The sequence below is a fragment of the Macadamia integrifolia genome, chromosome 13, assembly GCF_013358625.1.
Source record: "Macadamia integrifolia cultivar HAES 741 chromosome 13, SCU_Mint_v3, whole genome shotgun sequence".
Lineage (NCBI taxonomy): Eukaryota > Viridiplantae > Streptophyta > Magnoliopsida > Proteales > Proteaceae > Macadamia > Macadamia integrifolia.
The window spans coordinates 27,854,582-27,926,670 of NC_056569.1; the positions used below are offsets into that span (position 1 = coordinate 27,854,582).

The 72,089-nt window shown below is 39.0% G+C and overlaps 4 protein-coding genes, 1 long non-coding RNA gene and 1 other non-coding gene across 11 annotated transcripts in view; 2 read left to right on the forward strand and 4 right to left on the reverse strand.

The window, feature by feature from the left end:
* Positions 1 to 14,335: 14,335 nt before the first annotated feature.
* On the reverse strand, positions 14,336 to 17,287 carry LOC122060103 (probable L-type lectin-domain containing receptor kinase S.7). Its single transcript, XM_042623271.1, has 2 exons — positions 15,024 to 17,287; positions 14,336 to 14,618 (listed from the first exon to the last, which is right to left on the reverse strand). Exon 1 carries the CDS (start codon positions 17,095 to 17,097, stop codon positions 15,046 to 15,048), a length of 2,052 nt encoding a protein of 683 aa, XP_042479205.1. The 5' UTR covers positions 17,098 to 17,287; the 3' UTR covers positions 14,336 to 14,618; positions 15,024 to 15,045.
* A 4,206-nt stretch (positions 17,288 to 21,493) lies between these two features.
* LOC122059678 lies at positions 21,494 to 44,012 on the reverse strand. Of its 4 annotated transcripts, XM_042622638.1 has the most exons (10): positions 43,626 to 44,011; positions 38,335 to 41,063; positions 26,306 to 27,485; positions 25,215 to 25,570; positions 24,928 to 25,131; positions 23,989 to 24,143; positions 23,267 to 23,358; positions 23,046 to 23,174; positions 21,932 to 22,063; positions 21,494 to 21,734 (listed from the first exon to the last, which is right to left on the reverse strand). In XM_042622638.1, exons 1-8 carry the CDS (start codon positions 43,807 to 43,809, stop codon positions 23,143 to 23,145), a joined length of 4,932 nt encoding a protein of 1,643 aa, XP_042478572.1. In that variant the 5' UTR covers positions 43,810 to 44,011; the 3' UTR covers positions 21,494 to 21,734; positions 21,932 to 22,063; positions 23,046 to 23,142. The 4 variants fall into 4 exon arrangements, with proteins under 4 accessions (XP_042478572.1, XP_042478574.1, XP_042478571.1 ...); XM_042622640.1 differs by having other exon boundaries at positions 21,494 to 22,063; positions 38,377 to 41,063; positions 43,626 to 44,012; XM_042622637.1 differs by having other exon boundaries at positions 21,494 to 22,063.
* A 5,295-nt stretch (positions 44,013 to 49,307) lies between these two features.
* Positions 49,308 to 54,533, reverse strand: LOC122058753. 2 transcript variants are annotated; one of them, XR_006133907.1, is made up of 3 exons: positions 53,078 to 54,317; positions 50,429 to 51,909; positions 49,308 to 50,336 (listed from the first exon to the last, which is right to left on the reverse strand). It is a non-coding gene; the product is annotated as an uncharacterized LOC122058753 (long non-coding RNA). The 2 variants fall into 2 exon arrangements; XR_006133906.1 differs by having other exon boundaries at positions 49,308 to 51,909; positions 53,078 to 54,533.
* A 3,981-nt stretch (positions 54,534 to 58,514) lies between these two features.
* Positions 58,515 to 58,586, forward strand: TRNAT-CGU. The gene has a single exon. It is a non-coding gene; the product is annotated as a tRNA-Thr (tRNA).
* A 9-nt stretch (positions 58,587 to 58,595) lies between these two features.
* LOC122059177 (pentatricopeptide repeat-containing protein At4g21065-like) lies at positions 58,596 to 60,631 on the forward strand. The gene has a single exon (XM_042621858.1). It carries the CDS (start codon positions 58,686 to 58,688, stop codon positions 60,429 to 60,431), a length of 1,746 nt encoding a protein of 581 aa, XP_042477792.1. The 5' UTR covers positions 58,596 to 58,685; the 3' UTR covers positions 60,432 to 60,631.
* Positions 60,632 to 62,846: 2,215 nt separating this feature from the next.
* LOC122059598 (NAD-dependent protein deacetylase SRT1) overlaps positions 62,847 to 72,089 on the reverse strand; it is a 33,833-nt gene continuing 24,590 nt past the window's right edge. The window contains exons 10-14 of one of the 2 annotated variants that reach the window (XM_042622482.1): positions 71,311 to 71,404; positions 70,739 to 70,821; positions 65,203 to 65,270; positions 63,951 to 64,053; positions 62,847 to 63,563 (exon numbers count right to left, since the gene is read on the reverse strand). In XM_042622482.1, the coding sequence (XP_042478416.1) occupies positions 63,264 to 63,563; positions 63,951 to 64,053; positions 65,203 to 65,270; positions 70,739 to 70,821; positions 71,311 to 71,404 (648 nt within the window). In that variant the 3' untranslated portion in view covers positions 62,847 to 63,263. Of the gene's footprint in view, positions 63,564 to 63,950; positions 64,054 to 65,202; positions 65,271 to 70,738; positions 70,822 to 71,304; positions 71,405 to 72,089 lie in introns of both variants that reach the window. The other variant, XM_042622481.1, reaches the window with a different exon arrangement.

Here is a 72,089-nt window from a genome sequence, read left to right on the forward strand (position 1 = left end):
CATATGTGCCACTATATTCAAGGGAACCTATCATATTCAAGATTAACTGTAAATTTTTAAATAGAAGTTACGTTCAATAAGTAGAATAACTAAGGTAGTTGTAACGTGCAATTAGATTAATTTTGAGTTCACTAGAAAATCGAGTTATTAATTATGAAATAACAGAAATACAAATCTAGCACTATGATAAGAGCTACTACAATCCAACATTACTTGGTGTAAACAAAAAAATCGGTGGAGCACCTAAGTTGATTATGATATCATTCAAAGGGGCTAGGTGCTTTGATCTATTCAGATTCATAAATGATATCTTTGAGGGTCAATGGAAGCTCCATAACAAAGAAGGACTTGATTTCGTCTTAAGAATTGGTAAAAGTTATGTCTCACCATTAAGTATACTCTACTCATGGAAGACATCTCTATGCAATATAGGTTTGCACAACTCAAAACCACATGCAACAACTTCTTCATTCATTCCTCTTTAAACTCCCCATTCGACCTCTTGTATTCTACTTCATTAAGGTTATCTTTGGAGTTCGAACTCCTAACACAATCCAACAATAAATGAGGACTAACATAAGAGTACTTGGTTGAGTCTAACAAACTGCTTCATGATCCTTTGAATCACTCCATATTTCCAAATATGTGGGATCAAATCCATGGCCATTTGAAACCCTAAAGGAGGTGTATCACTTCAACTTCAAGCTTTTTCCTGATAGTTATATAGTCTGAATCTACTAAAATAAAATAGCCTGAATAAGAAAAACCACAGACCCAACCTGATTCTTTTATGAGAGAATTAACAATTATTACGCATATAAAAATAGTATAATTCAAGTAGAGTAGTTGAAGTGAAAAATTGGGCAAAATATTGTTCTCGTATGAAAAGGCATTAGAAATAACATCAGTAGAAATAGGAGAGAGGAGTAAGTCAATAATACACATATTGATATTATGAATAGAGAAAATATTTGTTGTGGGGGAATGCGGTTCTTGTGTATGCATGAGGAAGCATCAACATATGTATTATTTTCCATTTCATGGAGGCAGGCTAGTCATTCTCCCCTCCCAAATGTGTATGGGTGCATGGGCAATACTACTCCACATAAACTATTTTCCTTCATAAATAATAGAAATAAGATTAGGAACTCAGTGCGGATATCCAACGGACCAACAGCTACAAAATGTTGAGTTAAAAAGATGAGATGACAAAGGTAAAATCTGCCACAAATGGATTTAGTTCTAGCTGAATCCTTAGACATGGATACATAGTTTTTTTTTCTCGGTTCAATAACTATCTTTGCAGTTAAAAGGTCAAAACATTAGCACGAATGTCTTACCAAATATCATATTGAACTCTCCATAATAGCTTGTTTGAGGCACAAGAAGATAGTTTAGCTTCAGCATTGGTGTATGAGAAGAGTGAGCTATTGTTAGTCTATAAGTAAATGCCTAATAGGAGCCTTGATGAAGTCATGTATAAAGACCTGATGAGTTATGCCTTAGTAAATTGGTCTAAAGATACAACATTGCATTGGGTATTGCATCTACACTAGCCTACTTACGCTAGGAATGTGAGTTGATTATGATCTCATTCAAAGGGGTTAGGTGCATTGATCTATTCAAATTCATAAATGATATTTTTGAGGCTCAATGGCAAACTCCATAACAGAGTAGGACTTGGTTTCATCTGAGAAACAAGTGAAAGTTATGCCTCACCATTAAGTATACTCTACTCATGGAAGGCCTCTCCTTGCAATTTGAATTTGCACAACTCAAAACCACAAGCAACAACTTCTTAATTCCCTCCTCCTTAAACTCCCCATTTGACCTCTTGTGTTCTCCTTCATTAAGGTTATCTTTGGATTCGAACTCCTAGCACAACCCAATAATGAAGGAGGTATAACACAAGAGCAGTTGGTTGAGTCTGACAAAATCGCATTATGGTCTTTTGAATCACTCCATATTTTCAAATATGTGGGTTCAAATTTATGGCCATTTGAAACCCTAAAGAAGGTCTATAACTTCAACTTCAAACTTTTTTTCCGATCGTTATATAGTCCGAATCTATTAAAATAATATGGCCTTAATAAAAAATATCACAGGCCCAACCTGATTATTTTATGAGAAGATTAACAATTATTATGCATATGAAAATAGAATAATTAAAGTAGGGTAGTTGAAGAGAAAAACTGGGCAAAGAACAATACTTGTATGAAAAAGCATTAGATGTAACATCAATTGAAATAAAGAGGAGCATGTCAATAATCCACTTATTAATATTATAAATAAAGGAAATGTTTGTTGTGGGGGAATGCGGTTCTTGTGCATGCATGAGAAAGCATTAACATATACATTATTTTTTATTTCATGGAGGCAGGCCAGTCATTCACCCTCTCCCAAATGTGTCTGGGTGCAGGGGCAACACTACCCCACATATACTATTTTCCCTTATAAATAATAAAAATAGGATTAGGAACTCAATATGGATATCCAATGGACCAACAGACTACAAAATGTTGCGTTTAAAAGATAAGATGAAAAATATCAAGGTTTGCTACAAAGGGTTATAAAGAGATAAAATCTACCACAAATGGATTTAGTTCCACCTGAATCCTTAGCTATGTATACAAAGTTTCTTTTTTTTTTCTCGGTTAAAGAACTATCTCTACAGTTAAAAGATCAAAACATTAGCACAAAGGTCTTGCTGAATACCATAGTGAACTCTCTATAATAGCTTGTTTGAGGCACAATAATATAGTTCAACACTTCAGTATTGATGTACTGAGAAGAGTGAGTTACTGGAAGTCTATAAGTTTATGCTTAATGGGAGCCCCGATGAAGTCTTGTATGAAGATCTAACGAGTTGTGCATAAAATTGGTATAAAGATACAACATTGCATTGGGTATTGCATCTACACTAGCTTACTTACACTAGGAATGTGAGTTGATTATGATTTCATTCAAATGGGCTAAGTGCTTTGATATATTCAGATTCATAAATGATATCTTCGAGTCTCAATAGCAAGCTCAATAACAAAGTAGGACTTGGTTTCGTCTTTGAAACAGGTAAAAGCTATGCCTCACCATTAAGTATACTCTACTAATAGAATGCCTCTCATTGCAATATGGGTTTGCACAACTCAAACCACAGGCAACAACTTCTTCATTCCCTCCTCTTTAAACTTCTCATTTCAACCTCTTATGTTCTACTTCATTAAGCTTATCTTTAGAGTTTGAACTCTTAACACAATCCAACAATGAAGGAGGTCTCACACAAGAGTAGTTGGTTGAGTCTAACAAAATTGCTTCATGATATTTTGAATCACTCCATATTTTCAAATCATTGAGTTCAAATCCATGGCCATTTGAAACCCTGAAGGAGGTCTATAACTTCAGCTTCAAACCTTTTTTGGGTCGTTATATAGTCTGAATTTACTAAAATAGAATTCCTTTAACAAAAAATATCACAGACCCAACCTGATATTTTATGAGAGGATTAGTAATTATTACACATATGAAAATAGGATAATCCAAATAGGGTAGTTGAAGAGAAAATTTGGATAAAGTATAGTACTCAAATGAAAAGGTATTAGAAGTAACATTAGTAGAAATAGGAGATGGGTATGTCAATAATCCACCTATTGATATTATGAATATGGAAAATGATTGTTGTGGGGGAATTGATTCTTATGCATGCACGAGGAAACATCAGCATATACATTATTTTTCATTTTATAAAGGCGGGTTGGTCATTCACCCCCTCCCAAATGTGTCTGGGTGTAGGGGCGATACCACCCCACATAAATTATTTTCCCTTATAAATAATAGAAATAGGATTACGAACTCAGTATAGATATCCAACAGATCCACAAACTACAAAATGTTGAGTTTAAAAGATGAGATGAAAAATATCAAGATTACTACAAAGGGCTACAAAGGGTTATAAAGAGATAAAATCTACCATAAATGGATTTAGTTTCACCTGAATCCTTAGCTATGGATACAAAGCTTCATTTGTTTTTTTTTCTAATTCAATAACTATCTCTATAGTTAAAAGATCAAAACATTAGCACGAAGGTCTTACCAAATACCATATTGAACTCTCCATAATAGGTTGTTTGAGGCACAAGAATATAGTTAAACTTTAGTATTGATGTACTGAGAAGAGTGAGATACTGGTAGTCTATAAGTTTATACTTAATGGGAGTCTCGATGAAGTCTTGCATAAGGACCTGATGAGTTGTGCCTTACTAAATCGGTCCAAGGATACAACATTGTATCTGCACTAACTTACTTATGCTAGGAATGTGAGTTGATTATAATATCATTCGAAGGAGATAGGTGCTTTGATCTATTTAGATTCATAAATGATATTTTCGAGACTCAATGGAAAGCTTCATGACAAAGTAGGACTTAGTTTCATCTTAGAAACATGTGAAAGCTATACCTCACCATTAAGTATACTCATGGAAGACCTCTACTTGCAATATGGGTTTGGACAACTCAAAACCAGAAGCAACAACTTATTCATTCTCTCCTCCTTAAACTCCCCATTCTACCTCTTATGTTCTTGTTATAATATTTCTATGTGGGTTTATATTAATTGGGTTTTTGTGTTTTAATAAAATCAGGCTAATTATTTGGTCTAATTAAGTGACACATATGTGCTTTAATTAGTTTAATATGAGCTGGCTAGTGTGGGCTTCAATTAACCATTGGACTTATGATGAGTGGGTCCATTGAAAAACTTTATAAATAGAGAGCTAGGTCCCTCTTCTAACCCTAATCTTATTCACAACATGTATTCTAGAGAGAGAGAGAGGGAGAAAAAGAAAGTGATACGGTTTCTTGTGGCTTCCTCCTTTGTACGTTTAGGTTCCTCATCTAGCTAGTGATAATAGGGTAATAGAAGAGAAGTACTTTGCTACATGGATCAGAAAAATTTTCGCTGCGCTTTGTTTTACTATGGATCCCAAATAAGGTACACTTTTATTGATTATAGTTTCTATTCCATTGTTCTTAGTGTTCTTAATCTATCTATGGTGATCTATGGGTATAAAGTTTATATCTCATAGAGAGATTTTAATCCTACAGTTCTACTTCATTAAGATTATCTCTGGAGTTCGAACCACTAACACAATCTAATAAGAAGGAGGTATAGCATAAGAGTAGTTGGTTGAGTCTAACATAACCCTTCATGGTCTTTTGAATCACTCCATATTTTCAAATATGTGGGTTCAAATCCATGGCCATTTGAAACACTGAAAGAGGTCTATCACTTCAGTTTTAAACTTTTCCCCATCATTATATAATCTGAATCTAATAAAATAAAATGGCCTCAATAAAAAATATCACATGCTCAACTTGATTATTTGATGAGAGGATTAGCAATTATTACGCATATGAAAATAAGATAATTCAAATACGGTAGTTGAAGAGAAAAATTGGGCAAAGTATAGTATTCGTATGAAAAAACATTAGAAATAACATCAGTAGAAATAAGAGAGGGGTATGTCAATATCCACCTATCGTTAGTATGAATAAGGGAAATGTTTGTTGTGAGAGAATGAGGTTTTTATGCATGGAGGAGGAAACATCCACATATACATTATTTTTCATTTCATGGAGGCGTGCTGGTCATTCATCCCCTCCCAAATGTGTCTGGGTGCAGGGGTGACACTACCCCACATAAACTATTTTTCCTTATAAATAATAGAAATAGGATTAGGAACTTAGTATGGATATCCAACGGACCAACAAATTACAAAATGTTGAGTTTAAAAGATGAGATGAAAAATATCAAGATTTGTTACAAAGGGTTACAAAGAGATAAAATCAACCACAAATGGATTTAGTTCCACCTGAATCCTTAGCTATAGATACAAAGCTTCTTCTTTTTTTTCTTTTAAGGTTCAAGAACTATCTCTACAGTTAAAAGATCAAAACATTAGCATGAAGGTCTTACCGAATATCATAGTGAATTCTCCATAATAGTTCGTTTGAGGCACAAGAATATAGTTAAACTTCAGTATTGATGTACTGAGAAGAGTGAGTTATTGGTAGTGTATAAGTTTATACATAATGGGAGCCTCAATGAAGTCTTGCATAAGGACCTTATGAGTTGTGCTTTAGTAAATTGGTCTAAAGATACAACATTGCATCTGCACTAGCTTACTAACGCTAGGAATGCGAGTTGATTATGATCTCATTTGAAGGAGCTAGGTGCTTTGATCTATTCAGATTAATAAATAATATGTTCGAGACTCAATGATAAGCTCCATGACAAAGACAGACTTGGTTTCGTCTTAGAATCAGGTGAAATCTATGCCTTACCATTAAGGTAGTTTTCAGGAATTGAAAAACTGATTAGTGACAGCTCCAGTCTTTGCTATTCCAGATGGCACATCAGTTTTGGTGGTATATAGTGATGCATCCAAACAGGGTTCAGGATGTGCGTTGATGCAGAAAGGTAGGGTAATTGTATATGCTTCTAGGCTGTTGAGGGATTATGAGAAGAATTATCATACTCATGACCTAGAATTGGTAGCAGTCATTTTCGCATTAAAAATTTGGTGTCACTATTTATATGGTGAAAAATATGAAATTTATAGTGACCATAAGAGCCTTAGGTATCTTTTCACTCAGAAATGACTGAATATGAGGCAAAGAAGATGGTTGGAATTATTAAAAGACTATGATTGCACTATCCATTACCATCCAGGGAAAGCTAATGTAGTAGCTAATGCTCTTAGTAGGAAACAAGGTTACTACACTTACGTCACTTACTACTAATCCTATGTTTATTGAGGAAGCACGAGAGTTTGGTTTAGAAGTAATTGTGAAAGTAAAGACACCTGAAGGTGTAACACTTGCCACATTGACTATTAAACCTTCATTGTTTGAACAGATTAAAGAAGCCTAAAGATGATGTATTAAGAAAAACCATAAATGCTATCAATGATGAAAGACAAAAAGATTTGATGTTTATAGTGAATGATGGAACTTTGTGGTTCAATGACAGATTGTGCATTCCATGGGAAGAGAAATTGATAGAGTTGATTTTGAATGAAGCCCATTGTACCCCATACTCCATGCATCCTAGAAGTAAGAAAATGTATAGATATCTGAAGAAGACATATTGGTGGCATGGTATGAAGACTGATGTGGTAGAACATGTGGTAAAATTCATGAATTGTAAACTGGTGAAAGCATTAAGACAGAGACAACATGAGTTATTACAACCTCTTTCAGTGCCAGAGTGGAAGTGGAACCAACCCCTTTGCTTCCATCACAGATCTCAGAAAACTTCCCATTCGGGTCGCCACCAAAATATGTCAGATCGGATCAATCTTCAAAACGGGTCAAGAATTTTAGACAAACTTAACAACTTGCTTCATGCTCTAATGATAATTAAGTATAGATCAGCAATGTGCCAGTTTCATGTTCTAATTTAATCATTTTCCCTCCCACAGAACTAAGTGTTCACATGATCATGTGCTAAGGTTGGTAATAGAGATGGATGAATTACTTAATGGAGATGGTTGAGCTCTGAACTGCAAGAGGCATCTAATAGGGTATTTTGAATCAACTACTCATCATGGTACCCAAATTCAGTGTTTCATGGTTCATTCAGTTTTTCTGAACAATGTCCCATCAAAAGTTTGCATGAGATGCCAAAATTCCTCTTCTGCTTGTTGAATGCAGCCCTGCCTCTGCAGTTATAGCACCAGTGCACAGAAAAATTAGATGTGTATGAACCAACTCATACTAGATTGTCCAACCTACCTTGAGGTACTTGACAACCAGTCTCAATAGTCAACACTCAAAATTAAAAGGAAGCAGCAATGATGTAACAAGAAGTCTTGAATACAAGGCACAAATTATGGGTTAATTGCTTGATAATTAGGATAGCAGGATTCCTAAAACTTCTTCCATCTGTTTAGCAAGGAAGAAGATCACACAACTTCGGGTATTAGTAAAGAAGCTTCCATGTATGTGATTCTATTAAGGTAAATTTAGAGCTTCCATGACCTGTGGTGGAGAAAGGAGAGTTACCATTACCAAAAACCTATTTATATATACATTAAATGGATCGGAAATCGTAACCATTACAAAAGGTGTGAAGATGAGAAATACCCTCCGGAGAGCGATCCATTTATACATCTCCCTACATAGACATGAGAAATGATTAGCTACTGACAATCAATATGGTACCAATATAGGATCAAACCAGACAAGCACAAAAGTTATGCTTTAAAAATAAATAACAATCCTAGTAAAATAGATGCTTAATCGTTACTGGCTTGGCAGCAGTCAAGCATGCTAGTAGGAAATACAATGTATTTTCTTTCTGACTTTAAGATGCTGGAGGCCTAGGACCCACCATTTGACAGATCAGCCAAAGAAGATGCACTTAATTAAAATGACTATGACCTGATCGGTTGATGCTTTCTATCTACTTAATCATTTAGGAGGTTCCCTTAATTAATAGAAAGATGACCCACTAAGTTGATCCTAAACATCCACTTAATCATTAAGGAGATCCCCTTTAATTAAAATGAAAACTACCTGATTCACTCCATGGCCTTTTAGGATGCAAATTTATCTAAGCCGCTTAAAGCAGAAGCACAGACTCTAGAGACGGGTGAAACAATTTTATGGCCTTTTTGGTTCATCAAATAATGGCCATTTAGGATACAAATTGAGGCTAGCAGATCAAAGTAGACATCTGGTCTCTAAGATGATAGAGTGATTGAGCAGGTGGCCATCTCATTACTGATCAGAGAGTACCAGGCTGAATCGGTGGTAAATACCTGTGACATGAAAAAAGGGCAAAGCAGATGCCTGAAATGTGAGACCGCAGAACTAAAAAGCATTATCAAAGCCTAAACCAGCCTGATCTACAGAATGAAAAACCCCGGAATGATCCCAGCATGTATCAAGTTGCATTTAAAGACAAGCTTTACTTAAAAATTGGATTAAATTGGCAGAAGCCACTTGTCATTTAACCCACTTACCTATCCAAATAGAGGACTTCTTTAAAATAAAAGAATAGAAAACTATCAAAAATATAATTGGGTCAACTCAGTTTGACCCATTAATCAACCTGGAGCCACCTGACTCGAGAGTCCAACATCGAAAGGAGATCCAATAACTATGATTGAACTAGGATAAATACCTCTTCATCTTGCACTTAACAGCTCGCAACCACCCTAGTGTATATACCATTCTTGTCTGCATAATGCATGAACTCTCCATTCTCATCAAAATTGCTGCCTATCTCAGCCATTGTTTCCACGGCAAAAGAACTGCATAGGAAGGAAAGTAGCTGTTTCCAGGTCTAGCCATCCCAGAGGTAAAAGAATGCCTTGGGCTCAGCAAATACAAGATGAGTACCCCTTCTGCAATGCTGCAGAAGCTTGATGGAGGGAAAACTCCTTCTGGTCTACCTTCTTTTAGGTGGGTAAGATTCGAGCCAGTCAATTTCACTATAATAGTAACAAACAGAAGTTCATTAAGTGTACATTTTGGACAAACAAAAAATAGAATTTCACGTGGCTTGACAAAGAGGAGTTAGTTTACCTGGCCCATGAAGGGATAAATATTTTATTGGGCATGTCATCCTCCTCTTCCTCTTCATCACCTGACCCTTGGGGTATGGAGAAATTGGATATTGCTTCCGGCTTCCTTCAGTATCTGAGTGACATCTCCATGTGCCTTGTATAAGTTGCAAATTCCCTAGACGTAGCATACAGAAATTATTTTAGTAAAAGGCTCTACTTGCTGGTAATGCAAAATTTCACTAACTGATTGCAGGTGTAGTGTTTGGACCTTCCAATCTGAAGGTGTTATGAGTTAGGTTGCTTAGTTTGGTGGTCACGTTGTGTACTTCTAGCAGGGGTTGTTGTTTAGGGAGCTTGGTCTAGGGCTTATTGGTCTTCAGAATTGCCACAACTTCAGAATTGCTACCTGCTGGTAATGCAAAATTTCACTAACTGATTGCAGGTGTAGTGTTTGGCCCTTCCAATTTGAAGGTGTTATGAGTTAGGTTGCTTAGTTTGGTGGTCAAGTTGTGCACTTCTAGCAGGGGTTGTTGTTTAGGGAGCTTAGTCTAGGGCTTATGGTCTTCAGAATTGCCACAAGTTTTAGTTTGCTATGCATATGCAGCCTTCATTCCTCTAAAGCCTTGGTATATCTGGTATGATTTGAATCTATCAACCTTCTTGATGCAGTTGCACGATGGACATAGAAAAAAAAAATCTTTGATTTGATTCTCTTTGGATTTAGAAACAATTTCTTTTGTATTAGTTAGCTTCTAATTTTATATTAGTTTCCATTTTAAATTAGTTACCATTTTGATACTTCGAGTTTTCTTTTATAAGCCATGTAATTCACTAGTAAGAGACATATTTGAAATTGGATGTTTGCTAGGCCGAAGCTTTGGCTGTCGTGACTCTCTCTTTTCTGATTTTTATTTTTCTCTTCTTCTTTCCCTCTGTTCTTGTTCTCCTTCTTTTCATTCTCTCTAATGCTGGCCGAGCCCCTGTTTCTGGGCGACTGTTTCAGCACCAAACAAGGGATCGATCTCTCTTACCTTTGATCTGTTGGAGCTGAAATTTTGTGCGAAGATTGCTCTTCCCTAAGAGATCAAAACCCCCAAAACTCTGGTTCCGGAAATCCCTCTGATCACAGGGTAGAGTTTCTAATGCGGGGCCGGTGGGCCCCACGAGAACCAACCAGGATGGGTGTGGACCCACTTAAAGGATTTAAGCAAACTAGTGGCAATCTAATAAATCAGAATTTTCAATGATTATCAGGTATAAGTTAAAGAATGGACGGGTCTATCAATTATTAATCAAGGATAGACTTGGAATTAAATATAAGGTAAGGGTAAGTGGTAAATAATGAGTGAGTGGGGTAATCAGAACTAAAAGAAAAAATAAATAAAGGTTTTGAAGAATCGTGGGAAAAGAGGTTGGGAGGGGAGGCGGTAGAATAGAAAAACAGAGAAAGAGAACTCCTTCAATGCCTATCTGTCGGGTCTGAAACTTCAGACCTCGATTCGCAGCCTCGAACCCTTCAATTGTGATCCATTGCAGGACCTAAGATCAAGGGAACAAATAGCTTCAATTTCTGCTACTGGGTCAAGCGAAAGAGCTCAGAACTGAATCTGGTTGCAGGTTTATTGCTTGCTGGTTGGAAGGATCTGGGGAATGGGAATGTAGGGTATGAATCGCTACAGGAAAATGAACCAATGGTTCCAATCTCAGGTCCATCGTCCTCTGTTGATAAACCGAGGAAGCTCACCTGAAACTGTTAGTTACGCCCAAGAACAGGGGTGGGAAGAAAATCAGAAGATAAGAAAATAAAACCAGAGAAGAAGAAAGGGTACAAGAAGAGGCGCAGGGTAGAAGGAAGGAGGGGAGAGAAGAAGAAGAAGAATAAGAAGAAATAAAGAGGGAAATAAGAAAGACAGCAGAGGAGGGGAGATAGAGGGAGACCGCAGGGAAGAGGAAGAAGAAGGGGGCGTTGGGGGGAAGAGAAGCAGGTACGCCGGCTTTCAATCGTAATTTTTCTTCAATAATCAACTATCTTCCCATGAATTACATGTCCAATATATAATAAAATAAAATTAAAAACCTTCTAATTAAAAATAAAAAACTAAGATAGAAATAAAATCTCCTACACCTAAGCTAACAAAATAAAGAAACAACTAAGGACTCAAAGAGGGAACAAATATTCTCAAATAAAAATAAAATCCTAAATATTCTATTAAACTTAGAATCCAAATTAGTAACTTGGAACCCAAATTGGATCTGGGTCTTGATCCGGGTTCTGGAGCATGCTTGGATCGATCCATCGGTGTGTTGCTGCATCAGTTTCACTTGCAGGTCTAGACAACAAGACGTCACCGTAGAGCTCAGTTTCAGTAGCCTGGAACCCCTGCATTGCTTGTTGCCTAAGGAGACTTTTGATGGTTTTAGTAGGGCTGTGAGTTGCGACCTCTCCTTTGAAATTTCAGCCCAAACCGAGCTCTCTTGATGAAGCTCCATCGATCTGAATCCTCCCATCTCTTCCGCCCCTGTTCTGATCTAAGGTAGAAGATAACACAATCGTGAGTTGCCCCTTTTCTGTCTTTTAAGTCTGATTTACCATTATGCCCTTCTTTTGGTGTCTAATTATCTCATATCCCTATTCTTATTTCACTTCCTAGTTTACCCCATCAAATAATCATTAATTCCCTTTAAGTCCTATCTCCCAAATAGCTCATTAACTAATTCTGGTTATTTACAATCCTGCCACCCCCGTTATAACTTCAGCTTAAGTACAATTCTGCCATTTAGTTGAAGCTTTATTTCAATACAATTGTTATTGGGTGTTGCCTTTGTTTTATTGAGTGTTTAAGTGGGCCCTAAGCGATCCGATTTCAGCCCTTGGGATTCGGATCCGCATTACTTCTGTGTGTGTGTACATATGTTAACTATACTGGTGGCTTGAGTGTTGTTTTCCTAGTGAAATGTAGAGTTATGTACTAATGTTCAAATGCATAATCTTGAGTTAGTTCTGATAAATATGCCGCCGCAAACCAAGCAAAACATTGGTGTAACCTACTTAACTAGACATAGTTAATTCGATACACTGTTGTTGGATTCCTAAGGTTGAGTCTGGACTTTCATAGGGTAAAATTTGACTGTTTCCTTATCTGTCCCCAACTTGAGCCAATCCAGCATAGCTTTTTCCATCAACGATGTAGACTTTAACAAACAAGAAATGGAAGGATTAAAATCTTGAGAGTATTTAATGAGAAGTTATACAATCTAGAATTAATTGTCAGACTAGTAAAACAACATTGAATCCACCCAAAATATATCAAATGAATCCATGTATATAGCACAAGCAGTTGATCTTTTTCTGCAAAAGTAGAGAAAATTTCACTATGGACTTCAAAGGTATGTATGATGTAAATTTCAGATATGAAACCATATATCTAACCTGTAGAAGCTGCAGCTAGCTGTATTTGTTGAACAAATGGGATAAACGAAGAGATGTTGGAGAGTATATTGTTAAGCTTATTTTCCTTCTCTAATAAACTCTAGCCTCCTCTGTCTTCACTTGCTTTCCTTGATAATTTTGGCTTGCTGAACCGAGTTTGAAGAGGTTCAATTGCCTACCAAGAACCACCGCCACCAAGTGAAGACCCTTCATTCTCCTTATCTTTGTTCTTATACTTTCTCTGAGTTTCATAGCAACTTTTAAGCTTCTGTTTGGCATCCATTTGGGTCTGAGAGGTATTAAAACCTGCATTAAAAAAATCTAGGCTACCTCTTTCAACAGACTTATCAGCCAAAGAAACAGACATAGAAGGGTAAAGATATTCATTAGTCACATCTACAAGTGGTTATTTTTTAGTCCATCAATTCTTCCCCTTGAATGAATTCCTTCCTTCACTGGATCAATTATCTCATCCATGCCCCCATTTTCCTCACAAATGCTGGGATCTTCCTCAATTCTAAAGCAAGTAAGCTCTGGCTTTACATTTTATTGCTTCTCCAAACTATTGTTGGAGGCTATTGCAGTGATTTTCCGACAAAGCTTCCAACTGGAGGCGTAGAAGGTGGTCTCACAGCATCCCAACAAATTGAAACTACAAGATGATATGCAATCAGAGTATGACCTAGACTCTTCAAAATAGGATCTTTGCCTATATATAGAACACTTTTAGGTTCAAATTCTCATAAATTAGTCAAAATCCTTTCTGTACCCATCAAAATAGATCATATCCTTCATTTATGGTGGTGTCCTATTTTTCTGCAAAAGTAGATTTTTCCAACAAAGCCTCCAACTACTCACAGTTTCATGCAAAAGTAGATTTTTTTTTTTTCATAAAAAGGAGTAGATTCTTTTTTTCTGCAGGTTACATTAACAACTAGAGAACATTGAGACTGGCCAGATCACATAGAATATGCCATGGTTCAACCGGGAAGAATGGGAAACTGATTGAACAATATGAATTGATTTTGTTTCCATGAACAGCTAAAATTCCAAAATTCTTATCGTGTCTACAATTGGTTTTGCTTGAACAAGGTCACAAAGTGAGTCCGTACACTGGATAGTGAAGTTACTCATTGATGAATTTTTTTTTTGGATAAATAAATAATTCATTACCGAAGAGAAGAAAACTCATTGATGATTTAAGTAAAGAGTACAACAAAAAAGTCCCCAAACAATTCAAGAATTGCAGGATTTGCTATTAAGAATGTAGACTCAAACAACACTTACTTTTCTGTATTTGCAAGTTGTATTTCTTATTGTAAAAGCATGTTAAACTATATAAGCAAGGAGAAAGAATCATCCCTACAGGCACTTTTGACTATGATAATAGAAAAAGCTACATATGTGTCTTATACAAATCTGAATAAAGAATGGAAAAAATAGCAAGGGAATAAAGTAAAGACAAAAAAATGACAACACCAATCCTCTCAGTTCCATTTTATTTCAATCCTTGATGTTGTGGCTCAGAATTTCAATTGTAGTCTCATTAGAAGACAATAGACTGTGAGATATTGTTGCTTTTAATAACTCATAACTTTCATCTGGACGAACCTCTTCTGAGTCTGTACAAAGAAGAAACACAGAGTTCAAAATCATTTGAAGAAGTTTCTTTGGCCCCAGTAACAGAAAAATACCATAGCATGAAATCTTTAAGTTAAGGTTCTTCATCAGTGTTGTGAACAATAGAAGCTTTAACTAAGAATAAAAGCAGTGATTCAATACACATGTGCCACAATGCTCTAAGGAAACTTATCATATTCAATATTAACTACAAATTACTAAATGGAAGTTAGTTGAATAAGTACACTAACAAAGCTATCTGTGACATGCAATTAGATTAATTTTGAGCTTTTAGGAGAAAATTGAGTCATTAATTGTCAAACAGCAGAGATTCAAAAGAAGCAGTATGATAAAAGCTACTAAAGTCTAGCATCACTTGGTTAAAATACGAAAGCATTGGAGCTTACCTCAATTGATTATGACTTCATTTTAAGGACTAGATGTATTGCTCTCTTCAGACTCAAAACCAATCTCATCGAGGCTCAATGGCAAGCTGTATGAGAAAGTAAGACTTGGTTTCATCTTAGGAACAAGTGGAAGTTCTGCCTCCCCATTAAGAATCTGCAAGACTCTTCTCATAGAGGGCCTCTCGTTGCAATCTGGGTTTGCACAACTCAGACCCAAAAGCAACAACTTACTCATTGCCTCCTCCTTAAACTCATTGTTTAACCTCTTGTCTGCTGCTTCATTAAGGTTATCTTTAGAGTGCAAACTCCAAACCCAATCCACCAAATTAACCATATTGTTGTTGTTATTTGCATCTTTCTCTATAGGCCTCCTACCACAGGCCACTTCAAGTATAACCACACCGAAGCTGAAAACATCTGTCTTTTCATTCGCTTTCCCATACTGAAGATATTCAGGAGCGAGATAACCCATTGTCCCAGCTGTTAGAGTTGAAACAGGGCTTTTGTCATGATCCATGAGCTTTGCAAGGCCAAAATCTCCAAGCCTAGGATTGAAGTTTCCATCTAGCAATATATTACTCGTCTTTATATCTCTGTGGATGACTTGCTGCTCACATTCCTGGTGTAAATAGGTCAAAACAGATGCAATCCCCATTGCGATGTTGTATCTTTGGGACCAATTTAGTAAGACACCCTCATCAGTTTTTTGATACAGAACTTCATCCAGGCTCCCATTAGGCATGAACTCATAGACTAACAATAATTCACCCTTCTCAGCACACCAACCCTGAAGCTGAACTAAATTCTTGTGCCTCAAACAAGCTATTATGGAGAGTTCAGAACGAAATTCAGTTAGACCTTCGTGACAATGTTTTGATCTTTTAACTGCAGAAATAGTTCCTGAACCATTTAAAAAGGCTTTGTAAACAGTGCCAAATGCTCCATGACCAAGGACTCGGCTGGAACTAAACTCTTTCGTGGCAGCTTTTATCTCTTTGTAACTGAATTCTCTTGGGCCTTTCAAAAGTTTTTGTTTCAAGCTAGCATTTATTCCAATGTTCCAATTCCTAACAATTATCCAGCAAAACACTAGGAGAACTATGAAAAAGAAAGCTGGACCAGCAACTCCAAGGCCTAACCTAAGATTCCTTTGGGTTTTGTTGGAGGAATTAGAGACAGAAATTACCGGCAATACAGAGTTATCAGACACGTTGTGAGGCCGAGAAGGTGGTTTCACAGGTTGGAAGCCTAAAGTCTGGAAGGTCCACTCCTTGATCAGGTGGAGCTCCGTGCTACCTTCAGTAGATCCTGAGAACCCCGCGTACATGGTTTCCGCGAGATAGTTAGAGAGGTCAATGTCCACAGACAACACTGGTTCCTCTGGTTTGGAACTTGAATAATTCATCCAGACGTTCAACTTCTTCTGATCGTCTTTGTAATCAATCCATGCCGTAATCCAATTCCCACTCTTAAGATCAATACCGCGTGAAGTAGGGTCTGCTGCCTTGACTGAATTGAGGCTATCAATATCCAACCCAATGTGGTTGTTGCTTGGATCATTAAATTGGGGATCCAAACGGGTATCGAATTCCACAGCAACATATCTGTTCTTGGTCAGCTGTGAAGCATTCACGAGACCCAGAAATCCACCTGGGCTGCCGAGAGTCTGATTATCATCGGACAGGAAAAACACCAACCCATCACCAAATGAACTCGGATTAACATTCGTAATCACGAAAGAGAATCGGGTGGAGAAAGAAGCTGAGATATTGGTCTCTGTATCAAAGAATGAAATCGGTAAATTGCAGATTACACTTCCAGAACTGGAAGAAGGGACACCAAGCTCTCGGGTAAGGCCCACAACACCATCCCTGAGGTGAGAGTCGCCGAGGAGGGTGAAATTCCGAATAGTGAAAGAAGAGAAGTCGAATCTTATATTCTCGGCGGCGGCGGCGGCGGCGGCGGCGGCTGGCTGAACGGTCGAAAATTCGTAAAAGAAGACGAGAAATAACCAAAAACGCAGAACTCTACCTTGCGTTGTTGAACTCATGGTGAGCGTTGCCTTTCTAGCCATTAAGATAGCTCAAGAACAGAAGTGAACTGGGCATGCTGTGAGACGAACAGGTTGCAGAGGACGATTACAGAAGTTTGTGAATTGGAAAAAAGGATTGGATTTGAGAGAGGGAAGAAGACGACGGAGGAAGAGGATAAGGTTAAAAGTGGTCGGGAATCGACTTTGGAAATGGGTTTTAAACGGTCGGAATGGGCGCGTGTATTGAGTTTGAAACGCTTTAGGGTTGTAACGGGAAGGTTTTTTGGACTATTTGAGTCCACTTGTAACGCTTTTGTATTAAAAAAATAATAATTCGGGTCCCACAAAACCCATGTCCCATGTGCGCCCACGTTGTGGCGTTATGAATAGATTGGGTGGCTGAAATTCCCTATTAGTCCAAGATGCTAGATCTGATTGACAACTGTTAACTTGGACGGTCAATGATTTGTGGGATTTTAGAGCCCTTTTGGATTAAAAAATGTGAATTTAGACTTTTCTGCACCTGGCAAATTAAATGGGCCCACTAACTCACATCCCAATTTAGGTCGGCTCGGTTATAGGAATCAGTTGCCGCCGCATCGACTGTGACAAATGTTGATACCGTACTGTCGGTTTTTAGTTCAAAATGCACGGTTATGGTGAAGACCAATACCGACAGTTTGAAAATTTTAAGAGATATTTATTGGGATGATTTTGTATGTGATGGCATTATCGTAAGTATTGCAATATTATTTTCACTCTCTTTGTCCATTTAATATTAGATTAATTTAAATCATTTATTAGTTTTTTATATTGCAATTGATTCCTAGTTTTTAGGGTGGAGAAATGACGGACGTGGCTATTTAACTTGTTTAATATTTTTTTTTATATAGATAAATAAATAAATAAATAAATAATAAAAATCCAATAGAAGCGGACTCTTTCGATTCCGCTGGGAAATCTCAATTCTCTCTCTCTCTTTCTCTCTTTCTCTCTCTCTCTTTCTCTCTCTCTCTCTCAAAATAGGATGAGGTAAGAAAAAAAATCAATATAACTATTTTCAGGCACTGAGCATAAGAGAGACTTGGCCACACATATCCAAATACCATGTTTATATATTAATCATCAGGGAAGGGATTTGGACAGTAAAGCTTGCATGTATGGCAGAGGACAAATTTAAATTTATAAAGTAAACAAAGCTCTTGAATATCTAGGATTTTATTATTACTTTCTGGGTAGATATTATTAACTTATGAGAATTTACCATGGATGCAAATCTTCAGTGAAATTGATAAACAAAACTTTAAGAGAGAGAGGATCGAGATTTCTAAGCGGAATCAAAGGAGGAGTCTGCTTATATTGGGATTTTTATTATTTATTTATTAAAATATTAATAATATTAAACAGAGTTGTAAATGTTTACAACTCTGTTAGCAGGATTAACATACTTAACACGTGTCAATCATATCACTTATGTGAACATTCACGAGGCCCCAGAAATTCCACATTCTTATTTTTCAACACGTACTGCGACTATTTTGCCTCTAGGAAATTAGTGTTTCTCTATGCCTTGCTCAAAATGCAATAAATAGGGGGTTGTCTTGTAATTCGTAAGGAGTTGCTATGATTTTGCAATTTTTTTTTATCAAAATAGTGAAAGTTTTGGTTATCATGGACTTAGTCCATCTTGAGTGAATCACATAAATTTGTGTGTATCTATGATCTCTCTTCTTTCTTTTTTTTGGTAAATCGATGTTCTATTGTATTGTTAATTCCTAACAACACCACATGAAATTGAAAAGGAAAATGTTTCAGCTTTTAAAATCAAAAGAGAAGTGATTTATTTTAGTTTAATTCCTTTTTAAATGATTGGTTTAGTTTGGCTCCCAATTTCAATTCTAAATTGATACCTTTTTTTTTTTTGGGGTGTAATTCCTTTAGGTATGGATATGCATTATGAGCATGTTCAGTAGAGCCTTCAAAAAACCTAGGTTGTGAGAATTCATGTCAAGGTTCCTCCTATAAATATGATTCGTGACTAATTCATACCATAAACTTTTTATCCAACGGTTAGATTAACCACATAATCTATTCACATGGCAATATTTAAAGTGATCATATAGATGAAAGGTTCCTCCTATAGACATGTAGAGGAACCATTTTTCCTTTTAATTACTTCATTTATATTTTCAAAAATCATGAAGGAAGTTGTTAACCCAGAACAGTAAAAAAAAAAATGAATTTAGCTACCTAAGTGTACCAAACTGGCTAGGACTTTTAATGATATTATAAAAAAGAGACTGTCAAGACTCCAAATGACACCTCTATAGATGCGTTTAGAAAATGTCTTTTGTTAAATGGATACTGGTTAAGGATTTTTTATTCACGCTAAATGTAAATGGGGCGGCTAAAGGTAATCTTGGTCTTTGTGGAGGACTTTGCTAACTATTATGGTTCTTGTACCAATAATGCAGCTGAACTAAGGTCAATTTTAGATGGTATTAGATTGTATATCTCCTTGGGCATTACCATATTTGCTATAATGTCAAATTCTAAGCATGATAAAATTACTCCATTGCAACCTTGTGATTGTAGGTTTGAATCGAAGAATAACCTTTATGTGAAGCAAAAGTAAGGCTACGTACATATCTTTTTTCCTCTTTTTTTTGGGTTAACCAAGGTGTCTGGGCAGCTTGCACGTACCTCGACTAATCCTCGGGGGGCTGCGTGCATATCTCTGCCGCTATGCAAAATGCAATTATATAAAGGGGTGCCAATGTGCTACCGGCACAAGGGCGCGCCTAGGTATGACACTAGGGTTAGTCTAGCCCATGGCCCAATTAGTAGGATGTGGATTTAGCCTAAACAGCTCAGCCCGAGATAAACTAAATTAGGACCAATCCCAGTCCCAGCGACGGGCTGTGTAGACAACCACCCAGCCCGATGGCTCGGCAACCTCCGAGGCCTCACTTTATTCTTCTCTAGTCTCTACTCCATGGGTCATGTTAAATTGTTGCATGATTAGTTAAAGTTGGGTTTTTTATACTAGTTATATATTATATATATTTCATATATTATTACTCCACTCAGCCTTATCTCAACTAAATGAGTCAATTGCATCGATCCTATTTATCCATTCAAAGTCATAGAAGATTCTAATCCTAAGTTACATGTCTTTCCTCACCACTAATATGATTATTTTAGGCCTACCACAGGCTCTCTTTGCCCCTTCAATGTGAAATATAACACTTCTCCATCTAGGAGCATTCTTTTTCTCCTTTGGTAGAACCGAATAGGAGAAGCATTCAAAGGCCTCCATTGCTCATTTCCATACCACCTTAGACGAGTTTTTCACAACTTATCATGAATAGGGACAATTCCAAGGTTTATTATAATTTCCTCATTCTTTATTTTATCTTTTCTAGTTTTATCACTCATCCATTGCAACAGCCTCATTTCAGCCACATTAAGTTTGTTTAAAAGTTTTTTCTTTATTATTCAACATTCAATTCCATATGTCATTGTTGGTCATATTACATATATTATACAAGTATTGGGGAAAATAATGCTATCTAATCACATGGTTCCTACACACACACACACACACACACACACACACATACACACACACACACACGAGCCCAAAAAATTATTGCCTCGCTCCCATGAAACCAAGAAACACATCCATATTAATGCTCCAACAAGCATTCTCATTGGTCCCCGCACTAGTGCAAGAGCCACATGACCAGGTCACAATCTCTTGCCCGCAAGTATTTATATTTTTAATGATCATACTCTACTTGTAAAATGATTTTTTGAGGATGGATATGATACTTAGATCTTGCATTATTATAAGGTATCATGATTTCAATTCTTATATGATATAAATTGGAGAAGGGAAAAAAAAATCTAAGGCCAGCCCAAAAGTATTCAGGAACAACATAGTTGTACAACTTGTACTACATGGAAAACTGATGTGGATGAACCAACTCTTACTAGACAAGGGGGGCTGGGAAGGCTGACGACTACATGAGGGGAAAGCATTCGTAGAAGCTTTGCCCCTTTGCTTAAAGAGATTGTTATGAACTGACGAAATGATGTCATTCTCCCGGAACGCTAGCTAAGCTAATTGCATTAGTTCCCTTTAATCAAATCAATAAGCATTTTGATTGACGAGCAAGCAAGTCTGCCTTCTTAGAACCCATTGAGGGGGGTCTCAGCCCAGGAAGGGGAGAGTGGCCAAGTGGTCAAAAGCGACAGGCTGTAAATGTGCTGAAGGTTTTCTACATAGGTTCGAATCCTACCTTTCCCACTTGTTGTAGACTTCCCTTTTATTGTTACATGTTGCCATCCTTCCCAAGCAGGTGAACCTACCTTGACAATCAATCTCAATAGACAACACTCAAAATAGGAAGCAGCAAAGATCGAACAAGAAGTCTTGAATACAAGGCACAAATTGTGGATTAATTGCTTGACAATTCGAATAACAGGATTCCATATATTTCTTCTATCTCTTTACTAAGGAAGAAGATTACACAACTTCAGGTATAGTAAAGGAGCTTCCATGTATGTGAATTTAGAGCAGAGATTCTATGAAGGTAAATTTAGAGCTTCCTTGACCTCTGGTGGAATTCATCTCCTTGGTGAGTGGAGAAAAGGGGAGTTACCACTACAAAAACCTACTTATGTACATTAAATGGAAATGAGTCTCTTTACTAAGGAAGAAGATTACACAACTTCAGGTATGGTAAAGGAGCTTCCATGTACGTGAATTTAGAGCAGAGATTCTATGAAGGTAAATTTAAAGCTTCCTTGCCCTCTGGTGGAATTCATCTCCTTGGTGAGTGGAGAAAAGGGGAGTTACCAATACAAAAACCTACTTACATACATTAAATGGAAATGAGTTGTATCAATTACAAAAGGTGCGAAGAAGTGTAAGGTATCACCTTCTCTGAACAAATTTTAGTATGCAAATACCCTTGGGATAGTGGCCCATTCAAACATCTCCCTACATAGACATGAGAACCGATTAGCTACTGACGATCAACATACAACAAAAACAAGAATAGCATAAAGTTTAGAATGTCGAAATATTGAACAATCCTAGTAAAATACATACAATCAAATTAACTTTACTGGCTTGGTAGCAGTCAAGCATACTTATAGAAAATACAAGGTATTTTCATGTTGACTTGATGATGCTGGAACGCTGAAACCTACCATTTGACAGTCCAACCAAGAAGATACCCATAATTAAAATGAATATGCTTTGATAGGTTGATGCTAACCATCTACTTAATTATTTAGGAGGTTACCTTAATTAAAATAAAGATGACCAGATAAGTTGATCCTAATCATTAAGGAGATTTCCTTTTAATTAAAAAGAAAATTATCTGACTTACTCCGGACACTAAGGATGCAAATCTATCTAAGCAGATCAAAGCAGAAACAGACTCCAGGGAGACGGGGAAAACAACTTTATGGCCTTTTTGGTTCCTAACAATGGTCATTTAGGATACAAATTGAGGCTAGCAGTTCCAAGCAGAAACCTGGACTCTAAGATGAGGAGTGATTGAGAAGGTGGCCATCTTATTACTGATCAGACAGTATCAGGCTGAATCGATGGTAGATACCTGTGACTGGAAAGATGGCCAATGATCTGCAGAACTAAAAATCACTTATCAGAGCCAATACTAGGCTGACCTACAGGATCAAAAAATTCACTAATGACCCCCGAGCATGCCAAGTTGCATTTAAAGACAAGCTTTACTTAAAAACTTGATTAAACTGGCAGACGCCACTTGTCATTTCAACCCACTTGCCTATCCAGATAGGAAAGAACTTCATTAAAAGGACAAAAAAAGGGAAGCTGAAAAATATCAACAATATAATTGGGTCAACTCAGTTTGACCCATTGATCAAACTGGAGCAAACTCGAGAGTCCAATATCCATGGGAGATCCAATAACTATGATTGAAAAGAATAAATACCTCTTCTTGTACTTAACTACTCGCAATGACCCCAGTCGATAATAACACTCTTGTCCGTATTAGGCAGGCAACACTCCATCCTCATCAAAATAACCACCTATGTCAGCTGTTGTTTACGAGGCAAAAGAACTGCATAGAAAAGAAAGTAAGCTGCTTCCAGGTCTAGCCATCCCATAGGAGGTAAACGAATGACTCAGGTTCAGTAAATACAAGATGAGTACCTTCTGCAATGCCGCAAAAGCTTGATGGAGGGAAAATTCCATTTGGGTCTACCGTGTTTAAGGTGGGAAAGATTTGAGCCAGACAATTTTCACTGCAGTAACAGACAGAAGTTCATCAAGTGTCTAATAGTCACCAAAATATAATTTCTTACAGTAAATTTCATGAAAAAGTTCTGAAACGAACATCTGCACCAAACACGTCTCATGACGAAGGTGCACACAGAAAGCAATGGAACCCACATTTGTAGGCTTCTATGCAGATGCATCCTCAGAAAGAAGGTGGGGAAAAATAAAATGACATTAAACTTTAGAGGGAGTGACCTACATGCCACCCGCATGTATTAGCATCTCCAATGCCCAGCCAATGGGCACACGGTAGGAAGTCCCTAACGATTCATATACAGTGGGGCCCAAATGATTGGGGAGGAGCGAGAGTGCCAGAGAGTGTGTGACATCATTTTCCCTTAATCTTAAAAAAAAGTGTCTAGGTGGGAAGGTAACTATCAGCCAACCACTTCAGTATTTTGGCCCAAGAGACCTAGGTGGGATAATCAAATAGTAGCCCCACCCAGGCAATGATATTGTCAGATTGTGATGGAAGAGACATGCTTATGTTTGAGCCAGTATTAATGGAAGGACAGTTTTTTAATAGTTCTATGCATAAAATATAAACAAATACAAAATACAATCTCACATGTTTTGACAGAGAAGAGTCAGTTTACCTAGCCCATGAAGGGATAAATTTATTAGGCACATCATCCTCTTCTTCCTCTTCATCATCTGACCCTTGGTATGGAGAAATTGCATACGACTGCTCCAGGCTTTCTTCAGTAACTGTGATGGCATCTTCATGTGCCTCACATAAGTTGGAAATTTCCTAGATGTAGTATGCAGAAATTCTTTTAGTAAAAGGCTCTACTTGCTGGTCAGGAAGAATATATAATCATTCAAGATCACTCTACAAGCATGAGTTTGTAAATGAAATTCTAAAAGGATGTTAGACAAGATCTCAACCCAATCCCCCCCACCCCCAACCCCCCCCAAAAAAAAAAAAATTAAGGGGACAACAAACCTAGATGAGGATGGGAAGGAGCCCTGTTCATGCTCCAGCCATAAAGGTGGCACAAATGCCAGGAGGTTGGACTAAAAACCACAAAGGATCTGCCTTGGATGTCTCCTAGGCTATTAGTTAACCCAATTTCAAAACTACTACAGTTTTCTGGAAAGAGAGAACTCAGGAAAAAAGAACATTGAGTCATTGAGAGTTGTCCAAGAATACTGCTCCAACAATCTTCTGACTCAGTTTTCTCATCCCCTTGATGGGATAATTAGACCAAATACCTATGGAGTCTGCTTGATGCGTGACTGGAAAGTCACTCCTGTCCTCCAACCAATGCTCAGGAGATCGAAGGGGGAAAGGAAAATATGCTTTACAGTTCAAAAGTTTACTGATTCCTAGTTCTCATATCTGAAACTATGAATATGCTCTTCACTAACTTATTTTAATCTACAGCCACACACAATCATGCATAAACTAGAGCACAGGTGAATGACCCTAATATCAGAAGCGCCCACTGGTCGCTGTAGGCACGTACTACCAGAATTCTGCGCAAAACCATTACCTCCCAGACATCTAGGTTGAAATCAGGTGTCAACTCTACCTTTTCAATTTCTTCAGACTTCTTTGGAGCCTGACAAGATTCGTGAAAATGATTAGCTTTTATGGCATCACATTCAGAAGCCATGGTAGTCCTTGATTCTGAGTCTGTCTTTTTCGTACAGTCAGATCCTTCCCTACCTTTTCCCATTTTCTGAAGCTTTCTTTCTTCATCTGCCCGCTCATTTCCTTTGCACTCCCTCTCATCCTACAGAAGAGACAATAATCACAGATACATAAAAAAAAACAAATAGATAGAATCTCAAAATTTTGTTCTAAAAAGAAACTTACTGCAGCTTGGCGCCTTCTCTCTTTTTCGACTCGTAATCTCTCCTCATGTTCTCTCTGCTGCCTTCTAGCTTCTTCAATACACTTGCGTTTTCTTTCCTTTTCCTTCCTTTCTTCTTCTTCCCTCAGCCTTTTCCTTGCCGCCAAGTCAGCTTCCTTCTTCTTCCGTTCCTCTTCTTTCTTTTTTTTGTTCAGTTCTAGTTGCCTCATATTTTCCTGCTCCAATCTTGCTCGCTCAAGTTTCACTGCTTCTTTCTTCATTTTACGTTCGTTTTCTCTTTTTTCTTCAAGACGTCTTGCAGCCACAGCAGCCTCCAGGGCTTTCACTTTGATATCCCTCTTCCCTAAAGCATATGAATCTATCATAATAAGCACCAAAGTAAAATCAAAATTTTCTAAGTATCCACAAACACCGACTCTCTAAGATAACTAGTGTAAATTTAATTTACAAACAACTCAATAATACTAAGCAATAACAAACACAGACATCTATGGTTTTTGTTTTTAGTTCAGATTTCAGTAAATGAAGGTCAGTGTCTTTTTTTATATAAACGTTAATGCAAGAGTTCGCAAACTGATTGCAGGTGTAGTGTTTGGGCCTTCTAGTTTGGAGGTGTTATGAGCTAGATTTCTTGGTTTTGTTGGGTACCTGGGGCCTTGTCTGTGGAGGCTTTGTGGGCCAGATTGTGCACTTCTAGCAGGGGTTGTGGTTTATGGAGGACAGAACATAAAATAACAGGGAGGGGAAGAAGAGAAGAGAAAAGAGAACAGAGAGAGAGAGAGAGAGACGATAGGAGAAAAGGGGAGAATGCTAGACCATGATAGGATTCAGAATTGACCCCATCGTGGCCTAGACCCATAACTTATATTAAAATAGAAACCCAGTTAGAGTCACATTTACAACCAAAATAAATAATCCTAACTAACAATGACTTAATTAGACTTATCACACACTAACTCTTAAGACTAACTTTATCAACATAACAAAGACTTGCATTCCCTCTCGCGGTACACTTTAACAATCTCAAAGTGGACTTTAATGGTACCCATTAAAAATAATGGGAAATATTCAGATAAGAAACCATATATCTTACCTGTAACTGCAGCTGGTTGTTTTTGTTGAACAAATGGAATAAATGATGAGATGTTGGAGACAATATTGTTACGCTTATTCCCCTTCTCTAATAAACTCTGGCCACCTTTGCCTTCACTTACTTTCCCTGATAATTTGGGCTTGCTGATCCTAGTTTGAAGAGATTCAGTTGCCTTACGAGAAGCACTGCTACCCAGTGAAGACCATTGATTCTCCTTATCTTTGTTTTTATACTTTCTCTGAGTACTTTTAAGCTTCTGTTTGGCATCCATTTGGGTCTGAGAGGTATTAAAACCTGCATTAACAGAACCTAGGCTACCTCTTTCAACAGACTTATCAGCCAAAGAAACAGATGCAGAAGGGTTAAGATATTCATTAGTCACATCAGCAAGTGGTTCCTTTTTAGTTGAGTAATTCTCCCCCCTTGACTGAACTCCTTCCTTAACTGGATCAAACATCTCATCTGTGTCCCCATTTTCCTCACAAATGCCAGGATCTTCCTCAATCCTAAAGCACGTAAGCTCTGGGTTTATATTATGTTGCTTCTCCAAACTATCATTGGATGCTTTTGCAGCGATTCTCCGACAGAGCTTTCCAACTGGAGGCGTACAAGGCAGTCTTGTAGTGTCCCAACTAAATTGGACACTAGAGGATGACATGCCATCAGAGTACGACTTCCCCAGAAAAGTGCAGTCAACTTCCTCACTCATCCCATTGTAGCTGCACCTAACTTGCTTACTTTCATCAGCATTGAAGAACAGAGAATTCCTCAGGTACATGTGCTCAAGAAGTCCATTAGGTAAGGACTGGTATTTGTCCGGCGTTCTGTGCACTTTATACTCGGTTGATGCATGGGGTAGTGGTGTAAGCATTCTAGAAGACATGTATAACTGCTCCAGAATATTACCCTGTCCAATTGAGGTGCTTAGAAGATCTGAATGATCAAAGCCAGTTCCATTTTCAACAATGCATGGCAGATCATTCTCTATAGGCTCACCCATATTGTGTCCCTCAAATTCAGGAATGGTTTGATCAGCACTGATTAAGTCAACAACCTTGGTAAGTGGAGAGCTAACTAGACAACATGGAAGTGAACCATGGCCTTCAAGAGATGTCTCCATGTGTTTGTCACTACATGCCAATGCTGTCTCTGCACTTTGATCTGTCCCTTCCAATTCATCCTGCAAATTATAGTCATGAGCCATTAAAATCAGATGATTTCTTAAATAAAATCAGAAGAGTAAGCCATTAAAGCTAAAGAATACAGTTTGATACACATAAGAATTGATGTCAAACACATAGTACTAAGTATTATGAACTTTACGGGAGCCACTTCAGAAAGAAAATCTTACAGGAAAAATTGCATTTCTGGCTACCCAGACTGTTCAAAAGGTTTGGGGTCCTCAAACAGTTTAAGAGATTAAATGAAGCAAAATTCAGCATCGACGGATGACTCCAGTGAGTGCATCTTATGGGTTTATTTGGACATGAAAAAGTTATAAAGAGTGACATTTAAATGAGATGGTTAGAAATCATTTGGTTTTCCTACTTTAAAAAAAATGTATAATCTTAAAGGCAGCACCTTTCCCTGTATAGGTCCTGATCTTCTTATGTGTGACACATGGCAAGCTATTAGAGTCCCAGATCTATGTAAGGGTCTGGTATCCCCAGACTCGAGAATTCCTACTAACAATGTCCAGACACGTACAAGAATTTTATGTAATTATGCTCTGGTCTGGAGTACTTTCTCCTCTTGCTCATGGGTACTAGTTGGAATTGAACAAACATGTAGTACCTCCATTAGGCCCCTATGTCCATACTACAAGTGATGAAGTGAACAGGAGGAATTGGGACAACCGACCACCTGTTCAGCAGGTATCATATAAGAAATTTCCAAGGCACAATACAGCCCTATCAATTGACCTTAGCTGAGTTGGTGTGAAGTTTAAAGGTGAGGTCTTGTGTTCCAGTACTATCCCATCCTTAGCTCCTTAACCCACATTGAGAGCCTTTCTAAATCCTTATAAAAGGACAACAAATAAACAGATACTCTAGTTGTCCAATCAGTTAAGAGCCTTTGGACTATCTGGAAGACATGCATATACCACGGCTGTTTCACAAGACAGAGATTTGATTTTCTGGATAATCTGGTGAAGTTGAATACAACAAGGTTTCTAAATGTGTTAGTATATTACAATCTGGTTAGGCTGAATAAATAAGGTGTCTAAATGTGTTTGTAAAGGTATGAACAAAAAAGTAATAATGTTCCAAAAGATACGATTTTGAACTGGTTAGGGTCATGCAATCAGGTCAACAGGCTTAAAACATTCAATACACACAGAAACACAAGCACAAATGAATTCACTGTTAGAATTATATAATTTCATGTAATAAGGGTACTTTGGGTACTAGGCTATTATGTTGTAATGTGTTTTTACTTTCTTACATTTTACCTCCCTTGGCTATCATATATTAGCATGGAGGTATGGATGGAATTTCCTTTTATGTCAAATGAATCAATATAGGGGAGAGAAGAACCTTTCGCTCCCACAACTTACTACCGCCAACACTCTCTTCTTCTCTCATCTTCTCCCTTCTCCTCTAGTTCTCTTATAATCTTTAGTTTCCAACTTGGAATCAGGGCCCACGCTTGTGGTTTGAGAGTCATACTACTAGCTCCTTCTTCCTATAGGGGTACAAAGCGGTTCCAAGGAAGAGGCTACCATGTGAAAATTTCGAAGAAATCATGCGATAGCTCTTGGATGAAGACTATAAGAGCACCAAGAGAAGACAACATGTGAAGTTGTGATCATTTGGACCTCAAATCGACAAGGGCAGTGAAGTTTGTGACCATTTAAGGATAGAAGGCTTGATGCCGATTAGGCTAATTCAGTTTCTGACAGATGGTCTACATCAGGCTATTGTATATTTATGGGTGGGATCCTGGTCGTATGGAAGAGAAAAAAACAGCCTGTTGTGGGCCTTGTGGTCCAATCAAGTGCAGAGGCAGAATTCAGGGCTGTCTCTTGGAGTATGTGAAATCCTATGGGTGAGAAGTAATGTAGGAATGGATTGGACCACCAAACCGGACCCAAGACTGCAGGAAATTATAAACCAGAGAACAACCAATAAGCACCCAGCAGTGAACCGCAATAACAGTCCGACATTAACTAGTCAACAGTCCTTAACGATCAGATCTGTCAAACCAGAAATTGGGGCTCTAGGATCAGATATCAGCACCAAACAAAAGGACTAATCAGCATCCAAACTATGGTATCAGCAGTCCACAACCATAACAGAACAGTAGCAATTTCAGCAGTCGACAGATTTCAGATTACCAATATAAATTAGGACAGGGCAGCAGTAGACTAAATAAACACAACCAGAAACTCCAGAGACCTTTTGGAGGTTCAAATCAACAGCAATATGGATCCAAGATATTAAGGAAACAACATAAGACCAGTCACAATAATCGATCTCAAGTTAGGACACAACAGGTCACTAAAAGACAAAAATCGGGAGATTTTTAATATCTCTATACAGACTCATCAGAAACAATCCATACTAGGGTCGATCCTTAGTAGTATATGCACAACCAATCGACCAAAATCTGAGCTCAAACTGACAATCAGATCTGGGTATTCCAGTAGGGGCAGATGCTCTGTTTTGCAGAATTTTCTGGGCAGCAGAAATTGAAGATATAAATAGCTGGATCGATGAGCAGTAGCAGTATACTTGAGGAAGCTTGGAAAGAAAAGAATACTTGAAGAAAAAAGATCCTCCCGGGCTTCACACCGCAAGGAGTTGTTGGATCGAACACCAACCCATCACTGTGATCAAACACACAAAAATTCTCTTGCAGAGAAAGCAGCAGCAGCAGCCATATATTTTGTCAAAATCGTGGCTCAATAAAAGAGCCATCTACTTTATTTATAATGATGGGGAGGGTTTACAAATAATAGTAACTCAGAGTTACTAAAAACTGATCACAAGAAGTTACTAAAAACTGGAAATTGGAATCTAATGAAAATAGAAACTAGTCTTGATAGAAATTAGAAACTAACAATGACTTGATATTAGAAACTAATTTAGGACTTCAAAAAAGAAACTAAATAACTAATTAGTAACCCCATCAGCAGCCCAAATCGTGGTCCAAGTCAGCCACTTGGGTCGACCTTGGTTTTAGTTCTCCTTGTGCAAACCCTTGTCGGTACTGCATCAGTTCTCCCCGGCTTGAAAACATTCGACTCCGACGAATGGATAAGGGATATGTAGGGCTCGTACAAGTCGGGATCAAGCCTCTGGAAATCATCAGCATGAATCCAAGTACAGTCACTAACTCACTACGGGGACGGCCTTTCCACTTGACAAGAAAAGTGTGATAACCGGTGCCACGGCAGGAGGTCTTGTAATTATCATCGTAGGCGTCTTCAATAACTTCAGAAGTGGGTGGCTTCAATTGGGGCAACCTCAGCATTTGCTTCGTGTCTCCATCATCCAAATGATGCCCAACATAATGGTGAAGATCAGCCACATTAAACACGTTGCTTATGGTCATGTCATCAGGCAGCTCAAGCACATAAGCATTGGGTCCTATACGTTTCAGCACCTTGTAAGGACCCATCTTTCGTGGATGTAGCTTGGTATTGACACCCGTCTGAAACCGTTCAGGATTTACTCGAATCATCACCATGTCCCTGGGTTTGAATCCGCATAACGCCGATGACGATCAGCAGAAGCCTTATACACCACATTGTTCAAGGCAATATGTCGTTGGACGTTGGCATGCACCTCAGTGATATGACGCAAGAACTCATCAGCTTCAATACTAACTCGAGCCTGGGGTGGAAGTGACATAAGGTCAATCGGCCGCTTAGGTTGAACTCCAAGCAAGATCTCATAAGGAGTACAACCTATTGTCCTATTCACTGAGCTGTTATAGGCAAATTCTGCAATATCAAGAATAGAAGGCCATGTCTTCTCATAGTCTCGAACCAAACACCTCAACAAGTTTCCCAAGCTACGGTTCACCATCTCTGTCTGTCCGTCTGTCTGTGGATGAAATGCAGTTGAAAAGTTCAGCTTTGTATTTGTTTTCAACCACAATGTCTTCCAAAAATAACTTATAAACTTAACATCACGATTAGACACAATACTAGTTGGCAGCCCATGTAGTCTTACTACTTCCTTGAAGAAGAGCTTTGCAACCTAATAAGCATCAAAAGTCTTACAACAAGTTATAAAATGAGCCATCTTAGAGAAACGATCCACAACCACCATAATGGAATCATATCGTTCTCTAGTAGGGGGTAGTCCAAGAACAAAATCCATGTTAACATCAAGCCACGGTGTATGAGGAAAAGGTAGTGGAGAGTATAAACCTGTGTTATGTTTTCCTCCCTTTGCCAACTGACATAGACGGCATCTCTTGATCACATGATCGACATCCTTTGCAATGCATGACCAATAATATCGATCAGTCACCTGTGCAAGTCTTATCTTTCCCAAAATGTCCTAATCCTCCTCCATATAACTCCAGTATGATGTGATGACATAGGGAAGAGTTTGGGATACAAAGCTGTGTGCCAAAGAACAAGTACCCATCATGAATAGAGTACTTTAGGTGCTGCCCACCTTGTTGTAACTCCATAAAGATAGTGCTGAAATCAGAATCAGATGCATACTCACCTCATAGCTGATCTATGTTAGTGACATGTGCTGAAAATGTGTTAAGTGTGAGCACTTTCCGGCTAAGTGCATCAGCCACTGTATTCTCTTTTCCCGCCTTGTACTTCATAGCAAATACAAATTCCTGCAAGTAGGCTACCCATTTGGCATGTCTGTGGCTAATCGACTTCTGTGAGTGAAGGTGCTTCAAGGCCTCATGATCAGTGTATAAAATGAACTCCTTACCAATAAGGTAGTGCCTCCAATGGCGTAGCACTTGGACGACTGCATACAACTCCAGATCATAAGTCGAATAGCACTTCTTGGCCTCGTTCAATTTTTCACTATAAAAAGCGATGGGGTGTCCTTGCATTATCACTCCTCCTAGCCTAACATGTGAAGCATCTGTAGCTACCTCAAATACTTTGTCAAAATCTGGTAGGCGTAGGATGGGTGCCTCTGTCATCTTCCTCTTCACAAGAGCGAATGCTTTGGTCGCTGCAGCTGTCCATTCAAACTTCCCTTTACTCGACTTCATACATTCAATGATGGGTGCCATAACTGCACTGAAGTTCCGAATAAATCTCCTGTATTAGGAAGCTAACCCATGGAAGCTACGGACTTCTGTTAGTGTCTTAGGTGTAGGCCAATCAGTGATGCTCTTGATCTTCTCTGGATCAGCTTCAACCCCTTTTGATGACACTATAAATCCAAGGAATACAACCTTGGGCAGCATGAAGGAACACTTCTTGAGATTAATGTACAACTTCTCAGCACGGAGTACTCTCAAGACTTGCCTCAAGTGATCCATATGCTCTTCTTGGTTCTTACTGTATACCAGGATGTCATCAAAATAAACAACCAAAAAGCGACCAATGAAAGGACGAAGGACCTGTGTTATCACCCTCATAAAAGTACTAGGTGCATTCGTCAGACTGAAAGGCATGACTTTCCACTCATATAAGCCATCCTTGGTCTTAAAGGCGGTCTTCTACTCATCCCCAAGACGGATGAGAGTCTGATGATAACCACTCCTCAGATCTAACTTGGAAAAGACCTTTACCCCAGACAGCATATCCAACATATCATCTAGTCGTGGTATAGGAAACCTATACTTGACTGTTATCTTGTTGATAGCATGGCTGTCTACACACATACGTCAAGAACCATCCTTCTTTGGCATCAGTAAAGCTGGTACTGCACAAGGACTTAAACTCTCCTCAATGAAGCCCTTCTGTAGTAACCCATCTACTTGCCGTTTCAGCTCGGGATGCTTAGTAGGACTAAGTCTGTAAGAAGGAAGGTTAGGTAAAACCGAACCAGGAACCAAATCAATAGCATGTTGTATGTCTCGCATGAGAGGCAACTCATCTGGGAGATCATCAAGGACTAAGTCAGAAAAATCAGACAGGAGCTCTCTGATAGGTGCACTATACATTACCTCAAGTTGGGGAGTGACTTCCCTAGTAACAAGTGCCATAACCATTCCAGTCTCATGGCTTGTGCGTAAGAACTATTTGCGGGGAATAGCTAGCAACTCCTTTGTGGGCATAGCTACTACCTTCTTCTCATTGTCAATGTCCTTCTGATTTGACCTTAGGGATCTCTTTCGCCGTATTTCAGCCGGCACATTTACCGATAGAAAGTTGTAGGAACACCCTTCCACATGAAAGTACACAGATTCTTCTTCCCTTCAACCATGGCATCATTGTCATACATCAGGGGCGACCAAGCAATACATCTGTGAGTTTCATTGGGATCACATCACACCAAACTTTCTCTTCATATCAGTAAAGTTTCAAAGGAACTGAGCACCTCTTATTCACCTCTAAAGTATTACTATTCAGCAAGGATACCTTATAAAGCTGAGGATGTGGGTCAGCTTTCAAGGTTGCTTTCTTCACAAAGGCTTCAGAAACAACGTTGACACAGCTGCCACTATCAATGATAATCTGACAAGTATGCTCACCTGACTTCATACTGCTGTAGAATATGCAGTTAAATCGCCAATCATCTCCTTTGGTTTCAACCACCAATATGCGAGTAATAATATTTATTCCCTGAGTTTCATCCTCATTAGTGTTTTCCATATCATAGTTATATCCACCATCATCATCATCATCTAAAGGATAGGGGTAAAGAGCTGACTCATCCTCCTCATTGGAGTCTTCAACCTCAGCTACTGCATTAACCCTCTGTTTATGCGGACAAGACTTAGCAAAATGTCCTACCTCTTGGCAATGGAAAAACTGTACCTTATTACCACCTATCATGGGTGCCTTTCCTTTATGATCAGCTTGTGGAGGAAAAGTGGACTTTGGAGGTGCTGAGCTACTAGGTTTAGTGGCTGAAAAATTCTTCTTTACCCTCCCCAGCTTGGAAACTAAACCTTCTAACTGGTTGTGCTAGAAGCTCCTCTGCTCGTAGGGCCTTGTCAAAACAATCTCTCACTGAGTGTGCTTCAACAACTCCGATACCCGTGTTGATTTCAGCTCGCAATCCCAGTCGAAATCGAGATAACAGTTGCCTTTCATTCTCCCTTATACCTGTACGAGAATAAAGTGCATCAAACTTGTTCATGTACTCGGCAACAGTCATAGACCATTGACGAAGAGAGTTCATCTGGTCTTGTATGCGAGCTCTGAAGTTGTGTGGTAAGTATTTATCTGATAACGCAAGCTTCATCTCCTCCCAACTAGTAGGTTCTCTATCACAGTCTTCTAACTCTAACTCATAGGTCCTCCACCACTCACGAGCAACCCTAACTAGGTTTGCACGAGCTAGTTTCATCTTTCGTTCCTCAGGTAACTCATAATAGTCGAAATAGTCGTCCAGTGCCACTACCCAATCATAGAACAATTGGGGATCATGACTTCCATCAAACTCCTTCAGATCGAGCTTAACCTTCTGTGAATCTCCAGAATACCTCTGTTGCACGGGACGCTCAGTCTCAAAATATCCTCTTACACACTCTTCAAAAGTAGGTTGTGCTACTGGAACCCTCTGTGGTGCTCTCAGATTAGGGTTTGCTCTCCTATTAGTCAACTGAGCAACTACATTCAATGGAGTGTCCTCTTCGGTTGTTGTACGTGAATTGCCAATAGATTGTTGTGGTGGGGTCTCTTCATTCAACAACCTGGCATCCAATTCAGCCTTCAACTCAGTCCGTAATGCTTGCTGTTCAGCCTTCATCTCAGTCCTCATAGTCTGTAGCATCTCCATAAGAGAAACTAGGGTGGGGGTGTTGTTCCCAGCCATGCTCCGATACCACGTAATGTAGGAATGGATTGGACCACCAAACCGGACCCAAGACTGTAGGAAATTATAAACCAGAGAACAACCAATAATCACCCAACAGTGAACCGCAATAACAGTCCAACATTAACTAGTCAATAGTCCTTAACAATCAGATCTGTCAAACCAGAAATTGGGGCTTTAGGATCAGATATCAGCACCAAACAAAAGGACTAATCAGCAACCAAACTATGGTAACAGCAGTCCACAACCATAACAGAACAGTAGGAATTTCAGCAGTCGACAGATTTCAGATTACCAATATAGATTAGGACAGGGCAGCAGTAGACTAAATAAATACAATCAGAAACTCCAGAGACCTTTTGGAGGTTCAAATCAACAGCAATATGGATCCAAGATATTAAGGAAACAACATAAGACCAGTCACAGTAATTGATCTCAAGTTAGGACACACCAGGTCACTAAAAGACAAAAATCGTGAAATTTTTAATATCTCTATACAAACTCATCAGAAACAATCCATACTAGGGTCGATCCTTAGTAGTATATGGACAACCAATCGACCAAAATCTGAGCTCAAACCGACACTCAATTCTGGCCTTCTGGGTATTCCAGTAGGGGTGGATGCTCTGTTTTGCAGAATTTTCTGGGCAGCAGAAATTGAAGATATAAATACCTGGATCGATGAGCAGCAACAGAATACTTGAGGAAGCTTGGAAAGAAAAGAATATTTGAAGAAAAAAGATCCTCCCGGGCTTCACACCGCAAGGAGTCGTTGGATCGAACACCAACCCATCACTGTGATCAAACACACAGAAGTTCTCTTACAGAGAAAGCAGCAGTAGCAGCCATATATTTTGTCAAAATCTTGGCTCATTAAAAGAGCCATCTACTTTATTTATAATGATGGGGAGGGTTTACAAATAATAGTAACTCAGAGTTACTAAATCTGAGTTACTAAAAACTGATTACAAGAAGTTACTAAAAACTGGAAATTGGAATCTAATAAAAATAGAAACAAGTCTTGATAGAAATTAGAAACTAACAATGACATGAAATTATAAACTAATTTAGGACTTCAAAATAGAAACTAAATAACTAATTAGTAACCCCATCAGCAGCCCAAATCATGGTCCAAGTCAGCCACTTGGGTCAACCTTGGTCTTGGTTCTCCTTGTGTAAACCCTTGTCGGTACTGCATCAAGAAGACTAGTCCAAGAGTTGAGGTTTGACAAGAGGCACCTATGAGACTCTATTGTCAAAACAAGGCTGCTATAAGTATAGTCCACAATCCAATGCAAGTGTGCAACATGACCGGACAAAGCATATTGAGGTGAACCGAGATTTCATTAAGACGAGATTGACCCAGGCTACATATCCACCCCTTTCATGAGTACATGTGATTAGTTGGCTGAAATTTTCACCAAAAAGCTCATTCCTCGTCAGCTCAACATTCTTCTATGTATGCTGGGAATGTATGACATTTGTTCTCCATCTTTAGGGGGAGTGTTAAGAGTTATATAACTTCATGTAATAAGGGTACTTTGGGTACTAGGATTTTATGTTATAATGTGTTTACTTTCTTACCTTTTACCTCTCTTCAGTATAATATTTTAGCATGAGGGAAAAGGATGTAATATCCTTTTACATTAAGTGAATCAATATAAGGGAGAGAAGAACCTTTCTCTCACACAACTTGCTACCACCAACTCTCTCTTCGCTACTTTTCTTCTTCTTCTTCTTCTTCTTCTTCTTCTCCCTTCTCCTCTTGTTCTCTAACAATCTTTATTTTCCAACTCTCACACTTGTACATAATGTTTCAACTTTCAAAGATGGGGGGAATAATGAACTGTTAGTCTGTTACAAACATCTAATCCAGTAGATATTTTACAAAGGCAACTTCCCTAGGTTGTATAATCAAATGGTGGATTCAAAAATTCATGACACTGTGTGTGTGGATTAGCTATCCTGAGCATGATAGATAATATGAAAGAAATAAAATATACAATTACTGATGCATATAAAGCACAAAAGTGGGCTTATTTTAGTGGAAATTGACTCTGGGTTGGGTCAGATATATGTTGTGCCTTTGGTACAATGGTTTTTCTTTGTAATCAGCCACTTTAACAGAATGTACTTTATTAGTTAGTCTAGTTAGACTCCTCCTTTATTTCAATTTTTATTAAAGTATTTTAGTTAGGTTGAATTAGGACTCTACAAGTCCAACCTTGATTTAAGTTGTCATTTTCTTATTTTATTAAGAATCTTAGTAGCAGTAGACTACCTCCATAGCTGGCAGGAGTTTTAGGCTTAATTTGACTCTGTTTAAAGTATTTTATTTAAACATATGTAAGGCTATGCCTATACCCAAATTTTGATGATTTAATAGAAGGCTTTTTCTTTGTTTTGATCTGTGGGATTCAAGTGTGTTGACTCTTGTGTATTCAAGAGTGTTTAACTGTGGTGAGATTCAATAGCATACCCTGGTGGGATTCCAGGTTGGGGTCTAGTGAATTCTTGATCATATCTTCCTTCCAATTTCTGTTTACTTCCCCATCAAACAGGTCAAAATTTCTATACTTCTATCTCCTGTGATTTCTAATTCTTTCAGAATATTTCTAACTCAAGTTTATGCTTATTTCTAGTTGTCTCAGCATTGGTTCTTAATCAAATCCTGCTACTTTTTGTTAATCGATTGCCCCAACAATACTAGAATCAGATTCTGTTTTCAAGTCATATCTCCAACTGAATTTCAGAAATCCTAATCCGAGTCTACTTCCGGTTCTTGATTTTCTAGATCTGTTTTCTGTTTCTGATTTTCTGGATTCAATTTCTTGTTTGATGGAATCTCTTAATGATTTCTGTTCTAAATCCCTAAAACTGTCCATCAATTCTGCATTAGAGTAAATCCAGCTGTCATAATCAAATCATATTTTTCAGACCCTTTCTACTTGTTAATTTGAGCATTCAACCTATCTGATCAGAATTGATTTGATTGTATGATTAACTTTTCTCATAATCTAGTTCTCATTCATTTAACCACGATCCTGTGGCAAGCTGATCTCATAGTGGATCTCACTGGTTGGGGATTAGCACTGCATTAATTACCTCTTTGAGTAGCAACTTGATTGGAGATTCCAAACACTCTACCTTCTCAAAACTTTCATTCTCATGCATTTGAACATCAGGACTCTCCGAAGCATTTGGTTGAGCAATGTTCATTTCACAAGGAGCAAAAGGCTGAACCTCTAAGATAGCCTCAGCCTCATTTTCTACCTTTTCTAGGTATCTATATTCAGTATCCTCATTTGTCTCCTGGAGTTGTTTCCCTCTCCTTAACCTTGCAGAAGCAGTAAAGGAATTTCTTGATCGACCCTCAAGTTTTCTCCGCTTAAACTGAGGCCATGAACACTCAACAGCATTCTTCTTGGTTTTGGGTGATATTATGGATTTCCTTGCAATAATAGAACCACTTAATTTAGAAGAACCAATATTCTTATCCCGACTGCTAGAACTCCTTAGGTAGTAGGGAGGTCTTGTCTCTGTATTGCCCATTTGAGGACTGTCTGCTGCTGCCATCTGGCAGAGAAAACGTCCAATTGCATCTTTTCCAAGTTTGCAATCTTCTGGAAATGTCATACCAGGCCCAATATCAAGCTTCACATTACTTTTCTTGCCAGATCTATCTGCCTGTGGATCCACATCTATACCAGGCAAACTGGAATCCACCACTTTCTGCAGTTGGCTTCCATCTGGGCTTTTCTCACCAACTTTCTGGGTAATTAGATCATCTGTTAAGCAAGGAACCAGACTTGAGGTTTTGTAGGTTTCAGGAGATTTATCAGAAACCACATCTTCACAAATCTTAGAGGTTGCATTCATTGATGACATAGCAGGCAATTTTGAAGTTTTTCCAATTGATGTAGTGCAATAGTCACATCTGGATTTCTCTGCTCCAATTAATTCACTGCTCCTCTCTACTTTGGCTTCAGAACAAGCTCTTTGAGCTTCCTTTTCTCTATTTACAACTTCCTCCACCAGTTCCTTCTGCACAAGGAGCTCATCCATGGATATATCACATTTTTTATGGAACACATCAGAAATGGCTACCTTTTCTAAAGATTCAGCAGGCCCTAGTGAAGAAAAGGATCTTATTTCTAATGATCTCCCTTGAATCCCCTTTTCCATAGGATCAACACCCTCATTCAAATTGTACACTTCCACATCATTAAAGACAAGCTGCTTTGGCTCCAAAAGCATACTACTCTCAGAAGGTAGCCTTTTGAGTAAAAATTCCAACCCGTCTCCATGGCTAGCTCCATGCATATTAGACTGACAGTAAATAGAACAGGGTTGAGCTGGCAAACTTGAAACATGATTGGTTGCTACAAAGCCATTTTCCTCATGGAAAATTCCAGGGCCATCATTACATGGCAGGATATCCACTTGAGCTTCTGATGCTTTCTGGAGGTTTCCTCCTTCAACCAAATTTAATGGTTCTGCAAGTTGACCAGATTTATCAGTGGAGGCAGATTTAGAGCATCTAATTCTACCACTGGTAACTTTTGAGGATTTATTAGACTGTAGGGATCCTGCAGAACGTTCAAGCTGCAGAAAAGGACAGGCTTCAACTGGCCCATTCAAAGCATGATCAGTTTCTGCAATGTCAGTATTCCATTTCTCCTGGTTGACAATACCTCTGGCATCACAACATGGGAGGATATCCACTTGACTACCTGATGGCTTCTTGAGGTCATGTACTTCAACCCACTTCAATTGTTTTCCAATTTGAGAAGGTTTATCACTGGAAACAGATCTAGACCATGTATCTCTAGGGCTTGGATTTTTTGAGTCATTAGCTTCTGAGATACTAGATGCTGTATTTCTAACACTATATCTGTTTGAGATGTCTCCATTGCTTGAAAGTATTCCCACATTTGTTTGCAAGTGATCACTTAATTTTTCAACCTTTTGCTCTGAATCAAACTTTTGTACAGTCACTTGATCAGCCCCTGCATCCTGGAGTTTATTATCTCCCTCAAACTGACTTAAGGCTCCATTTGCCTGCAATGATTTGCCAAAACAACTCATCTGCATGGAGGCAGAACTAAAACCCAGCAGTCTATCTGGACCTTCACTGCCAATATCAGAATATTTATCCATTTCCACCAACTCCTGGACATGTCGTTTGCAAGAAATCCCCAAACCTGTAGGTCTACCAGAATGAACAGTTGTGTCTTTTCCACTGCTTGGACACTTCTCTGTTTTTCTTTGTGCAACCCCACCTCCATTATCATCAGCAATATCAGAAACCTTATTCAATTCCAGCAACTCTTTGACATTGTTAAGTTGTTGGCAAGCAGTTCTAGACCTCGTAACTCTACCAGAATAAACACTATAATTACCTTCCTTGCTAGAAGCCCTTCCTGCTTTTGCCTTTGCACTATTTCGAAGTTCTAGAGCCTTTTGCCTTGGCCTGGACCTTTGGATTTTTGCCAATGATTGACCTGGTTCAAAGCAATTATCAGAGGCCCTTACACTTGTCTGATCTCGAGGAGAAGCAATTGTAGGATCTAGCTCACAATTCTCATTTAAGGTACACTTCTGTGAGATCTCATTTTCATTGAGATGACAATTAGGTACCACTGTCAACCTGCCCCCTGCCTCAAAATATTTGTTGGAAGCACAAGTTTCCATAAATAAGCTGTCTGCAGCAGGTTCATTATATGATTTAGCAGGTGGCTTGCTGTAAAAAGTACAGCGATCACTAGTAGAAGGGACCTTGGATCGTAGTGGTGGAATTAGGAGGTCACAGATTAGGTCTTGTTTCTTCAGTTCTGCAATAAGATAGGCAAGCATAAGACAAATCCATCCTTTTCACTCAATCAGAAGCAGACCTAAGTGTCATCCTAGATGGAAAAGGGGCAGATGTATAAGACAATATATTATTTTGATGTTTCATAATCTGTGGCTTCATACATTAACCATCAAGAAAATTTCAAGTAAACAAGTATCTTCACTACATGATAAAACAATAAAAAATGTGAGAAAAATTATTGGCTTCCAGCATTGTTACAGATCCCATCATTGAACTCTTTTACATCAAGAGAAAATTTTCTGCCGAGACTTAATTGGTTTTTCATGGGTTTTGACTTGGCGAATCCTCTTCACAATCATAATTTGGTTAACAATAATTGCATATATTATATGTAAACACCGCGCCAAAGAGTATATAATTTATTGACTGAAATGGCTGATCCTTTTTGATGATTAAAGCTTGTTTATATTTATTTCTTTAACCTCGTTCCTACTTTCCTGTGGTAGGAACCTCTCCTACATGCCAACAACAGTCATGTGGCAGATTAGATCAGAACCAAATTTTGTGTCCAAGTAGACACTTAGGTTCCCTCGCATGTCAATTCTCAAACTATTGAAGTTCCCCATGTGGCAGACAGAGCTTCAAAAATCCAGGTCTATAGGAGAGTGCACAGTAGTTATCAGAGTATTGTAGGTGTGCATGGACATACATGAGAATGTGGGCTAATACATGGGAGGGTATTTTATGGAATTAGGCTTGGAAATTCGACATGTGACTAATCCACACCTGACCTCTCTATCCAAAGGTTAGAATAGCTACATCCTCTATCCACATTGATCAATCCTATGTTCCCTCATTGGAAGGCTCTAAAATCCTCTTCACATCCAAGAGTTGATGATCGAATGATGGCTTAAGAGCACCTGTATATCCTATTGGGAATTCTTCGGCTTAGCAGGCTAGCAGCACAACAAATGGAGGGTGGTCTACAATTAGGAAATGCCTTACCTTTATATAAGGGGTGTGTGTTAGCCCAACAAGCAAAGCAAAGCCTTCCCCTTACTTAAAAAAAAAAAAAAAAAAAAAAAAAGGCATTAGCGCCCAGCAAGAAGGGGGGGGAAAAAAGACCAACCCAATGCACAAGGCTCCCGCTACTGCAGGGTCTGGGACGCAAAAATGTATGCAGCCTTACCCCCTACTGCGCAGGAGAGGCTGTTTCCAAGTAGGTGTTAGGAAAGGTTCCTACCATAGGTGTTAGGAAAAGTTCCTACCATAGGTGTGTAGGAACCATTTTTATAAAGTTATAAACTAATATAAAATAATAACAATAATAATAATAATACACAACCAACCTTGTGGTTTGAGCAGACCACACAATCTTATATGGTCTGACACTTCATTGTGCCATGTAGAAGAATGATGTAACAATTATATGGGTATATATAGTGGATGGATAAATCATGGATTGTCAATGTGTCAAATTTCAATCTCAAATTCAATCATTTACCCTCTCATGTATTTCCATGCAAACCGTTGTTTGTCCATGTACCCTTTGGTGGTCTCAATTTCAATGTTCTGTTTTGCCACTTGGCAAACTCCATTTGAATTGAAACTCGGCATGTGAGTAGGGGACCTTGAGATCTACCTATTCATCAAATTTGGGCCCCATCCAAGCTCCCACATGGCAAATGTTGCATGTAGACCACGTACAGATACACGGTCTGTGCAGACCACAAAATCTCAACCTATATGTATTAAAATAAGAAAAGCAAATTCCTAAGCCAGCTAATAGATTCTTGATATAGGCATTGAATTTTCCATTAATACATGTTTTCACTCTAGCAAATTTGGGAATTTGGTTAATATAAGAAGATGAAGGGCCATGGCATGAATATAACTTGTGAGAAGCTCAAAAATATAAAACGCCATCGAGTCCCAAGGGACAAACAGAACTGGGGGTATAAAACAACAATAATTGTTCCATTGTATCAATTATTGACAGAGCTAGTCTCACAAAAGAAATACAACTTTCAGGGTTCCAACTGTTGTTTTTTTAGAATTTGAATTCTAGTATAAATCAATTCCAAGACTAGTAAAAGAACAAAATTGTAGAAACAATTTTAGAAGTTTGATAAATGCAAACAGCATAAGAGAGCTCAAATTTATAATATCAACACGTGAAAATGGATACGATGCTGAGAATTGGGAACTTTTAAATCCATGGCGGCAACCAACAGAGGTTATCTAACAAAATTCCATCCCGATTATGAGAGGGAAACTAAAGAACAATGAAGGAAATGTGTAAACTTTGCAGGTCCGGGCTCTCCTCCCAAATGCATAAAATTAACCGAGAAAATGAATAATAATTAATGTAAACCGAGAAAGCACTTTCGTTTGTGAAGCACATCTCACTCCACATTTCCCATTCAACTTAAAACAAGTACGTTAAGGACGAAATATATGCGAATAAATACAAACATCTAGTCCAGAAGGAACCCTAGAGTAGGAAATCGAAAATGAAATGCAACCAAAATATGATAATAAATCAGAACAAAAACCAGTAAAGTTATTCATGTAATCATGCCTGTGAGATCTGCAGTTCCATTCTCTGTTCCATCGTTCCACAGCCACGAAGGAGGGCGAATCCCATTAATCAACAGTTCCGAAGCGAGTTGCTGCTCGTATAAATCTCTCTGCTGCTTGACCTGATCTATGATCCAGTTCTTGCGCTCAAATACCTGGACGAATAGCTTCTCGAGATTCGACATTTTCACATAAAAATCCAAGAACACGACTCACTAACCTAATGGAAACACAATGGATGGACTTCAACGACGAGCAGAGCAAAGTATAAAAGCATTCTCTTCGGGTTTGGCCACTGCGGATGCTGGAGCGGCTACAGAGGGATTGTGAAACAGTTTGAAATCTTGGTTGCTTCGACTTTGATCCTGACGTGATCTGAAGATGAGTTCTGTTACGATGCTACAGCGGTAGACCGTGAATTGATGGGACTTGATGCATTTAAATGGACGGTACAGATCTCGTTACCATAGGCGCGGATTGGATTTTCAAATTCAGGGACAAGAATGAAAATTTTCGAATTCTCACTAGTCATCCGGTCCTGGATCGGTAATAGAATCGGTATATTCTTGAGTCTACATCTAGGGTTTTTCTGTACAAGAATCAGACATGCCAAATTGGCTAGAATAGAGTCAAACCGATCCAGCCAACCTAATCATGATTCTTGAAAGTTGAAACCATGGTTACACTACGAATCAAACCCTCAAACGTAGGATCCACAACAATCCTTGGATATAGATTTCAAAATGATAAATTGGGAATGGCAAGAATAATCTTTTTTTGGAGTGACTCATGAATACCTACCATATCTAATTTATTTCTTAATGATTATCTCATACAAAGACCAGCTCATCCTTCTCTAATCCAAGTAAGTGACTTTATCAATAATAATGCATAGAATGATCCAAATACTAGTTTATTGTCTGCTATGCTCCCTCCCACATTATCTATCACCCAGATTTATAAAAATTCCAATTTTCTTACATCAAGATGATTGATATTGTAAGCTTTCTTAAATAGGGATGTTCACAATCAAGTTGGCTGCAAAATCCTTATCTGCTAATTCAGCTACTAACCAATTGGATTATCAAATTAGTGTGTTTGCTTATCTCTTTGCTACCACTGGTGGCGGTTTCTATGAAAACTCAAACTTTAACCTTTTTTCTTTTGGGAGAGATTAGCTCATTGAGGGGTTCCTACCAAGGATAAGGACATCGATACAATATGTGGATTATGTCATCACAAGTAAGAATTATTGATCATGTTTTTCTTTATTGTGATTTCACCAAAAGAATTTGGGTTGTGTGACCATTAGGTATGAGACCTGAAGCTCTCTCTGAAGCTTTGATGCCGTTTGTTATCATGTATCTTATACAATCTATTCCTCATGATAATTTACCAGATTGTTTTTTATATATTTCATTATCACTTGTTATTATACATAGAACCATAGGAACAATGTGCTTTTTAAACAATATAGGCCTAATCTCCTTGTGATTCTTCACTCGGTGAAACAATGGACAGATCAACCGAGCACTCTCTATAAACCAACCAAGATTATCTCAATCCATGAGACTCCCTCTCCCCCCATTCTCCCCTTTCTTGACCCCATTGACTGTTGCATGTGTGGGAGTCATTGATCAGACCAATACTATCTCTACTTTGGCTTATTGTATAATTGATGAAAATAATGATGGTTTATTTAAAGCTGATTATCTGATGACAGGAAGCACCAATGAAGCATTCCTTTGAGAGTTGCTAATGGGAATGAAGCATGCACAGGACGCGGGATGGACACAGGGGGATATCTAGACTGATTCTGCTGATCTACAACCTTTTTTTAACTTACCATAGGATGTGCATATGGCCTCTAAGAGAAATTCCTCTATTTTCAGTTGTTCAGAATCTTTTAACTAAACTTAATTTCCATCTCAAGCCGATTGATGATGTATTGAAATTCCTAAAGCAGTTAACTTTTGTGGTTCTCAATAAAAGAACCTCTCTTACCCCTACTCATATAATGTTGTACATTCAATCATGTCTTCTTAATGGAATTTTTTCGTTTGATAATAATAATAATAATAATAATAATAAAAATTGGGATTGAGTTTCCCTCAAGCCATGATTCACCCCTAGTCATCATTCCCTTTGGATGAAGCCAAAGAACAATGCACAACATTTCGGACCTCAAACAATAGATGGGGAGTAATGACCATAGATTTGTGGGTGTTCCCTTCATTGTGGATGGAAGAAATTTTTCTCATTTATAATTTAATATTGGGAGAGGTTTCCGTAAAAGGCAGGGTAGTTTTTGCACTGACGTAAGGATCAATGGAAGCACATATGGAAGCTTAAATAGCTGCAAGATTTATGCCTTTCATGTGGGGTAGGATGGTCATTTTTTCCTCACATTTTCAAAGTCTACATGTATACAATGGGAGGATGGTTCATAAAATTCAAAGAATGATTCATCAATGGTCATGGCTCAATATATCCGAATAGGAAATTCCAATCCAAATATGGAAGAATCGGATTTAATCAACCACAAAATACCTATAATCATCCGAATAGCCCAGAAAATCAAGTGTTGGATCGCCCATGATCAAGATCGACTGCGAATACAATTCCTACTTTCTACAATTTATAGTGATAATTTGGTCCCTCTAATTGGTAAATGGGTGGAAAATCCTTTTGACAAGTCACACGCAAGTTGGGGATTAAGATCCTCTCCAATGCCACTAAAGGACCAGCGTGCATCTAATGGTTACGTGGACTTGGGGGTGCGTGCCCAGGTCCTCCTAGCCATTGGATGCATGTTGGGCCTCCATTGGCATTGGAAAGGATCCAATTTCCAAAGTTAGATGGTCTAGTTCAAATCAGGACTTTGCAAACCCATACTTGCTCTGGTGGTCTGCATGGTTTGTCCAAAGCATGCCCAAGGTTCTGTTAGTGGGTGTTAAATGGTTTGATTTTGGTGTGAATGGTTCGGTTGGCTTAGTGTAAGATTTTTTAGGTAAAATCAAAATCAAACTATTTGATCAATGGTTTCATATATTGAAACCAAAACCATTTATTAACAATTTCACTTTAGAAGGTTTTAAACAATTTTCTTATGTTTTCTATTTTGTTTATCGAAATGACTTCTTTACCTTTAAAAATTTCAGTGAAATGGATATAAGCTTCAACATTGAATTGAATTATATTATTGTTATATGCTTTTTTTTAATAGTTGTTTAATGTAATTTAATTTTTTTTATTGAAATGTATGTAAACTTAACATTGAATGACTTAAACTCACTACGTATATGTTAATCGGTTTAACGCTTTACTTAGACAGTTTACCAAAGATTCAAATTTTAAAACCAAAACATTTACTAAATGATTTCACTGTTTCCATGTAAACAACTCGATTCGGTTTTGGTAAACGATTTCTATTTTCAATTCACATCCTCAGGATCAAAACCTCTTTCTAGCACTAGTGCTTAGTATGCACCTTCCAACCCCCACCCCCCAATACTCCCCCCTACATGAGGCTACCCCAGGCGCCACCTAGTGGCCTATAGACCCTCGTCTAGGATGAATAAAAATAAATCATAGTCTATCATGAATCGATGCCACACTCTTTCCATGTTAGGTGTTGGAAATAATCCTTCACCCTGCATCCTCCTTTTTTTAACAAGAAATTCATTCAGAAAAAATCATGGAACACAAAATAGATAAAGGCATAAAAGAAACAAGGCTTGGATACAAATATCTAAGAGCCAAGGAATGGAATATGATCAAGCTGTCTGTCATGGGTCTTCCAGGCTAGGGTATAGACGAAACCAAATGAGTCCCTACTTAACTTATTGTAGAAACAACGATAATCGGCTACAAATTCTTCCTTCATGCGAGTAGGAAGTAGAACCATAATGGGCATTTGGTAGGCGCAGGACACAGAGTATCACAGTATGCATGTGGCACCACCCATTTAAGGGGTTGGACAAAGTCAAAAGCAACCCCAGAAAACAGATTGTAAACACAGCTAACATAGCCTACAAAGAAAACATTAGGAAAGTCCTCACTCCATGTCGTATGTCACCCATGAAGGTTCAGATGCAAGGGCACGCGCAACATGGGGGACATTGGGCTGTCGGCCAAATGTGGAGATTGTTTGGTATGATGCCATGCCAGCATGGTTTTAAGTATCTCCGATACCGATACGATACCTTCCGATACGTATCTTAAATTTAGCCGATCGATACGATACACATCGATACGATACATGAAATTTTTTAAATCCTTTCGCATCGATATATATCCTACAATACATACCTATATGCATCAATACACCACCAATACACATCGATACGATACGATATGCCTCGATACGACTATGAAAATTATAAAATTGAGGTAAAATGTACGTTTCGATATGTATTGGTATGTATCGGTGAGTATCAATACGTATCGGTGAGTATCGGTACGTATCGGTCATATAATGGCCAAGATGGGTAATTTTTCAGAAAAACATGATTTTTTGAAGGGTTTTTGTTCCAAAGTTGCTGTCAATCATATTTCTCTCTAACTAAAGTGGAAATCAAAGTTGGAAATAAGGATTTTACATTTATGGGACAACTATAAACCTTGAATTCTTAGTACGATACCCTCAATTTAGTGTTTATGCATAATACATGTTATCAATAGTTTTTTTTAACAAACTCTTTATGCAAAAGTGTTTAAAAAAATGTTTTCTATCCATTTATGTGTGTATCTTTAGCGTATCTTAGTGTACCTCCGATACGATACGATACTGTCCGATACATATCTTAATTTTGGTCGATCGATACGGCGACCGATACCGATACTTTAATCCTTGCATGCCAGAGAGGAGATCGTACACGCAGGGAGTATGCACCTCCCACATGCTTCAAGGGTTACAACCCCAAAGGTTATCTCATCGGCATAGCACCTCGCACCAACTCCATCTGCAATTAACACATCCAAGTGAGTCTCCGTCATCGGGATGTCCTCTGCATCGGCGTCTCTCAAATGTCCAAGCTCAACGTCGTCAAAGATATCAAGATTCTTGAAGTAGACCGGAGCATAAAGATCAAGTTCTGCTTGAAGAACCAGCTCCCAAGTGAAAACCAAAATGCCCTCCTTATTGTCACCAACCACAAGGCTCACGAGCATATGAAGATCAATTGTGACTCCCTTCACAGCGCCTCCACAAAACCCGCTCATCGTCAACTGAAGATGACAGACAACAAGTATGGAATCAGAGATCCGGGCGAGTAGCTTGTCGAGGTGATCAAACATCAACCCAACTAAGTCCGACTAAGACTCATCAAGCAGCACCTGTGGTGTTGCACAAGGGAGAGGAAGGCGACTAACACCTGCGCCATCGTGCAATCTACGAGCATCATCTGCACCATTGTATAAAAGAGTGGAGCATAGGTGGAAGTGGATCTGTTGAAGGAGTTGGAGAATCCAAAGGTGGGATTAGGGATGGGGACAGGAGGGAAACATATCTGCTGTAGATCTGAAGGGTGTTTTAGAATAGGGAGAGAAATTAATGGGTTGAAAGGACTCAGGGGAAGTAGCGAGGAGGTTCAAGGCCAAAGCCATCTCCGCCTGCACTTCCAACGTGTCGTCGTCTGTTATGAATGAAGAAGATTGAGAAAAGTAAAAAACTGAATTCGAGTTTCAGTGAACTCCTAAAAGGGCTGGAGAAGAAGAATTGTTTATTTCTTGCATATCTGTCCTCCCATACAATGTCTGTATTTATACTCTTTAACAAATTGAAGAATCCATTATTCATTCTACTCAACTAACTCTCTGTGTCCATTAACAAATTCTTTACAATTACTCAACTAACTCTCTCTGTCCACTAACTAATTCTTTACAATTACTCAACTAACTCTCTCTGTCCACTAACTAATTCTTTAACCATTGGCCTTATGTCATCTTGTAGTCTCTGGTCCAACCCGGTTCTCTTCTCACTCTGGTACTCCTCTTCCTTTCCTGCTGGTCTTGTTGATCTGTAGTAACAGTATTGGAATGGACATTGGGCTTTTCATCCAATTCCTTATTGATAGTGTCAATAATTTGTTGATGTTCTAAGACTATAGGGCTATTCATTCCATTATCTACCCCATCAAAAACAACCTTGTCCTCAAGGTTGAGGTCAGGAAATCTTGCAGTAAAAGGTTGAAAATCCTCCCAGGTTGCATCTTCCACAGCTAGGCCCTCCCATTGAATCAGGATCTGAGGAACTATGTGGCCTTGTTGGATAATTTCTCTAGTTTCCAGAACAGCTAAAGGACTGCGAATAGGCTGTTGATGATAACTCAAAGCTGGCAGAGGACTTTCAAGAACAGCGTGAGGATCACAATGAAATGGACGAAGCAGAGATACATGGAAGACAGGATGAATTCTACTTCCTGGTGGTAATTGAAGACAGTATGCAACCATACCCACCCTCTTGATTACCTGAAATGGTCCATAAAAACGTCTGCTAAGCTTTTGAGTTGATCGGTAAGCTACAGTCTGTTGTCTATATCGCTGTAACTTGAGTAAGACCATTCCCCCTCACGGAATTGCAAGTCGTGTCTATGTCCATCAGCAGTAGACTTCATTGTTACCTGAACCTTCATAAGATTAGTCTTGAGATGATGGAGGAGTTCAGTTCTGTCGCTAAGCTCATGTTCCACAGCTTCAACTCAAGTATCACCTGCAATATAATCTGGAAGTGTAAGGGGTAATCTGCCATAAAGAGCTTGGAAAGGGGACATCGCAATGGAAGTATGATGAGAGGTATTATACCTTAACTCAGCCCATCTTAAAAACTTGGACCACTGAGTAGGTTTCTCATGAACAAAACAACATAGATACTGCTCCAAACACTTGTTTAGTACCTCAGTCTGCCCATCAGTTTGCGGGTGGTAAGCAGTGCTCAAACTTAGAGTAGTACTACTGAGTTTAAAAAGTTCTTGCCAAAATGGCTGAGAAATATGGCATCCCAATCAGACACAATTGATCGAGGGAAACCATATAACTTGACCACCATTTGGGTAAATAATTGAGCAACCTTCGGAGCATTATAAGAAGATGGTAAGCCTCCAAAATGTGCATACTTGGAAAGCCTATCCACCACTACCAGAATTACGGAATAACCTTGTGATACAGGTCAACCCGTGATGAAATCTAATGAAATATCTTCCTAAACCTGTTGAGGCATAGGAAAAGGTTGCAGCAATCCAGCAGGCCTTGTGGTAAGAGACTTAGTTTGCTGACAGATTACACAATTTCTCACAAATTCAATCACATCCTTGAGCATAGCTGGCCAAGAGAAACTTGCTGCCGCTCTCTTATAGGTACGTAAAGATCCGGCATGGCCACCTAAAGGACTGGAATGAAATTCCCGCAAGATAGTATGCTTTAGGTCAGAAGTGGAACTAAGCACCACTCTATTCTTATAATAGAGTAAACCTCCCTTCACTTCATACCCAGAATTAGCCAATGATTCGTCATGCAACTGTCGATGGAGGTGTTGTAACTCTGGATCCCTCGAATTAGTCTCTAATAGGGTGTCAACAATGTCAAATTGAGGTGTTGAAAGCAATTGTTGGAGAAACCTCCTCTGGTAGTTCAGGTACTCTGGAGAGAGCGTCTACTGCAACATTTTCTTTCCCAGGACGATACACAATTTTATAAGTATAGCCCATCAATTTGCTGAGGTAGTGATATTGCTCAGGAGTCTGTATGACTTGGTTCATCAACTCCTTCAAACTTCTGTGATCAGTCTTAATAAGAAATGTCCTCCCTAACAAATAATGTCGCCACTTCAAAACTGCCGCAGAAATAGCAAAGAGCTCTCGAACATAAGTTGAAGTTGTCCTCATCCTTGGGTAAAGCTTTTTACTGAAAAATGCTAATGGATGACCTTCCTGACTGAGAACAGCACCAATCCCTATCCCTGAAGCATCAGTTTCTACCTCAAAATCTAATGCAAAGCTTGGCAAGGCCAAAACTGGTGCTAAAGTCATCTTCTGTTTCAGATCATTAAAGGCTTGTTGAGCGACCTCAGACCAATAAAAGGCATCCGTCTTAAGTAGATCAGTTAAAGGTGCTGCAATAGTAGTATAGTGTCGAATGAATTTTCTGTAGTATCCAGTGAGTCCCAAAAAGCCCCTCAGATGCTTAAGAGTTTGCGATGTTGGCCATTATAACATTACACTGATTTTAGTACTGTCGACTTGGACACCCAAGCTGGAAACTATGTGGCCTTGATACTCCACAGATTCCTGACAGAAAAGACATTTACTCATCTTAGCAAACAACTAATTATCAGCCAAACATTGAAGCACAATCTTTAAATGAGAAATATGCTCAGCAATAGAGGTACTGTAAACCAATATAGCATCAAAAAATACGATCACAAACTTGCGGAGAAAGGGTTTGAAAACAGCATTCATAATGGACAGAAATGTTGAAAGTGCATTAGTTAAACCAAAGGGCATGACAACAAATTCATAGTTCCCTTCATGCGTACGAAAAGCAGTCTTATGAATATCACCTTCCTGAACTCAAATTTGATGATAGCCTGCTCGCAAATCGAGTTTAGTAAATACACTAGCACTTTGTAATTCATCCATGAGCTCTTCAATGGTTGGAATAGGTAATCTATCTCGCACAGTAATGGCATTTAAGGCTCTATAGTCAATGCAGAAACGCCATGTGTTGTCTTTCTTTTTTACCAGAAGAACAGGTGATGAAAATGGGCTTGTGTTGTTTCTAATGATAACCTGTTCCAACATCTCTACAACTAATTTTTCAATTTCTGATTTCTAAAAGTGTGGATACTTGTAAGGACGGACATTAACTGGCTTTGAACCTGGAAATAAATGAATATGGTGATCATGGGTTCTTGTAGGAGGAAGAGTCCTTGGAATGTTGAACACCTGTTGGATATCATTCATTAAGTGCTGAATAGCAGGGTGTATTGCCACTGATTCAGAATCTTTCTCATGAATTACTTGCAAATGGAACATAGAAATAATGCCCTCTAATGAAGCCAATTTCTTCAAATTCTTCAATTGTAATGGTTCACCTTGAAGAAAAGGTTCACCAACTAAATGAATTTTGTTTCCATTCTACAAAAAATCCATGGTTAACAATTTATAATCAGTCACCACAGGCCTAATAACTCTAGCCACTGTATTCCAAACACTACTTCAGCTCCCTCTATAGGTAAGACAAATAAATCCAAAGTAAAAGCATTGCCTTGAAGGGGAAGTGTCACAGCCTTGCACTATTGCTTGCACACTAAAAATTCTCCATTTCCCACATAAACCTTAAATTGCTTACAGGGAGTAATTGTTAGTCCCAATCTGATAGCCACACTCTCTTTAATGAAATTGTGTGTACTGCCACTATCAATCAAAATTTGAAGTTGATGTTCTGCAAGGTTACCTTTCAATCTGATTGTTCTGGGATTGAGTTGCCCAACAAAGGCATGCAGGCTGATCTCGTGCAATGGAACATTATCGAAGGCTGTGTCTGCAATTTCTACAGTTTCTGTATCTACTTCCTCTTCCACAGAGTCACCTACTAATAGCAAGAATCGTTGCTTACATTTATGACCTGGGGCATATTTCTCAATTCAATTATAACAAAGACCTTTTCCCTTCTAGCAGTAAGTTCAGCAGGGGAGAGTCGTTTGATAGGAAGTTGTTTAGTCACCATTGGACTTGGTAATGCTTGCAAAGATTTAGACACAGGTGGTGGAGGCCCCAAAACCCGAGGAGTGGTCACAGATTGTTTCGACCAGGATGGCGTCCAAGAATGCCGAAGATCCAAATATTTCTGTTCATAGAGGTTCGCCAAACTCATCGCATGTAAAAGTGAAACTGGTTGAGCGACCAAAAGCTCTCTGCGTAGCTCCGGTTTTAACCCAGAAATAAAGATACTAATCAAGAAGATCTCAGACAAACCAGCAACTTTGGTAGACAACTTTTCAAATTGATCTTGATGTAAAGAAAATGTAGATGTTTGTTGTAATCGAACTAAGGCGCCTCGATGATCTTAAAAAATTGAAGGACCAAATCGAATCGATACTACCTGTAAAAACCCTTTCCAACGTTGAATCAGACCACTGGAGTGCATCCACTGGTACCTACTGAGAGCCACACCATCAAGATGAAAGGAAGTAATCAACAATCGTTGTTCTTTAGAAGTATTATGGAAATCAAAAAATTGTTGAATCTTGAAGATCCAACCAGTGACATCGGTGCCATCGAACCTTGGAACTTCTAGACGTAAGAAACGTGGATTGATTTGCATACCCTTGGAGAGCAGAGTTCCCTCACTGTCCACCTGCGTGAGGCGTATCCCTTTGAAATATCGCATCCTTGTGATTTAATGCCTCCATAAACAATGTCTGCAAGCTTTTCAAAGATTCAATAATCTCATCAAGCTTCGCATCAGTGTCTTTCTTGTACTAATTATGGCTGGCCTGCATACTCCTGCTTTGGTCATCAAACCTCGCACGGGTACCGTCGACCATGGAAACAAGAATGAAAGCACCAATTTGTTATGAACGAAGAAGATTGGGAAAAGTAAAAAACTGAATTCGAGTTTCAGTGAACTCCTAAGAGGTCTGGAGAAGAAGAATTGTTTATTTCTTGCATATCTGTCCTCTCATACAATGTCTCTATTTACTCTTTAACAAATTGAAGAATCCATTATTTATTCTACTCAACTAACTCTCTGTGTCCACTAACAAATTCTTTACAATTACTCAACTAACTCTCTCTGTCCACTAACTAATTCTTTAACCATTGGCCTTATGTCATCTTGTAGTCTCTGGTCCAACCCGGTTCTCTTCTCACTCTGGTACTCCTCTTCCTTTCCTGCTGGTCTTGTTGATCTGTAGTAGGGGTGTCAACGGTCCGGGTCGGTGCTGTTTCGGTCCGGTTCCACCGGTTTCGGTGTGAGTTTGGAAGTGACCGAAACCGACCCAATAAGGATTTATCGGTTTCGGTCCGGTGTCGGTTTCGGTGCGGTTTGGGTTCGGGTTGGTACCGGTTTGGATTTATTAGGTTCATTTCGGTTTGGATCGGTTTTTTAAACCGGTATGAAGCCATTAGGAAACAACCAAATGATGAATTGTTGAACTTCGATTTCTTAAATCGATTTGTAACCGGGTTGATTTTGATTTTTGGTCTAGTTTGAATTTGATTTTCCATACAAATGTATACAAAACTATTCAAATTTTAATTTTTTTAATGAATTTTGGAGTGTTTCGGTTTCTTATCGGTTTGGTTTCGGTTTCGGTCCGGGTTTTGAGCCGGTTTCGGTTTGGTTTCGGGTTCATCCGGTTTTCGGTGCGGTTCGGTTTGGTTTTGGGGTTACAATACTTGAAACTAGGGGTGTCAACCGGTCGGGCCGGTTCGGTTTCGGTCGGGCTTAATCGGGCTTGAAGACTTTCAAAGGCTACACCGTGTCCGCCCATTTAACTAATCGGGCTTAGTTATTGAGGGCATGGTACACTTTATATTCGGTCGGTCGGTCTCGGGTTATTATCGGGCCACCTTAATCGGGCTTTAGTCGGGCCTTAACCGGGCTACGGACATGTTTAATGTTAAACGGGCTTTAACCGGTTTTTAAACGGGCCCTCTTTAAAATGTGCTATTATATTCCGACCCACTTATGCAAGCCCAAAAAAATGATAATAAATCAATAAATGATACCAAATATAACCATTATTTAAAATGTGAACATGTCTTTACTTTTTAGTTTTTATTCTTTAATTTGGGGGGGTAAAATAGGTATTCTACAATCATTAAAGGGTCGGGCCAAGTCGGTGCACAATAGGCCGGTCTCGGTCGGACTTTATTCGGTCGGTCTCGATCGGGCGCCCGACGGTTCAAGTAGCAAAACCGAGACCGACCATTTATAAACGGGCCGGGCTCAAGCCCGACACGTTTAATAAACAGTCCGGGCCGGGCCGGTCTTTAAACGGTCGGTCCCGGTCGGTTTACCCGGTTCGGGCCACAAATTGACACCCCTACTTGAAACCGAACCGAACCAATAAGGCTTCGGTTCGGTTCGGTCCGGGTTGTTATCGGTTCGGTCCGGCCGGTTTTACCGGTTCGATTTAGGAATTGACACCCCTAATCTGTAGTAACAGTATTGGAATGGACATTGGGCTCTTCATCCAATTCCTTATTGATAGTGTCAATAATTTGCTGATGATCTAAGACTATAGGGCTATTCATTCCATCGTCCTCGTCGTATGAATCATCCATGTCATTGCTTGATGGACAAATAAAAAATATGGCTAAAAAAAAAAAAAAAAGCAAAGTAGCAAAGAAGAAGAAGGACGAAGGATAGAAGATGTCATGGGAACCAAATGAAAGCTGGCACTAGGGGGATCGACTAACCAGAAGAAGAAAAAAAAATCGCACTTCAGGGGATAAAAATATTCCCCATTTTAGGGTTACTTTCTCCTAGGGGTGTCAATTCGTGGCCCGACCCGACTAAATCGATCGGGACCGACCGTTTATAGACCGGCCTAGCCCGGACCGTTTATTAAACATGTCGGGCTTGAGCCCGGCCCGTTTATAAATGGTCGGTCTCGGTTTTGCTACTTGGACCGTTGGGGTCCGACCGAGATCGACCGAATAACGCCCGATCGAGACCGGCCTATTGTGCACCGATTTGGCCCGACCCTTTAATGATTGTAGAATACCTATTTTACCCCCCAAATTAAATAATAAAAACTAAAAAATAAAGACATGTTCACATTTTAATTAATGGTTATATTTGGTATCATTTATTGATTTATTGTCATTTTTTTGGGCTTGCATGAGTGGGCCGGAATATAATAGCACATTTTAAAGATGACCCGTTTAAAAATCGATTAAAGCCCGTTTAACATTAAACATGTCCGTAGCCCAGTTAAGACCCGACTAAAGCTCGATTAAGGTAGCCCGATTATAGCCCGAGACTGACCGACCGAATATAAAGTGTATCATGCCCTCAATAACTAAGCCCGATTAGTTAAATGGGCGGACACGGTGTAGCCTTTGAAAGTCTTCAAGCCCGATTAAGCCCGACCGAAACCGAACCGGCCCGACCAATTGACACCCCTACTTTCTCCCATCCTACTCACGTCATCTTATGGTTTAAGCAACAACTGCTGCTAACTACTACTAGTACTACTACTTACTTGTATCCATAATATCTTCAATAGCTTGAAGGATGCCCATCCCGTGCATCTTCTCATATGTTACAAGGTTGAACTTTGTGATGCAGGCTTGGAAGAACTCAACCCCATAAATCAACTTACAAGGTGAGGAGACTCAAGACCTTATCAACCTAATCGTTGTGGATCAACCCCCCATATGTCTGATATGAGACCGTAACACTTTGCAATCATTACATTTTCTGAGAGTCTACAAATCCTATTAAAATATCTCAAAAACCATGAAAATGAGCAATCATGGGTAGCTTTTTATGTTCATGATGGTACGGTCTCTCCTTGCCATCCAAACTTTGATGCAAAAGATAGTCTCTTATGTGTACCCTGTTTGTTTGACGTAAAAAAACTGAGTGGGAAGAAAGAGATGGAAAACTTTATTTGTTTCCCACAAACAACGGCAATAGTTTTGTTTAGTTAGGTAGGGTGGGAAACTTACAAACAACTTCATTATCTGTGTGTTTTTTATTATTATTATTATTTTATTTTATATATCTTGGGACCAGACTTTTGCTCTTTCTGAGGCCATGGAGTTCGGTAATGTCCTTTACGCAAGAACCATTGGCTATCATATCGGGGTTGATTGCGCAAGAATGGAGTTCGATAAAATCCTTCATACAACTTCATTAAGCCAATGATTGGATTGTGGCCACTCTATCATACATAAAATCGGTACAGCCTTCTTTGCCAGGCTATCAATAATACTATTGCTAGTCCTCATTTTGCAGCTTTCCTAGGTAGAAACTTGCCACTTTAGTAGGCTAATCCAACTCCATTTTATCGGTTGGTTCAGTCAGACTAAATTGGTTCGGTATATTACGAAGCCAACCCCATACCAAACTGTTATGGAAGGTTTTTTTTTTTTTAGTTATTGGTTTGTATCAGGTTCAGTCTGATCTGGTTTCAATTATACACTATACATAAGGAAATCAAAGTGATGTTTTGATTTTCTTATCAAATTCAATCGACGAATTCGGCTGGTGCAATTTTGTTTCAATTTCTATCGATTCCATAAAACTTCGACCCCCTACCAAATCGATAAGGTTTTGTCTTATTAGGGTGAGAGATTTAGTAATTGGGATTTGTCTAGATCAATACTGACCTAGATTGATGGTACAACCAATAGAGTAGTGACACATGGTATTAAAATTAAAAAAATAATAAAAAATTGATTAAATTTTAAAGATTATCCATCATCTTGGTGCAAGACCAACCTTCTCATGAGACTAATATTAATACATAGTGGGCCATATTGAATGCCCCAATTATGGTTTCATAACAGGTCTCCTTTTGCAGAATAATATTGGCTAGATGAGAATAAGCCCAACCCAATCCTTTTCCACGATTCCACCGTTATTTCAAAAAATGATAGCGTTGGATATGTATGTTCATCAAACCCTAGTTTCAGAGTATTGAGATTGATCCTTACTGTTGCTCGAGTGTAGAAAAACTATTGTTTGGAGGAAAAACTTTGATTGTAGTTTTAAGGTAAACAATTTAACTTTCATGTAGTTAATTTTTATAAAGTGATTTCGAATGCAAGATATCCTAATCTAATACCTTACGCTTCATGATTGGGTTTACGAAGTAGATCAGGTTGAGCTTACTGAGTGATATAATTTTAAACATTCAAATTTAAACGTCTGAGCTTCCATAGCATAGTGGTAGTGCGTTCGCTTCGTAAGCGAAAGGTCGCGAGTTCGATCCTCGCTGGGAGCTTTTTGCTCCTACGCCGAATATTGTCTCTGTATCCATATCATCATATCTTTTTTCCTCCTTTTTCCTCTTACACCGAATCTCGTCTCTCTATCCATCTCAATGGCTGGCTCGCTATTTGCTCACACACACGCCATGGAAATTGGCACAATGACCCAAGCCATGCAGCTGCACGCACAAATGATCAAAACGGGAAAACAAGACAACTTCCTCGATCTAAACAATCTCTTCACCTTCTCTGCCCTCTCCACTTCAGGTGATCTCACTTATGCTCGCCAAGTCTTCAATTCCATCCAAACCCCCAACTCCTATTTCTGGAACACCATGATCAGAGGTTATGCAAAAAGCCCAGAGCCAGACCAGGCCCTTCTCCTTTTCCTCGCGATGCAACTTCAAGAGGATGCACCTAACCCAGACAATTACACATTTCCCTTCCTCCTCAAATCTTGTACTCGTTTGCACCGGACCCGTGAAGGGCGACAACTCCACGCAGTCATCTACAAGGCTGGTCTCCAATCTGATCGATTCGTTCAAAACTCTCTCATACACATGTACTCATCTTGTGGGGAATCTAGTTTTGCGATGCGGGTGTTCGAGAAAATGTCTGACCGAAATGTGGTATCTTGGACTTCTATGATTGATGGCTTAGTAGACGATGATCGGCCTGTTGAAGCTCTTCGGATGTTTGCACGAATGGAAGATGATGGTGTTGCACCCAATGATGCTACTGTGGTTTCTGTTCTCAGAGCTTGTGCGGATGTAGGAGCAATGGGTATTGGGCAGAAGGTTCATAAAATGGTTGAACATAGAGAGATTGCTTCGAAGGCTAATGTCTGTACTGCTCTGATAGACATGTACGCTAAATGTGGCTGTATAGATAGTGCTCGACGGGTATTTGATACAATTGTCAACAAGGATGTGTTTGCATGGACAGCCATGCTTTCTGGCCTAGCCAGCCATGGCCGGAGCAAAGAGGCCATTGATTTGTTCAATGAATTGATAGAAGCAAACTTAAAACCAGATGTGAGGACGGTAACTGCAGTATTGTCTGCTTGCAGAAATGCTGGTTGGGTCACTGAGGGTTACCATTTCTTCAATGATATGGAGATGAAATATGGGATAAGACCCACAATTCAACACTATGGATGTGTGGTTGATCTTCTAGCCCGTGCCGGGCATTTGAAGGATGCGGAGGAGTTTATAAAAAATATGCCCGTTGAACCTGACGCAGTTCTATGGCGAACACTGATTTGGGCCTGCAGAGTTTATGGAGATACCGAACGGGGGGAGCGTTTGACGAGCCACCTCCAGCCTTTGAAGACGGATTCTAATGATTGTGGGAGTTACGTGCTTCTTGGGAATGTCTATGCCCTTGCTGGAAAATGGCGTGAGAAGGCAAAAGTGAGAAAATTGATGAATAAGCAAAGACTTTCAAAACCACCTGGAACTAGCAGGGTTGAGGTGAATGGTGTAATCCATGAATTCGTAGCAGGAGACTCGAGTCACCCAGAGGCAGAAAGGATCTATAGAAGGTTGGATGAAATAGCTGAGCGACTAAGAGAGGAAGGCCACCACCCCAAAGTTTCAGAGGTCTTGCTTGATATTGAGGATGAGGAGAAAGTTACCCAGTTACAACATCACAGTGAGAAGCTTGCTGTTGCTTTTGGGCTAATCAACTCAAGCACAGGGACACCAATTAGGGTTGTGAAGAACTTGAGATCTTGTGCAGATTGCCACTCTGTGATGAAACTTGTCTCAAAGATATATCAGCAAGAGATAGTCATTAGGGATCGGATTCGGTTCCACCATTTCAAGAATGGGCAATGTTCTTGTGGAGATTACTGGTAATGTTGAAAATGTTGTCTTGAAGAAGGATCAGACAGGGTATTTCCTTGACCTCTCAAATGAGTTGATCTTGCTATGTGATCTTTCTTATTGATGGTTGAGCCATCTCAATTCTCACATAACTGAACTCTAGAGATGGAACCATGGCCCAAAGGCCCCAAATTGGCCTAATAATGCAGAGTTCCTTACATGGATTCCACCCATTCATTCTCACTCCTTCGCTCAAGAGAAAAAATTACAATAGAGATGAAACTAAAAACTAATCATATTGTTATCTAAAATCTTTCTTGAAGTCTACTGGAAAGATTGCAGTCTTGGTGTCTTCTGCTATTAAATTCAAGATTAAGAGTTGAGGCTTTTGCTTACAACCTAACGGAGGTCTGTAATTGGGTTGATGAGTATTAGCACGGATTACATGCAGACCACAACATCCATGCACATCCCCATGTAACAACTCAGAGTCTTCTTTTTATTTTTATTTTTTTTTGAAAATAAAAAAAACTTCATTAATTAAGGAAGATAAGATAGAACATTAATGTCTGGTTTAACAGTGTTAATGTAGAGCCTATTGTTCATAGCCCTCTTGGCTAAGTTGTGCATAATGATGACTAGATCGTTGTTGGGACTGAAACAACAATTGGTTTTAAACAAAACATTATGGACATCAAGCAACAGTGGTAATGATGTCCCCAAGCTTTATGTTGTTTCATGTTGCATAATCATGTTATTCACATGGGTTTTTATTTATTCATGCATTGACTCAGCAAATTTTATGATGTAATTTCAGATTAAAATTAAAGATATGGGCAGTATTGTAACATCATTATGTACTTTTATAGGCATTTTTCATATTCTTAGTCTAGTAGGTGCAATATTTGGTAATGTCATTTTTAAAATTATGGTAATTATACAAGGGAGATGTTATGGAGGCATTTTGTGATTATGCGTACCATATTGGTCGAGTGGTGCTATATTAAAGGTAATGGCATTTTTCGTAAATATATAAGTGAAGATCGTAATTTAGTAAATATTAATGGGGAGAAATAATGGTAATTGATCCTGTTCCCTACGCCCTCTCACAAGGTCCAGTGAAATTTAGTAAATATTAATGGGGAGAAAGAATGGTAACCGGTCCTGTTCCCTACGCCCTCTCACGGGGTCTAATGAAATGACACCCTACCCCTTGTGTGCTCTCTGGTGGATAGCCATGTGCACTCCCCCATTGAAGGGTATAGGAAATACGATTGGTTGTCATTCTTTCTCCTGTATAAATGAGTAGAACGAAGACGGAGTATATGTTATGTAATTTTAGTTACATTATGATGAATTATGAGAAGGTGAAAACTAATGAGAGTGAAATTTTGCGAAGTGATTATTTTAAGTTTATGGGTTCAATCATAAATAAAGAAGGTGATATAGAGGATGATATCTCATAGAAAGTTAAAATAGGATGAATGGAGTGGAAATGTTCGTTTAGAGTGTTGTGTGATTGATGTATTCGTTTAAAACTTATAGGAAATTTTATAGAAACAGTTATAATTAGCTATGATGCATAGTGAGAAATATTGGACAACCAAAAAACATCATGTAGATAAACTCAATGTAGTGAAGATGGAGGATGTTGAGATGGATTTGTCACAAAACTAGGAAGGATAGAAGTAAAGAATGATCATATTAAAGCTGATTTGGGAGTAGTTCTAGTACATGATAAGCTACGAAAAAGTCTTTTGAGGTGGCATGGTCATATTTAATGGAGGTCTTTGGATGCTCCAGTAAAGTGGAATTATTTGATTTAGATTGAACGAACTAAAGGGCCATGGACAAACCTAAAATGGCCCTAGCGGAAGTGGTGAGGGTGTGGGGAAAGACGTGCATAGCTTAGGCTTGTATCAAGTATGACCTCAAAATTTCAAATAGAGCTATTGGAAGGCATGAATCCATGTAGCTGACCCCATTTAATTTAGACAAGGCTGCGTTATTGTTGTTTATAGATGAGTGTTGGAAGTGATTCTGTTGAAGTGCCTACCAAACACCATTTCTACTTTACTGTTTTGAAAGAATTTGTTTTCCAGGTTAACAAACACCAATCTACTCCCTGTAATTACTCTTTGTGAGCAGAATCAGTAAAAAGTACTTATGGATCAAAAATACTTTCTAAAGTAGAATTGTTACCAAAAACAGCCTAATTTTTATTTATTTATTTATTTTACCTGGTGAGCAATAACTTTTAATTGCGACCAAATGATTCACTTAGTTCAAGATATCAAGGAGCTTGTTGGATCAGATGCACTCGGCTGTGCTGTCTTTTTGAGTTCTTATCAATGTGTTCAGCTGCCCATTTGAGTTCTCATCAATGTATTCAACTGCCCATAGAGCTTTCACCATCCACCAGGAAACATAAAGGAAAACAAAAGATAATAGCACAATGTATCATTTGATTCCTCTAAAAGAAATGGCATTGCAACAGTAGCAAGATCAGCAGTTGAAATTTGTATACATCAAAACCACCAATAAATCCCCCACATCCCCTCATTCAGAACCCCATGAACTGCAAATCCTACAGACTCATTGTATGAATATATCTCGAGGGCTGCTGGAATTTACAAAATGCAGTCAGAGCAACCATGCTTCCCCATTTACATATTCACAGTAGGGAGACTGAGTGTAGCATACAAAATTCACCCAGCCACTTCATACATGACCATGAGTTATATAACTACAAATCTACGCAACCCATTTCTTCATATACTCCCATAAGTTCAAAATATCTAATATCTCCCTCCTACATCAGTAGAATAGACTAAGAAAGCATAAACAGCTAACCAAAACTAACAGTTAAAACCCTTTTGGTCTCTTAGGAGATGCTTCCATCACATTCATGCCTTCATTGTGTCTTTTCACCCCATTTCCATCACACCTAGGAAAGCTTTCAAATGCTTTGGGGGCTGCCAGAATGCAGTTGTATCTGACAACATTGGTTGCAAGGGCATAGACAGTGGTGACCTCACTTCTTGGAGTCAACATGGTCTTCCTCTCGATGGCTGCATACTGCCCACAATATAATTCTTGGATCGCTATATCCCTCAGCTTCTGAGAGACAGCATCCTTCCCATGATCGAAATTGTCTGTCGAACCCTGCAGATTGTCAAGTCATACTAAGCAACAACTTTCTTAATTTTGTTTTATCTGTTCTCAAGAAGGCACAGTTAATCATGGTTTAAGCAGTTGGAATAGAAGACCAGAACTGAAACTGAAGAATGATAAATCAGGGCAACCAGTTGGTCAGTCCACCCAGGAAATGTAGAAGTCAAGACATTTTTCCTTTTCTTTTCTCTTATATTTTATTTGGAGTCGCCCGGGGGGGGGGGGTGTTTGATAGATAAGCAGTATCTGACCACAAACACCCTTTTTGTTGTGAATGTTTTGGGCTAAAGGCTTGAAATTTTATAGAATATTGGTCTTATTTTGCACAAAACTAGTGGAAATCTCGAGTCCATATGCAAACAAGATTTAAGTTCTCACCTCAAAGTCAACAGGGAACTCGATTCTAGTGCATGGAGATCCACAACCATCTCCAAAATTGAGCGTCAACACCAATATAAATGGCCTTGTCCTCACTGTCTCTCTGGCACATGAACAGATATAAATAAGAGGTGAAAAATCAAAAGAGTACATGTGATACACTTAGTAAAAATGCAGAGGAAAGGGGCCCACAACTTCAAAATTTAAGGCCTTGTTTACAACTTAAATGTGTAACAAAGCATTTGAAACTGCATAATTTACAGGAAACCACCAGAATTTAAAAAACAACGCCTTATAATATGTGAACAATAAACTCTCCCCCCCCCCCCCCTCTATTTAGTTTGTTGGCCTTTGTTTTTTCTTCTTTACCCCTAGGGGATGTATATTCCTTCTCTCTTTCTCTTCTTTGGTAATGAATTTTTTATTCACCAAAAAAAAATGTGAACAATAAACAAATCAGCTATACATTGTGTTCTGCAACCTTACTCAGTTAAACATTTGCTATCTAAGTCACAAGCACATCATACATAAACAACACAGATTTTAACGTGTATACAATGGTCAAACAATGACCTTTTAAACATGTACGTAATCTCTGGATAAATTTGTTAAAATTCATATTTATTACCAAATTTTTGTTTGACAAAAAGAATACCCAAACTAAATTTCTGCTGTATGCTGGATGTAATCTAAAAGGCTCAAACTTCATTCAGTCATATTATTGTAGCATTTTTTAATGCATCCTTTGGAATGTCAGCAGTATAGAGATAAAAGGTTTACAGATTTTATGGTTAGGATCAAACAAATTATTCCGTATTTGTTAGATCACCCAGACAGATCACAAGAATAAAAAAGGTATAAATATAAAGGTCAGATGCCAAAAAATTGAGATGGCAAAGCCTAATCAGGTCTCAGGTCATGTTCAGTTCCTTTATACTGCCTGAGGCAGGTTCCAGTTGTGATAGAGCGTAGCTTTTACTGGTGGCCTTGAGCATTACAGCCTGTCACCATTATTTTCTTCTATTTTATAATATTTCTTTTCTACATCTCTACCAGGCCCAACCCAGACTTTCTCCTGTTCACAGTTTGGATAAAGTGGGGTTGAGGCCAGGGTCAAAGAAGGGGTCAGCCCATGCCAAACTCAACTCAATGCCATCCACACCTGCACATCTCTGCATTAGTACATATGAAATGGAATATCAGCATATAATGGCTTTCTAAACCATGCACAAGATATTTTGTAACAAGGTACCTTTTCAGGTGAAACGGTTGCTTATGTAGAATGGCTGTTTTTAGGTCCGGCCTCTCTGGAAAGGATACCTACATAACAAAAGGTGGGGAGGGGGAGGGGGAGGGGGAAGAAAAGAATTAAACTTACGGAACTTATGGATTGGGCACAAAATTAGAGGTATTAGAAACATTGGATATTCTTGGTTATAAGAATAACTGATCTAGCTGACCCCATTTAGTTGGGATAAGGCTGAGTTGAGAAGAAGGATAACTGACCCGGTATGCAGCTCAAAATTGACCATTCAACAGAACTAAACTCAGACAACAGGGAAACCATAACAGCCCAAAGGGAAATAGAGAACCTATTATCCTTATTTAGAAAAAGAAGAAAGAATAAGGGAACCAATCATGGCTTCATGTCCCTTATTTAACGGACAAATGATTCCTCCCGTAGTAACTCAACCAGTCACGCAATAGGTACACACAGTACACTCATAGTCATCATAGATTCATGGTACAATTGAACTTGATGGCAAGCCCCAAACACTACAATACTTTCTATGCGTACTTCAAAATTGGATATTCAACTATAAGTTGCACATAAGGGGGAGTTAGATTCGTGAAGGGAACATGATCTTTCACTATTGCAACTTAGGAATCCTAATATTAGTATTGCTAAGAGTACTGGGAAAACCTTTCCAAAATATCTTTAGAAGAAATGAATAAACAAAACGTCAAGGAGGAGGAAGGGAGACTCCAAGAGACAACAATAAGCTTGTTCCCAGGGGAATCTCTAACAGATCCAAGCGAGGGAGCATTCTGAGATTAGATCAAACATTTGAAGAAGATGGCATTCCAAATCTTCTCAAGGGAGTGGGAGTTGGATGTCCATCTAAGGAGATTATGCTCCATCCAGATACCTGCCGTGCCACAAATAATAGATCCAGCAAAAGTCATGTCTCCCATATCCATTCCCTATGAAGGCCAAGGATACGCCTCCTCCTAGACCAACAACATCTGAGAACTCTTTTCCAAACGGAGACAAAGGGGCAGTCAAAGAAGAGGTGACCTGAGACTTTCACAATATTCCATCAAAGACAGCAGGAAGGAGGGACCTGAATGTGCCTATAAAGAAGGAAGCCTTAGAAGAGGAGGCAGTTAGAAAGGGCTCTCCAGGCAGTGAAGCTATGCCGAGGGTGATGCAGATGCACGATGGATTTAGGAAAAAAAAATCTTTTTGATTTGATTTTGTTTTGTTTTAGAAACAATTTCTTTGAAATTAGTTAGTTTCTAATTTTAGATTAGTTTCCATTTTAAGTTAGTTGCCATTAATTTTTGATTTTTTTCTTTATATTGGACATGTAAACGATGAAGAAGTTCAGTTTTAGATTTGAAGAATAGAGATTTGATTAAGAGTTTTGGTATGAGAACCATGGCTGCCGATTTCCCCTTCTTCCTCCTCTCAAATTTTCCCATCTCTTCTCTGTTCATTCTCTTCTTCCTTTTTATTATTCTGGTTTCCTTTTCCTTCTCTGATATTCTTCTTCCTTTCCTCTCTGTATTCTGGTTTTTTTACTCTGTTCTGGGCGACAGTTGCAGCCCTACTGAGGCACTTCCAACTCAGCTATGCGTGAGTTGTTTGGGTCAAGCTGTTGGTCGAAGGAAGCCCTCCCCAAGGTGACCCTAACCCTTGAATCTCAGGTCTGAAAGTGATCCCTGCTGTGAAAGATACATCTACAACCCTACCCAGACCTGTACCTGCCGCCCTTGTGATTCCAGGAGTTGAATCTGAACCTAATACTTGATCAGTTGGGTTTATGTTGGTGGGTTTGATAAATCTGGGTTATGCGATCCTATACCTACAATTTCAGCCCAAGCCTAGGCCTGACCTGTGAGATCCTTCACTTGGAGTAGAGGCAGCTCTTGCTGGTTCTGAATTCTATCGTGCGTGTTGTAGGTTGAAGAAAGCTAACTCTCTAAATTTATAAGTAAGGACAGTTATTTATAATTACAAGAAAACCCCATGTCCTTGAAATTATGTTCTAATATTCCCCTATTCTGTTAGTAATTCCAGAATACCCCCCTCTTCTAATTTTTTTATTTCAGCTTGACCCTAGTATTTATTTCCATCTCTTCTAAGTGCTAGAGTTGTGCCTGAAGTTACAATAATGCCCCTACCTCTTTGAAACTGTTTTAGTTGTTAATTGTGGGCCCATAAGTGATCCGATTCCGACTTTTGGAACCTAGATCCGCAACAAGTGGTATCAGAGCAAATTTTCCTGTAATTTTCTAACCATGACAGGTCACATCACCAATGCTGAGTTGCACAAATTGTATCGCGAGTTAGCCGAGAACCAACAGAATACTGATGCTAGGCTTGAGAGGGTTAAAGCCAAGTTTGACAAGTTTATGGAAGGGATGATTGCCTTTATGAAGAGGTCTGACAAACGAGCTGAAGAAGGATCCTCTACATTACCTCCTCAGCTCAACACTTTATGGATCGAAGATATACCTCAGAGGCAGCAACTTGATCCAGTTGTTCCACAGGATGTTACCCGGCAATTTTCTGACAGAGATTATGGCATCAAAGTTGAGGTTCCCGAGTTCAGTGGTGAAAAGAGACCTGAGGAATTTCTTGACTGGCTTACCAAAGTGGAGAGAATTTTTGCGTATAAGTCTCTTCCAGACGTGAAGAAGTGTGAACTCATTATCACCAAGTTTATTGGGTATGCATGTTCATGGTGGGATGATGTACTACATGCAAGGTTTGTTAGAAGACTTGGACCCGTTACCAATTGGGAGGTCATGAAGCAAATCCTGACCGAAAAATTTGTTCCTCTTAATTATGAAAAGATAATGTTCTATTAATTACTTAACTTGCAACAAGGGAAAAAAGATGTGATTTCCTACACCCTCGAATTCCACAAACTGTCTTCAAGGTGTCGACTTCAGGAAACAGACAAGCAACAGGTGATGCGATATATCAGTGGGTTAAGTACTGAGATTTGACTTGAGTTGGCTAACACTGATTTCAGGTCTGCTGATGTGGCAGTAGTTCATGCCAAGACAGCTGAAGAGAAGTCCATTTATTGGAAGGGTATGCTCAAGACTTCTTCAGTTTATAGATCTCCACCACGTATGGAGGAAAAGAAGCCTGAAGCTCGCAGAGTTGAAGAGAAAGGTCAGAGTTCAACAAGGATAGTGTTGGGGTGAAGAATATCATATGCCATAGTTGTGGCGAGAAGGGTCACTATTCCAACAAGTGTCCCAACAGGACTCGTTCTGTGAACGTAGCAGAGAAGTAGCCGACAGAGAAAAGTGAAGATGAATCTCATTTATATCCTTATCCCCTCAAGGACGATGATATTGTCGATGATGAAGATGAGGATGTAGAAGCTCATTCAGCTAGCCTTTCATCTTTTTCGAATAGACTAGTTGATAAGGCTCCTCCCTTCAGACAGAAGAGTACTTTCCTGCACGGCTCCGACCATACTGATGTTCATGCAGTTGTTGATACTGGGGCAGAAGCAAATTTTATATCTGCTGAATTTGTTCGAGCACACAACCTTCCACTGAAGCAGCATTTCAAGAAGATTCAAGTGCGAGGTTTTGGACCCACAGCTCGAGAAGAGGCCACTGCAGTTGTTCGAGTACATTTATAGTTTGGGCCACTACAGTACCATGTGACTTGCTTGGTCACCCCATTGGCACACTACGACATTCTTCTAGGGCGACCTTGGCAGCGACATACAGGCATTCTCTACGATGGCGCACGGAACACCATCAAGGTGAAGCAAGGAGGTCGTATGTACTTAATGAGGCCACATGCATTATCCGACATGCCACGTCGTTGACTGACTCCTGCTCCAGTGACATGTCAGCCTACTCTTCCTCCTCTTGGAGTTATGTTCCCATCTTTTGCTTCGAAATATGTGCCACCTCATCGACGAGCGATTTACAAGGGAGTCTTGGGAGCACGACCTAACTCGACGGAGTCGAGTTCTTTTAAGACCGGGAGAGCTGATGCAGGTGCACGATGGATTTAGGAAAAAAAAAATCTTTTTGATTTGATTTTGTTTTGTTTTAGAAACAATTTCTTTGAAATTAGTTAGTTTCTAATTTTAGATTAGTTTCCATTTTAAGTTAATTGCCATTAATTTTTGATTTTTTTCTTTATATTGGACATGTAAACGATGAAGAAGTTCAGTTTTAGATTTGAAGAATAGAGATTTGATTAAGAGTTTTGGTATGAGAACCATGGCTGCCGATTTCCCCTTCTTCCTCCTCTCAAATTTTCTCATCTCTTCTCTGTTCATTCTCTTCTTCCTTTTTATTATTCTGGTTTGCTTTTCTTTCTCTGATATTCTTCTTCCTTTCCTCTCTGTATTCTGGTTTTTTTACTCTATTCTGGGCGACAGTTACAGCCCCACTGAGGCACTTTGAACTCAGCTGTGCGTGAGTTGTTTGGGTCAAGCTGTTGGTCGAAGGAAGCCCTCCCCAAGGCGACCCTAACCCTTGAATCTCAGGTCTGAAAGTGATCCCTGCTGTGAAAGATACATCTACAACCCTACCCAGACCTGTACCTGCCGCCCTTGTGATTCCAGGAGTTGAATCTGAACCTAATACTTGATCGGTTGGGTTTATGTTGGTGGGTTTGATAAATCTGGGTTATGCGATCCTATACCTGCAATTTCAGCCCAAGCCTAGGCCTGACCTGTGAGATCCTTCACTTGGAGTAGAGGCAGCCCTCGCTGGTTCTGAATTCTATCGTGCGTGTTGTAGGTTGAAGAAAGCTGACTCTCTAAATTGACAAGTAAGGACAGTTATTTATAATTACAAGAAAACCCCATGTCCTCGAAATTATGTTCTAATATTCCCCTATTCTGTTAGTAATTCCAGAATACCCCCCTTCTAATTTTTTTATTTCAGTTTGACCCTAGTATCTATTTCCATCTCTTCTAAGTGCTAGAGTTGTGCCTGAAGTTACAATAATGCCCCTACTTCTTTGCAAACTGTTTTAGTTGTTAATTGTGGGCTCATAAGCGATCCGATTCCGACTTTTGGAACCTGGATCCGCATCAGAGGGATGTGACCAAAGAACTAGACAATCTTGTGCCAAGGGGCCAGAGGATCATGCGAACGAAGGAGCTGAAAATGCCGGATGGCGAACGGAACCAATATGGCCAAGAGGGGGATGGAGGGAAGGCAAAATATCAAGGAGAGGGGGGTGCAAGACTCATTAGAAATAATGAAAGCAACAGGGGAATCTTTATCAAGGCCAGAGGAGTAGACAATTCTGGCGCTCACCACTGATAGGAGAACACCCAATGGATGCCAATTGTCAAGCCAAAGAGAAGTAGAAAGACCATCAGCGATAGAAGAGCGGATGACAGTTAGGGCAATAGGGCGAAGGCTAAGTATTTTACTCCAAACCCAGGAGGAATCAAAGTGGGGGGAGGGGGGTTAGTCCAAAGAGAGTCTTTGTGAAGAAGGGAAGAATAATCCCAAGAAACCCAAATGCTATTATGTTTGGAAACTAACTTCCAAAGTATCTTTACCTCAACTGATTTGAGGAATGGCAATGGGGCTTTTTGTCCATGTGTGCTAGATATTCTCAAGCTCCATTTGATGTATTTGTTCCCTGCATAATAAGTCAATGGGCAGTTAGTGAAAAAGCTAGATATCAGTGCCTCATATAACTAGATATTCATCAGGCTATTCTTGACCCACAATGAAGAATTATAGGAGGAAAGACGAGATGCACACCCAAAGATTTTCCTCTTGAGTAGCAAATGAGTATATGATAAAATGACATGCACACTTGTCAAACCAGAAATACTGCTTAAACCAAAAGGTCAGCCTACTTGGGTTAACCTTAAATCAACCCAAAGAATTGATTACAAACCAATGGCTCATAGAAGTTAAAAAGGAAGTGAACTTATTCGGATATAGGTTAATCACATAGAATTAATCTGCTAATATATTGATCTAAAAGGTGGAGTTCATTCCATCATCAGGATGGTCTACGTCAACAAACATGTCACTCATCTGTATAAGCAAGCATCTGAGTGCAATTATGGATCATAATAATAAATGAGAATAGCAAAACCCAAGGAGAAATTACCCATACTTCTGGGGATTTGTGAGAGACTGATCTGAACAAGATCAATTCTTACATATGGAGGAATGTGCAGATTAAGAAAGTGCATGACACCTGCTATTACCTGTTCCAATTCAAGTTAGCCACTAAGCCTTCTGCCAAAAATCCATGTATATTAAGAAAATATGGCTGATATGAGTCGAGTATAATCCAACTAATAAATTCAAAAGAGAAAAAGAGTTGGCAGTAAATAGACCCTCTATATAATAAATGCTAATGTGTTAATAAAAAAACCACACCTAAAACTCATATCAATGGTGGTGAAGCTAAGAAATGTTTACCAATGGGGTTGGTAGCCTAGTGGTGAAAATGCCCTCAACCCATCACCGCTCGAGTTGGCTGGTTGTGGGTTTGAGTCTTGGCATGCCCACTATCGCGCATTGGTCCTGCGGAAGCACCGCTTACCGTACGGGGGCTTGTCCTGGGGGCTATGATCACTAACATGGAGCACCATTTTTTTGTTACCAAAAAAAAAAAAAAAAGCTAAGAAATGGTTGATTATGTTGCAGGAAAATCAAGACTTTGTCAACTGATTCTAGTGGCATTATATTTACCTCTATAATTGATGCATAGTCTACACAGCAGCACTGACATTCAATGGGGTGAATCCACACAATAAAGGATATGACTTTGAAGTTTGAACAGCGATGGTGCCCTTTGGGGGGGGGGGGGGGGAAGATGCAAGGAACAGTTTGTATATGCAATTTGAAACTGGAAAATGTATAAATGATTAGTTATTTCATCTATGA

Excerpts from the sequence above, each read along its gene's own strand:
- LOC122060103 (XM_042623271.1), bottom strand. The coding sequence starts at position 17,097 with ATGGCTAGAAAGGCAACGCTCACCATGAGTTCAACAACGCAAGGTAGA.
- LOC122059678 (XM_042622638.1), bottom strand. The coding sequence starts at position 43,809 with ATGTCGAATCTCGAGAAGCTATTCGTCCAGGTATTTGAGCGCAAGAAC. Across the intron at positions 27,486-38,334 it reads TCAAGTTGCTACTCAAAGAG|GATGAATTGGAAGGGACAGA; the intron begins GTAATTAATGCA and ends TATAATTTGCAG. Across the intron at positions 23,359-23,988 it reads TTTATCCCTTCATGGGCTAG|TGAAAATTGTCTGGCTCAAA; the intron begins GTAAACTGACTC and ends CTGTTACTGCAG.
- LOC122059177 (XM_042621858.1), top strand. The coding sequence starts at position 58,686 with ATGGCTGGCTCGCTATTTGCTCACACACACGCCATGGAAATTGGCACA.